The 60,948-nt window shown below is 35.8% G+C and overlaps 2 protein-coding genes across 4 annotated transcripts; one reads left to right on the forward strand and one right to left on the reverse strand.

Annotated features, from left to right (window-relative positions):
• Positions 1–27,828: 27,828 nt before the first annotated feature.
• Positions 27,829–31,351, reverse strand: LOC127873260 (mucin-5B-like). 2 transcript variants are annotated; one of them, XM_052417033.1, is made up of 4 exons: positions 31,188–31,351; positions 30,101–30,131; positions 28,363–29,189; positions 27,829–28,083 (listed from the first exon to the last, which is right to left on the reverse strand). In XM_052417033.1, exons 3-4 carry the CDS (start codon positions 28,853–28,855, stop codon positions 27,914–27,916), a joined length of 663 nt encoding a protein of 220 aa, XP_052272993.1. In that variant the 5' UTR covers positions 28,856–29,189; positions 30,101–30,131; positions 31,188–31,351; the 3' UTR covers positions 27,829–27,913. The 2 variants fall into 2 exon arrangements, with proteins under 2 accessions (XP_052272993.1, XP_052272994.1); XM_052417034.1 differs by lacking the exon at positions 30,101–30,131.
• Positions 31,352–50,437: 19,086 nt separating this feature from the next.
• LOC127875094 (protein FosB-like) lies at positions 50,438–55,991 on the forward strand. Of its 2 annotated transcripts, XM_052419913.1 has the most exons (6): positions 50,456–50,573; positions 51,099–51,337; positions 51,787–51,981; positions 52,293–52,765; positions 53,381–53,488; positions 53,744–55,991. In XM_052419913.1, exons 3-6 carry the CDS (start codon positions 51,795–51,797, stop codon positions 53,885–53,887), a joined length of 912 nt encoding a protein of 303 aa, XP_052275873.1. In that variant the 5' UTR covers positions 50,456–50,573; positions 51,099–51,337; positions 51,787–51,794; the 3' UTR covers positions 53,888–55,991. The 2 variants fall into 2 exon arrangements, with proteins under 2 accessions (XP_052275874.1, XP_052275873.1); XM_052419914.1 differs by lacking the exon at positions 51,099–51,337 and having other exon boundaries at positions 50,438–50,573.
• The last annotated feature ends 4,957 nt before the right edge of the window (positions 55,992–60,948 follow it).

The raw sequence follows: 60,948 nt of genomic DNA on the forward strand, positions 1-60,948 counted from the left end.
ATGCAAGTAAGTACTAAATATGACAACATAGCCTTTAGTATAAACGCTTTTGCGCTGGTAATTCTCTGAAAATAAAAGGTGAACGCACAAACTGTATTTATGTCGAAAATTGATTGTGAAACTGTTCTATCTATTGAGCCTTTTCATTAGAGATAAAATTGTTTCATGCAGTAAAACAGTGTTACAAAGACGCGGATATGTTTCCAATGTTCTGGTGTTATACTCAAATCAGCCAATGGAATAAATGAAGTGTATTCATTCGTACCTAGCCGCGGGAAATTTTATTTGAGTATTATTGGACACTTACAAAGGTCAAGTCAGGGTGAAAAGCTGGCTTAATACAGCTTACGCCGAAAAAATAGGGAAATACTTACACTCAGCTTTTACCCGACAAGTATACAGTACCGCAGCCGATTGATGAACCGCAGACGATGAGATAGTCGCTTGCACGGTGTGAATAAGTCAGGTCTTACTTAGATAAAAAGTACGAAACGTTTCGCGAGTTACAAAAAAAAATTGATAGACGTTCAAATAAGTAATAGTGTACCACCGATAAATGATGTACATCGTCGTTTATTTAGCTATTGGTAATAGCTCTCGTTCAAATTAATTTAGTGTAAATGAGTATCCTGACACATGTCATACTAAAGAAATGGACAATTCGTATCAGGAAGTTTTTTATTATTACAAACACTTTTAAACATTCAATTAAAGTGACATTAGACGCATCTAACAGTATATACTAAGTTTATAGGTGTCTATCTCAACCGTTGTTTATTTTTGGTGTTTTCACTTCATATACACTTTTATTTGTTTATGCAGCATCAACATACTAAAACAATATCCCGGAAAGAGAAAAATAATGCATTTGAATATCAACCGTACTTGCGTTTGACAACTGACGACAGAAATGATTCGTTTTCCTGCAACACCATCTTTTCATACGGCACACGAACACTAACTCCGATCCTAATAAAAGGACGATTCCGCTAGGCTTAGATGACTGGGACAGTCATGTTAAATATCGAATATATAATATATTTTTTATAAACAACTGGTAGCAAGATGAGTTGCAGATAATTGGTCAGTTACCACATTTTAACCAACTCTTTTGACCTGTTAATTCTTTTCAGTTCAATTCAACAGTAAAAAATGCCCATAATTTCACTTAACGATGATTATACGTTTTATTTTCTTTCTAGTTGACATTGCGTTGACAATTCATTATTTACCAAACTGTATTTCATACCGGCGAACCTCGCCTTTAATTTTGAGTGTACAAACTTTGCATATACGGCATGTACTCTTTTTAACTCATAAACACAAATCAGAATCGTAATTTAATATATATATATACGTTTCTTTAAAGAACTTTTAATGAATGTTAACGCAATTATATCAATGATGAATTTAGATTTTTAGAAACTGCAATTTCCACATATCCAAAAAGACATCTAAGTTGTTTGACACATTCTGGTAGAGCAACTATTTGTAACGAAATACATGTAAATAATTGAGTATTCATAATGGAAGTATTCAGTTTACTTAATGGGTAACCAAACAAGTACATTATAGCACACATTCATTTCAATGAAGATTTTGAAAATAAAATATACAAATAGTTAATACTAGTAACATACTTACCTAAAATCCTCATGATTATTCATAAAACTGATTCACTCTTCGTATTATTGAAATAAACAAAACAGCAAGAATATTACATAAAATATATAATTTCTTCAAGCAAACAAATGTTTGTTAAGTGTAGACTGCCACCAGCCACTGCTAGTTTATAGATATATAAGCACCAAAGTGACGAGCTGTAAACCAAGTGCCTCAATAAACACACCTTCGAAACGCTATGATATCTCACTTAATGGCATATGTACGTGATAATGGAAACACTTCCGTAATTTAGCTTATCCGGTTTTAGTTTTATTGGATTTGTTTTCATGTATGATATCTTTGTAAGACAAATAGTTTGGGAAATCAAGTTGATAAATACGCAAAGAAAAATATGAAACGGTGCTACATATAACGTCAACGAAGACAAAAATGGAAAGTTTTGTCTTTTTGATTTAAACGGGAATGGTGGTCTTCTTCCTATTTGCATAATTACATTGCATGTAATTACATTGAAAGTACTTTACCATACAACACCACCTATAGTTAACAAAGTGAGTATCCTGATTTGGCAGTTGAATACCCCGATGAATAGTAGGAAAATTTATTTGTAGTGAGTGGCTGAATAGAAAAACTTTTGGCTAACGGGCACATTTTGTATTTCCGACATGCTTGTCCAACACTTTTATGTATCAACAAGAGAGAAGAGAATCACATAACTTATCTCAAAGATCTGTGACTTGTGGGAAAATAGATGATGTTCAGAGTTATTTTGCTATATTTCTATATAAATTCTATGATCTCCCGGGACATGGCCTGTTTTGACACCATTGGCATTATTTTAGCAAACTGTTAGAGAACCAGTATTCATTGGGACATACCAAATATAAAATATTAAAGCCTTGTGATTACAAAGATTTTTTGTTTCATTTTTTTTCATTTTCAGTTCTTTTTTAGCCATTTGACTTACGCGGGCAGCGGTTTCAAACGAGATAAGTCTGTCCAGTGCGCGCAGCGGTAGGGATCAAGCGTTTCTCCAATAGGCGACGCAAATTCAAGCTCCCGGCGCAAGTGAGCCTGTTTGGTAGTCACAATGCCGGAAATGTGGGGATTTTTCCTTGAAACCAGCACACTATCGCAATATCGTTCAACATATTTTAACAGAACTGAAGTGTTGGATATTGCAAGAATAGACATTCGTTTCCACTTTTGTGAGTTTAGTAAGTTAATTAGGCTTGGGTGTTGGGAAACAGTCAGGATGTTCACATAAAACTCTGCAGAGCGGCAAACATGGCTCTAAAGTATTGCGCAAACCTTCCCTGAAATAAAATACTGTATTTTGGCCTCTTTGAGGTACTTGTAATAATACATAGAGCGTTGCCACTTCAAACTCACTGACAAAATATGAAGTCCGTTCAGGGCTCGCTACTGTGACATGCAGCTTCTTGTCTGACGATGATGTATATGCCAAAACTCTTCCTTTGCTTTTTGTCATGTTTGTTTAAGCTTAAGTTTAAGCTTAAGTATACGTGGATTTAATTGGTTGGTTCCAGATCTCAATATGTGTTAGCCCATGGGATGGCCGCTTCCGCAGCACGTGAAAAAAGGATTATTTGACTTTTTCACTTTTGTCAATAATATGTTAGTAAATCTACACTCTAAGCCTATCGTCGCTTGTGGAAATCACGCGTTTATCAAATCAAATATTTTATAGAAACTCTCACGTGTTTGTGATTCTGAAACGAGCACATTGCGATGATTTTGTTTTTAGTTGGATGGAAATTAATCCTTTATCGAGTAACTTCGATCTTAAGAAATGAAATCATCACTCATAAAAGGTTTTTTATACAACAAATAGAAAACAATATAAGAAGAAGAGGAAGTAATTCAAAAGCTACGAAATAAGAGTTTCAACCAATTAAAGATTATAACAGTTAAATTTCATCTACGTCCAAAACCATACACGCTTCCGGATATTCTTACTAGTCAGTGCAGATTTGTTCACTTGACACAGAAAACGATATTTGGTTCTACAACAATACGAGTTAATGAGTCAATATCGGTTTGTAATTGGTCGTTACAAATTGTATAAAATTACTCTGATTTGTCGGACCATTCTAAGGACATTATTATGTTGATCATAACATTTTATTTGTTTATAATTATACAAAACTGAACGATTGATTTAATATAATTTTGACATTTAAATAGTATAAACCAACTTGAATACGACAATTGGTCACTTAAATGCAAGACATAAAACATAATATTGAAAATAATTTTTCTTCCCACTTAAATCCTATGAAAAGGTGATGTACACTGATCTGCATGCTTACATCTATACGTAGCAAATATATCGGTACATTTTGTCTTTACTTTATTATTAAATGTTACTTTATTTCAGTTTCCATAAAATAGTTAATAATTTTCTTAATTTGCAGCTTTTCAATAGTATTTATATTTATATTTAGCAAGTAAATTGGCAAATACAGTTGTGAGCTTATTTAAGTTTATCTTGACAAATCCATATGTAAATTTTAATTTTGCCTTTTTGCATAAGACATCGTTAACCATTAAGATAACGCCAGCCTAAATGCGATACAAAATTTTTAGATAAATCACAGACAGTTTGTTAATCTGTCTGTTAACTGTTTTAACAAGAATTTCTTTTAAAATATATTCGGCGTAAATTGCAAACATGCGAGCTATAAAGAGACAATTTGATATAAGTCAATGTAGTTTACTTAAAAACTAAACGATGCTTGACATGCGTTGTTAGATAGTTAAAGTAGTTTTCCTCTTGTCATGACACTATACTATTTCGGAAGTGTTTTTTTTTTCGTAATAAAAAGTCGTTCACGAAAAATCAGAATCCACGGGTCAAACAGATACTCGCGGATCCGTGACAAAATTTCTGCAAACTATACCGGTTCGGGTCGCTAGTGAACGTGTAGATAGATAAAATATGTGCAGTAAATTATCTTCTTTATCATTTTAATTGTTTCCATTACAAATATTCATAAACATATACAAGTAGCGCACTCAAAGCATTGTTGTCGAATTCATTTTTATTCAATTACATTAATGGCGACATTTAAAAACGAAAATTCTATACTTTCTATACTTCTATACTAAATTTATCGACTTCAATGTTGAAACGACAGTGAGGGCTAACAGTAACAGTTATTTTGGCTTCTCTCCTTATAGTAAGAGAAGCTTAATTTTTGCTTGAAAGATTTTTTTCTAAATATGTAACTTGTATCGCTATTCCAAGTAAATGATGTATAAAAAGGGCGTTATTGATATGCAATACAAATATTTGCTGATTATATTCAGCAACGTTGTGTGCACCTAATAAATAGTTTTATGCGGTCCAATATGGCATTCCTGATTAAATAAATCAACTAATAAAAATATTAACAGTCTTTGTAATCTGACTGTACTAACAGTTTAATAGTTCATGCGCTTAAACATGTTAAGAACATTAAAGTAATTTTATATCTTACCCGACCCGACAATGTTGGGAATTTAAAATTGGACCTACCGATCCGACCCGAAAACTCTGTTTGACCCGTTTGAGCCCAGCAAATAAGTGGCATAAACCGATTTTTTCATTCATATCTTTTTCTAGATTCGTGAAATTTTATATCTTGAACACAATTCTGTTTTGTCCTCATAAGTTGTTTATTGATGATGTATTCTATCTTCCCTGACGATGTAAGGCCCTAGTATTGACCCTGGGACATTTGTTCGCATTTTTATATTGAGAAATGTGTTATATGTTAAATCAAAAGAGAGTGGGAATCCTTTATTCACAGCATCGTTAATATTAAGCCGTTGATTAAGTTGGCACATCTATTGATGCACTCATTTCAAAATGGAGGAAAATATAAAACTCTACAAAAAGTTATTTGGTCCTTCGTCTTTTAATTCGATGACCATATATTTCAAATGAAATATAATGGTTATGTAATTAGTGTTTGTTGCTCATACGTTTCCGTTGAAATTTAACAAAACAACTTTTTGACTTGAATTTATGTTATCAGTTAGGTTTCGGTATATTAAAAAACGCATACTTGTTATTGCACGGTTAGGGTCCGTCTATGTGTGATATCACAATTATTGCACATTGCAAAACAAAACCAATTTTAGGGAAAATGGTATAATCATTGCTTCTGAATACCACAGAAAACCGAATAAAATATGGTGTAAGATAGAAACGCAGTGAAAATTATTAATTTCAAATAATTTTTTTTAAATTCACTACTTTCAGATCTCCCCTTTCATTCCCAGAGTATAACTTCCTCAATAAACTGATAGTCAATCATGCATTTACTTTAAACGATTTGAGAGCTAAAATCTATAATGAAAAAAAAATGGAAGTTAAATCAATTTGAAAACATCAAAGGCACAACAGTCAATTGTGCTATTGCACTCATAGCACTATTCTGCTGTTTCTTTGTCAGAATGTCTGATGGAAACTTAATTACAAAACATACATACACAATTTCCACAAAACTACACACATACATAAATAAACTGCTGATTTTGTGCTTTTCAATCAAAGGCCAATTACATGTTAACAATTGAACATTGCTTGGTAATTTTGCCATAACGGTTGTGCTATGTAAAAATAAAAATACGTTTCAATTTGTTTCGGTGCTGTTGTTTCTATTATATCAACAAGTTTAGACTAAATGCATGTTCTCCTTGTTTATTATCAAAAACACGTCGTCAAATAATAAGGTATAAAGAAAATGAACAAAGCTTTACATAAATCATTTAAACAAAAACGACACAACAAGCTTATTGTTTATCAACCAAGTCATTATATTTGGAGACACATCTAACAGGTATACGAAGAAGAGTATAACCATTATAATTATCATAGAAATCATAGAACTACGTAAATATACACATTTTCATCAATCAAATAAATTCTGTCGTTATTGTGACGGTAAATAATGACATGTGTTCCAGATAAAATAATTCAATGATTAATAATAAAATGTGTCTGTTGAAACAATTGTTATATAGGTCCAATCTGGTTGTTTCTTATCTGCTGTTTCAGCTTATTGTACACACACAGGACCAGTATCAGATTGACGACAAAGAGCACCAAGGACACAATCAGTGGGATGAGCCACCACGGCGTGCTGATGCCGCCCGCTGAGAGGTTTCCATCGGCGGACGACGATTCGGATAATCTTTGGGAATTACCTAAAATAAAGACATCTAAAAGGTAATATTGCATCGTGAACAATATAAGAATTTCATTCAGTTCAATTTAAATTAATTGTATAAGATTTGTGTTGAATTCTGTTTCTCTCTTGATTATTGACTTGAGATTCACTACCAATACCAGACGTATATCCGCCTATCCCTGAACCCTTACCATTTCCTCCTCCTGTACTACTCTCTGATCCATTGTTGGTTTCAAAACCACTTTCTCCAGTATCATTTCCCGTCTTTGATCCAACGCCGTTCCCGGTACCACTTCCGCTAGTACCACTAATCGACGCTGATCCAACGCCGGTCATGGAACCACTTCCACCTAGACTACTTCCCGTTCCAGATCCACCACTAGCAACGGTACCGATTCCATCAGTACCATTTCGCGTAAGTGATCCACCTCTTGTACCGCTTGCACTAGTACCGCTTGCGCTAGTAATACTTCCCGTTGCAGATCCATCCCCTGTACCACTTCCGCTAGTATAACTTCCAGTCACCAATCCGCCACTGGCACCTATTCCGCCAGTACCGCGTCCAGTCAATAATCCAGTACCGGTCCATGTAACACTTCTGCTAGCACCATTGTTCGGTACTGATCCACTACCGGTAACGTTTCCAACAGTATCGCTTTTCGTCACTGGCCCACCGCTGATACCGCTTCCGCCAATAGCACTTGCCGTCACTGATCCGCTGCCGGTTCTTGAAATTGTTGATGTCGTTGGTGGACAATCGCAAAAAATTCGCAGAGCGAAGTCAGGACAATGGTCTTTGGAATTCGAAACATTAAGCATAAAACATGTGGCATACATGTTACTGCAAGTGAACATGTACAACCTGGAGACATCTGTGTCGTTAATGATATCATGGATCGCTTCGCCCTTTTCGTCCCTGCAACGAAAGTCTTTTACAGTGTTGCCTCCGGTAGAAGGGCACAGTACATTTAAGTCTTCATTCGACAATTGCTCGTGTTCATTGGGTGATGACCCCGTTGGTGTGCTTCGACTTATCCAATCCGTCCAGCTACCACATCCTTTGTAGTTAAGAGTAGAGACGACCGCACGCCTGTTTCGCATGCCAACTGTCAAAATCTCATCGTCATCATCGATGTCCGTTGCTCGGACAGCTGATACGAACAGACTGAAAAAAACATTGTTGTTCATTCGAATACGGTTTGGTATAAAAAAGCCATTAACTTCCCGTATTCCTATAATTAGGGGTTACAGAATAATAACAATTTTAACGTCAATGTGTGAACCTAAAAGGACAAAACAACATACATTTAAATTTCCTATGGATTAAGATTATGAGAGAATAATGTCAGAACGTTTATGCGAGTATTATTATTTATACCTTATATTAACTTTAAATTATGTCTTTGTCAATGTATATAAACGTATCTCAAAGTAAATTTTCTTGTAGATAACACACATTGGGTCGTTTGTATTCTGTTTAAATTTTGTGAATGAAAATTTTGGACAATAAAATAGATTTTAAATGAAAATAATATGTTCACAAGTTGATGAGTGTTGAAGAGCAAATAAAAGGACAATGTTCAACGTCATTGCCAATACATTTTTTCCCTATTAAGTGAACGCGATTTTAAGCATAGAACAGTAAACGTTTCCCATCATATCTACGCCTCGGACGTGCGTGTGATGTAGACAATATGTGTGATAATCGCGTTCATCTATGCAAAAACGTTTCTTTTTGGTTGAAACTGTGTTCTAAGCACCTTTTAAGTGCGACCTATTCAAACTTTCGAGCAGACATGGATAGCATTTTATACACGGATGGCTTGGGCGGTCATAATTTCGATGCTGCTAAAATTCGCAAAAACAAGAACCAGGTTTTATAGATGGTTATGCTTTGGAATTGAACCACTGTCAAAACCCCCGACTTCTCCATCGTATAAATAACTTATACACGAATCAAACATCCTATCTTTAAAATAAGAATGATTAAGGTCTCGATTGAAATAACAATTTAATTGAAATTTGTTTCGAATATGTATCAGGATAACTGTTAACAAGTTTCCAAGTTTAGAGGTTTTGTGGAATTATTTAGAGAGACCAGCCTATTTCCGTGTCCATCTATGTACATGTTTAAGTTGTCCCAGATATTTTTCCAGATATAGCAACCGTTCATTTGTTTGTTTCAAGAAACTTGCAATAATCGTTTCTTATGGACAACTTGGCAATTAACAACACACATGCGTTAAGTTGATAGCGAACTCGTTACTGTTTAAAACATAGTTTCTGCTTGCGATTGCTTGCTGTTCCTCTGATGTAAAACGACATATAGTGTTGTGAACATTCTTTCTTGCGTAGCTCTATCATATATATTTTAACAAAGAAAATCAACGTAAATAAAATAACATATATCGTCTGTAATATGCATTTAAGCTACATTTAAATCCCTTTAATAACAATACAGAATAATATTTAATAGCGTTGCAAACTTAACATATGAAACTTAATCCTAAAAATTTTTGATTTGCTGTTTTCTCGTTATTTGCTCTCAACATAATTATTACCTGACGATTACAACGATGCATGATGCGCTTCCTGAAATAAAAACCACTTTAAACGTGTTACTAAATAAAATATGTAATAATGCGAAATGTTCAGTAGTTAATCTGATTCTAGACGCATGTAAAATAATGAAAATCCTGTAATATCAAAAGGAGAAAGATTGGATAGAACATTCAATTCTTAACATTTGCAAATTAACATGTATACATTAATCAATAACAACCAAACGTGATTAAACTTTTTCGTTTTTGTATTTGCGTACATTGTACAATGTAATTAATTGTATATATATCAAATCATATTTCAAACAATAAATCACACCGTGGATTTCGTTTTGTGTTTGTGTATAAACTTTTAACAAGTATTTTATAAAATTTAAATGTATGCACAATATATTCCATACTAGTAAAAACACATGCTCACCTAAAATCCTCATGCTTATTTATTAAACTGATAGACTCTTCGTATAATTGAAATAAAACCAAAAACATACAAAATATTATAAAACTTAATTTTCTTTAACGTTTATATTTGATGTCGACTGAAATTAGCCACAAATTTTTGTTCACAAGATCAACGTATCGATGTAACGAGCTGTAAACGAAGTGCCTCAATGATTACAGACACCCACAAAACACGCTTTTATACAATCTACCAACAATTGACAGATTAAGCTATAAGCTCATCTTGATAGAATACTTTACGAACGATAAATGTGATAATTTCGCCAACTACTTCCCGATAACGGCGAAGTTAACACAAGACCATTCATAAACTTTTTTTTTCGCTAAATTCCATTATTGAGAATTAAGGGTTATTTTTCAAGATAGAGAAGAATTTATTTAATATGTTTAATGTCAATATCAATAAATTCACATTTGCAAAATGTGTAATACTAGGTTAAATGCTCTAAACAATAAAACATGCATTTTTCTCCACACATTCAGTCGGGTACACTTTTATCACATGCCATGCCCTGTTTTCCATGTTATATTCGGGATTTTCGTAATTAAGAAGTTGTCTCCATTCGGGTAGGTATCACGAGTATCCCGAGTAAAAAGCGGTCCGTCTAAAATGCGTATATGACTCGTATCCGCGGATATGACCGAACAGTGCGGATATGGACGAATATAAGCAATATCGACACTTTTTCTGCAATGTTCATTTAAATGTTCAATGAATAATACACAATATGTATTAAATATATGCAAGGTAAAATATCTTATATTTGTTTGTTACTATATATTATAGTTTATTGGTACGTAAAAATATGCACGTTATTGTATTTATTCAAATGAACAAAGGATATCGTAGTGCTACATTTAAATGTTTCAAGAATGATTATAACCATTATATTAGCGCTGTTATTGAAAAGCAACGCATGTCCCGCCAATTTTTTAGATTTTTCGTTAATATTTCAACAGTTCATATCCAATATCCCGAAAAGTTAAAATACGAAGCCTTTATGTTGAAGATTAATATTACAGCTGTAACATTCACTTATAAAACATAATATTAACGAAAAATAGGTGCGTGAAGTTGGCTCGCCGTTCGACGTTCGACATTAGTTCAACATTCAAATTACCGAATGTCGAGCTGGCTCGGCATTCCAGCTCGACATTTAGTTCGGCATTCGCAAATAGTGTTGTATGCTTATTTTCGAATGCCGAGCTGGCTCGGCATTCAGGCTCGACATTCAGTTCGGCATTCGCATACAGTGTTGTATGCTTATTTTCGAATGTCGAGCTGGCTCGGCATTCCAGCTCGACATTCAGTTCGACATTCGGAGAAAATGTTGTACAATACTTTTTGAATGACGCGCTGACTCGGCATTCCAGCTCGACATTCAGTTCGACATTCGGAGATAGTTTTGTACAATAATTTTTGAATGACGAGCTGGCTCGGCATTCCAGCTCGACATTCAGTTCGACATTCGGAGAAAGTGTTGTACAATTATTTTTGAATGACGAGCTGGCTCGGCATTCCAGCTCGACATTCAGTTCGACATTCGAAGATAGTTTTGTACAATAATTTTTGAATGACGAGCTGGCTCGGCATTCCAGCTCGACATTCAGTTCGACATTCGGAGAAAGTGTTGTACAATAATTTTTGAATGACGAGCTGGCTCGGCATTCCAGCTCGACATTTAGTTCGACATTCGGATAAAGTGCTGTACAATAATTTTTGAATGACGAGCTGGCTCGGCATTCCAGCTCGACATTCAGTTCGGCATTCGCATATAGTGTTGTATGCTTATTTTCGAATGTCGAGCTTGCTCGGCATTCCAGCTCGACATTCAGTTCGGCATTCGCATACAGTGTTGTATGCTTATTTTCGAATGTCGAGCTGGCTCGGCATTCCAGCTCGACATTCATTTCGACATTCGGACATAGTGTTTTACAATTTTTTTGAATGTCGAGCTGGCTCGGCATTCCAGCTCGACATTCAGTTCGGCATTCGCAAATAGTGTTGTATGCTTATTTTCGAATGTCGAGCTGGCTCGGCATTCCAGCTCGACATTCAGTTCAGCATTCGCATATAGTGTTGTATGCTTATTTTCGAATGTCGAGCTGGCTCGGCATTCCAGCTCGACATTCAGTTCGACATTCGGAGAAAGTGTTGTACATTTATTTTTGAATGTCGAGCTGGCTCGGCATTCCAGCTCGACATTCAGTTCGACATTCAGATATAGTGTTGTACAATAATTTTTGAATGACAAGCTGGCTCGGCATTCCAGCTCGACATTCAGTTCGGCATTCGCATATAGTGTTGTATGCTTATTTTCGAATGTCGAGATGGCTCGGCATTCCAGCTCGACATTCAGTTCGTCATTCGCATATAGTGTTGTATGCTTATTTTCGAATGTCGAGCTGGCTCGGCAATCCAGCTCGACATTCAGTTCGGCATTCGCATACAGTGTTGTATGCTTATTTTCGAATTTCGAGCTGGCTCGGCATTCCAGCTCGACATTCAGTTCGACATTCGGATATAGTGTTGTACAATTTGTTTTTGAATGTCGAGCTGGCTCGGCATTCCAGCTCGACATTCAGTTCGGCATTCGCAAATAGTGTTGAATGCTTATTTTCGAATGTCGAGCTGGCTCGGCATTCCAGCTCGACATTCAGTTCGGCAGTCGCAAATAGTGTTGAATGCTTATTTTCGAATGTCGAGCTGGCTCGGCATTCCAGCTCGACATTCAGTTCAGCATTCGCATATAGTGTTGTATGCTTATTTTCGAATGTCGAGCTGGCTCGGCATTCCAGCTCGACATTCAGTTCGACATTCGTATATAGTGTTGTACAATTTTTTTTGAATGTCGAGCTGGCTCGGCATTCCAGCTCGACATTCAGTTCAACATTCGGATATAGTGTTGTACAATTATTTTTGAATGACGAGCTGGCTCGGCATTCCAGATCGACATTCAGTTCGACACTCGGTGAAAGTGTTGTACAATTTTTTTTTGAATGTCGAGCTGGCTCGGCATTCCAGCTCGACATTCAGTTCGGCATTCGCAAACTTATTTTCGAATGTCGAGCTGGCTCGGCATTCCAGCTCGACATTCAGTTCGACATTCGGATATAGTGTTGTACAATAATTTTTGAATGATGAGCTGGCTCGGCGTTCCAGCTCGACATTCAGTTCGACATTCGGAGAAAGTGTTGTACAATTATTTTTTGAATGTCGAGCTGGCTCGGCATTCAGGCTCGACATTCAGTTCAGCATTCGCATATAGTATTGAACAATAATTTTTTAATGTCGAGCTGACCGATGGACGACCAACCGATGACCGACGGACGGGAGAGGGATAACCGATGGACGACCGGCAGATGGATAAGGGACGACCGATGGACGACCGATGGACGACCGACGGACGGACATTGGCAGACAATGGACGACCGATGGACGGCAAACAGTTGGACGAGGGACGACCGATGGACAATCGATCGAGGAGAGGGACGCTCGATGGACGCCCGATGGACGACCGAAGGTTGGGCGAGGGACGACATATGGACGAACGACTGTTGGACGAGGGATAACCGATGGACGACCGACAGACGTATAAGGGACGACCGATGGACGACCGACGGACGGACAAGGGCAGACAATGGACGACCGATGAACGGGAAACAGTTTGACGAGGGACGACCGATGGACAACCGATCGACGAGGGACGACCGACGGTTGGGCGAGGGACGACATATGGACGAACGACAGTTGGACGAGGGATGACCGATTGACGACCGATAGTCGACCGTTGGGCGATTGATGGACGACCGATGGACGACCGACGGTTGGGGGAGGGACGTCATATGGACGAACGACGGTTTAACGAGGGACGACCGGTGGACGACCGATGGACGACCGACTGTTGGGCAAGGGGCCGACCGATGGATAGCCGACGGTCGTCCATATGTCGTCCCTCGTCTTTCCGTCGGACGTCCGTCGGACGTCCATCGGTCGTCCCTCGTCCAACCGTCGGTCGTCCATCGGTCGTCCCTCGCCAATTTAGTAAACAAACTATAGACAAAAAAATCAAAAATGGTAATAATTATAATAATGATAATACTTATAGTGGTGATAATAATGGCAATGATGATAGTGATGGTTATGTTGATGTTGGTGATTAATATGATGCTGGAGTTAATGTTGATGCTGATAGCAATACTAATTCTGGTTATAATAGGTCAAAATAGGACGAAGTATCCCTGTAAAAGGTGTCCGCGTTCCCCAGATAATCAAAAGACTTATGACCGCGAAAAACTGGTTCTGTGGGTAACGTGTTACATCCCTAGATGTCGGACAGCATCGCCGTTCGTTACTTACCACAAGCCAGCCAATCGAAAGACAGAATAGCCAGACATTGCAAGAGCGGTGTATTCAGAGCATTCCATCTTTCTGGCGACCGAGGTCAGAGAGGTCAACTAGTGGAGTTGTGTGTGAATGTCATAGTTCATTTACCGGTCATCGCTGCCTCTTTCACGATTACCTTATGTGCTGACCACCCCAGTGACCTTTCAGGGGAAAATAATTTAATTTTGAACCAAAGTAGGTCAAATTTACCCAATTTTCGCCGAAGATTTATTATTATACACCAGTCCACAGTGGCCAATTAGACTATATCGTTCACTGCTATAAAAAAGGAGAATAATTTTACAATCATAAAAAATGAAAATCATATAAGATCCCTTATAATATAAAATAGAAGTGTATAGATTTTGACCTATTATAACCATAATTAGTATTGCTATCATCATAATCCTTAACTCCAGCATCATATTAATCACAAACATCAACATAACCATCACTATCATCATTGCCATTATTATCACCACTATTAGTATTATCATTAATATAATTATTACCATTTTTGATTTTTTGTCTATAGTTTGTTTACTTAATTGGCGCGGGACGACCAATGGACGGCCGACGGTTGGACGAAGGACGACCGATGGACGTCCGACGGTTAGACGAGAGACGACATATGGACGGCCTCGGCTATCCATCGGTCGGCCCTCGCCCAACTGTTGGTCGTCCATCGGTCGTCCACCGGTCGTCCCTCGTCCAACCGTCGTTCGTCCATATTTCGTCCCTCGCCAAACCGTCGGTCGTCCATAGGTCGTCCATCGGTCGTCCATCAGTCGTCCAACGGTCGACTATCGGTCGTCAATCGGTCGTCCCTCGTCCAACCGTCGTTCGTCCAAATGTCGTCCCTCGCCCAACCGTCGGTCGTCCAACGATCGTCCCTCTTCGATCGGTCGTCTATCGGTCGTCCCTCGTCCAACTGTTGGCCGTACATCGGTCGTCAATTGTCTGCCCTTGTCCGTCCGTCGGTCGTCCATCGGTCGTCCCTTATCCGTCTGTCGGTCGTCCATCGGTTATCCCTCGTCCAACAGTCGTTCGTCCATAAGTCGTACCTCGCCCAACCTTCAGTCGTCCATCGGTCGTCCATCGATCGTCCCTCGTCAATCGGTCGTCCCTCGTCCAACTGTTGGCCGTCCATCGGTCGTCAATTGTCTGCCAATGTCCGTCCGTCGGTCGTCAATCGGTCGTACCTTATCCATCTGCCGGTCGTCCATTGGTTATCTCTCTCCCGTCCGTCGGTCATCGGTTGGTCGTCCATCGGTCAGCTCGACATTTAAAAATTATTGTACAATACTATATGCGAATGCCGAACTGAATGTCCAGCTGGAATGCCGAGCCAGCTCGACATTCGAAAATAAGCATACAACACTATATGCGAATGCCGAACTGAATGTCGAGCCTTAATACCGAGCCAGCTCGTCATTAAAAAATTAGTGTACAACACTATATCCGAATGTCGAACTGAATGCCGAGCTGGAATGCCGAACCAGCTCGTCATTCAAAAAGTATTGTTCAACACTATCTCCGAATGTCGAGCTGGAATTCCGAGCCAGCTCGACATTCGAAATTAAGCTTACAACACTATATGCGAATGCCGAACTGAATGTCGAGCTTGAATGCCGAGCCAGCTCGACATTCGAAAATAAGCATTCAACACTATTTGCGAATGCCGATCTGAATGTCGAGCTGGAATGCCGAGCCAGCTCGACATTCGAAAGTAAGTATTCAACACTATATGCGAATGCCGAACTGAATGTCGAGCTGGAATGCCGAGCCAGCTCGACATTAAAAAAAAAATGTACAACACTTTCACCGAATGTCAAACTTAATGTCGAGCTGGAATGCCGAGACAGCTCGTCATTCAAAAATTATTGTACAACACTATATCCGAATATCGAACTGAATGTCGAGCTGAAATGCCGAGCCAGCTCGACATTCAAAAAAAATGTACAACAGTATATCCGAATGTCGAACTGAATGTCGAGCTGGAATGCCTAGCCAGCTCGTCATTCAAAAATTATTGTACAACACTTTCTCCGAATGTCGAACTGAATGTCGAGCTGGAATGCCGAGCCAGCTCGTCATTCAAAAATTATTGTACAACACTAGCTCCGAATGTCGAACTGAATGTCGAGCTGGAATGCCGAGCCAGCTCGTCATTCAAAAATTATTGTACAACACTTTATTCAAATGTCGAACTGAATGTCGAGCTGGAATGCCGAGCCACCTCGACATTCGAAAATAAGCATACAAGATTTTATGCGAATGCCGAACTGAATGTCGAGCTGGAATGCCGAGCCAGCTCGACATTCGAAAATAAGCACACAACACTATATGCGAATGCCGAACTGAATGTCGAGCTGGAATGCCGAGCCAGCTCGTCGTTCAAAAATTATTGTACAACACTATATCCGAATGTCGAACTGAATGTCGAGCTGGAATGCCGAGCCAGCTCGACATTCAAAACAAAATGTACAACAGTATATCCAAATGTCGAACTGAATGTCCAGCTGGAATGCCGAGCCAGCTCGTCATTCAAAAATTATTGTACAACACTTTCTCCGAATGTCGAACTGAATGTCGAGCTGGAATGCTGAGCCAGCTCGTCATTCAAAAATTATTGTACAACACTATATATCCGAATGTCGAACTGAATGTCAAGCTGGAATGCCGAGCCAGCTCGACATTCGAAAATTAGCATACAACACTATATGCGAATGCCGAACTGAATGTCGAGCTGGATTGCCGAGCCAGCTCGACATTCGAAAATAAGCATACAACACTATATGCGAATGTCGAACTGAAAGTCGAGCTGGAATGCCGAGCCAGCTCGTCATTCAAAAAATTTTGCACAACACTATATCCGAATGTCGAACTGAATGTCGAGCTGGAATGCCGAGCCAGCTCGGCATTCAAAAAAAATGTACAACTGTATATCCGAATGTCGAACTGAATGTCCAGCTGGAATGCCGAGCCAGCTCGTCATTCAATAATTATTGTACAACACTTTCTCCGAATGTCGAACTGAATGTCGAGCTGGAATTCTGAGCCAGCTCGTCATTCAAAAAGTATTGTACAACATTATCTCCGAATGTCGAACTGAATGTCGAGCTGGAATGCCGAGCCAGCTCGGCATTCGGTAATTTGAATGTTGAACTAATATCGAACGTCGAACGGCGAGCCAACTTCACGCACCTACGAAAAATATAATATTTTAGCGGGACATGTATTGCTTTTCAATAACAGTTCAACTATAATGGTTATATGAACATGATGTGGACAATTTGGATTATGACTACAAAACATGCTACCTGTCTGGTACTTACGAATGGAAATGTTGGGCAGAGGTGACAGGGATATTTTCTGGAAGTGGTTTTCTTAATATACACTGCTTTCTTTCATGTTTTGTTACTACTTTGCGCTGAGGTAAATTTTCAGTAGGAATTTAGTTTCGGTCAACAGAGTTTGGACCGATTCCGTCTCGAAAGTGGTCGGAACAGACTTGAGTATACGCCGTTGGAAATCAATTTTTCCGGCTAATTGCTGTCATCCAAGCTTTTCTTGTAATGAGTCTTTAGGCAATTTATGTAATGTTACTTTTGTTGAAAATGTACCTATTATACCGCTACAATTAAGGCATTTGACGATGGAACAGTAGTATTTCCCCATTGTTTTCCTTAACACCGGAAGTAGGTATACCTACCCGCACGAAAAACAACTCTGTCAAGACGGAATTACGAAAATCGGGACATATTGTTTAGGGCTGTCACGATACGCCGTGAGCGTACCGCGGTATATCGTGGTACGGCAACACTGTATCGCGGTACGTACCGCGATATTTTACTGAATATGTATCTGTGAAGAAAACAGCAGAATAACAAGTTTTACAAACTTTATTAAACTCAATAATCAGAAAACACTGGCACTGGTATCATAGTATGACTAGAAACTGTAAAAGAAACTGTAATAAACTTGATAGAAGTAGTCATTGTTCGCGTCTTTTTCTAAAATATCCGCCATGTTGTTTACAATAGCTGTGACTACGATCTGTGTAAATCGAACGCTTCAAGGGCATGTTCAAAATGCGGAGTCAGCGGGCCCAGTATTGAAAATCCGTAGCGTTCTGACTCTTCCTCGACTTATTCAGAATCTTAAGATAACATGATTCGGAAGTGTCATGCTTTGAACGATCGATATACTAAAGAAAGAAAATAAGAAATAGAATAAACATCTTTTGGATAATTATGAACTTATTTGCAAAGGAAATCTGTCCCTAATTCCAAAAAAGGTACGGACCCATACATTGCCGTATTTAAAACGTGAAAGTTAAACATCTACAAGTGGAAGCGCTTGCTTGACCTGGATATTAAAGGGATCTTTTCACGCTTTGGTAAATTGACAAAATTTAAAAAAATTGTTTCAGATTCGTAAGTTTTCGTTTCAGTTATGATATTTGTGAGGAAACAGTAATACTGAACATTAACCATGCTCTAATATAGCCATTATATGCATCTTTTGACGATTTTAAAACCTAAAAATTATAAAGCGTTGCAACGCGAAACGATTGAATAATTTGGAGAGTTCTGTTTTTGTCGTTAAATTTTGTGAAACTACGAAGATTGCTTATATAAGGTATAAAATACGTCATGAATGTGTACTCGGCGGAATAGCTCAGTAGGCTAAAGCGTTTTTACTTCAGGACTCTGGCAGGACTCCAGGGGTCACTGGTTCGAAACCTGCTCCGGGCAATGTTCTTTTCCTTTTTTTTATTTTTATTCTTGATTTTTTACTGGAGCTTTTACGATCCAATGTTTACATTTATTAATATAAAGCATTTAATGAATAAGTTAAAAAAATGCCAAAATCTGTGAAAAGGCCCCTTTAACGGATTATTTATTTAGCCCTTTTGAACCGCTTCTACATTTTTCAAAACGATATCTATATCAAAATAATTATGTAATGTATTTATATCTGTGCTAATATAATAATATTAAAAAAACCGGTGCGGCAACGCCGTACCGCGGTGCGATTTTTTTCACAACATGCACCGCGATATACCGGTATACCGGTGAATCGTGACAGCCCTAATATTGTTTAAGAGTTTAACTTAAGATTTTCGGTGGGATAATGACGTCATTTCGTCAAAAAAAAATGTCGTCATTTCACAGTCAAAGTGAAAGTTATCGATATTTTTCACTGTTAATTTTCACTGTTTGAAACATTGAAATTATCAGTTTTTATTCACTTATATTTCTCAATAAACCACCGGAAAGCATAAAATAAATAGAAACAATCAAATATAAGATATTTTTACCTTGCATAAAGTTATTATAGCACTACAAATATAGATCCGTAAGTGGATAAACCACTTTCGTCGATTTAAACATATTCGCGCATTTGAAATCATCATTTATTTTCAAATGAAAAATGCCACTTGAAACAGTGACATTTCAGACAATATTTACTGCATTCATAACATTCAGTATATTTAAATAAACATTTTTATTTCAAATAATAATATAACCAGGGAAAAGTAACATCATTAATTACTTGTGGTCTGGCGATAATCGGCCCAAAAATGTTTTAATATTTTCTAAAGCATATTGTATATCTAAATACTAAAGTTTTGAGACGACATCAAGAATAATAATACATTTAGTATATTATATAAACATTATGTAAACTTATACAACAAAACATATGTGGTGTCGGCATGGTTATATTGTTTGTGGTGTGTAGCCCTAAAACAATCTTCTGGCACTTCGTCATGTTCGTCATGGATATGAATTAAGAGTTGGAAAAATGATAATGTCTATTAAATTGTTATATTTTGAGACAATACTAACATATTTAACCCATATTGTGTTTTTTTTATTAAACATTGCAGACAAAGTGTCGATATTGCCTGTATTCGTCCATATCCGCACTTTTCGGTCAATCCGCGGATATGAGTCATATTCGCATGTTAGACGGACCGCGTTTTACACGGGATACTCGTGATACCTACCCGAATGGGAGACAACTTCTTAATTACGTAAAGACCTAATATATAACCATTACGAATATTTTTATCTTACACATGTGTAATATACTTTCTAAGCGTTTTCATTGGCTTAGTTTTCGTTAAATGACCAATCTCATTTTGTTATTTTGCCGAAATGACGTTGCAACGTCAAATGACGTTACGAAATGTAAACAATATTCGGGATTTATCATTATGTTTGCGTAAATACTTATTTAATTTGCTCGTTTTAAAGCATGTGATAAAAAAGATCTGACACTCGTTGTCATATCATACCATATTTTATTAAACTCATCAAGGAAATTTCTTTAGTAAGCTCGCCAAAAGCTCGCTTACTAACAAAATTCCTGAACTCGTTAAATAAAATATGGTATGATATGAATAATCGTGCAAGATCCTATATGTATAAATCATTAGCTGAATGTTATATTATTTTCCATTACATTTTATGAAAATACCATTTGCTTCTTTTTAAGATATGTTCAATAAGAATGAAAAATAATAAAAGACATAATTGGTCACATTCCTGATACGTTAAGCATGTTCTTGTTTATACCTTGTAAACTAAAACGTTTTACATTGACATCTACTCATGGAAAAAAACATTACCAACGCTTTAATAAAGTAAAACTCAATTTGAATAAGAAGAAGATATAGCTCATTCCTACTCGATTATTAACTTATGACGCCCAATTATTTGACCAATTACAAAAGCACAGACACACACACAACACAAGAATGACCGCCTTAGAATACATAAATCAAAGCATAGTAATCTGATATTGTATATTAGTAAAATGTAGAACCGTTGTTAGCTTAACAGACCCTTTGCAATAAACTTTACTACGTCTTTAAGGTAATTGACAGTTCGGAATTATTAAAAGTATTTTTAAGAATGACACACTTGCTTTGTGTGCCTAGTCATGAATCCAGCCTTTGTGTTCATAGTCATGAATACAGGCTCTGTGTGCCTAGTCATGAATACAGGCATTGTGTGCCTAGTCGTGAAACCAGGCTTTAAGTGCCTAGTCATGAATCCAGCCTTTGTGTGCCTAGTCATAAATCCAGCCTTTGTGTGTGTAGTCATGAATCCAGTATCTGTGTGCCTAGTCATGAATTCAGGCATTGTGTGCCTAGTCATGAAATAAGCCTTTGTGTGCCTAGTCATGAATCCAGCCTTTGTGTGCCTAGTCATGAATCCAGGCTCTGTGTGCCTAGTCATGAATCCAGGCTTTGTGTGCCTAGTCATGAATCCAGGCTTTGTGTGTCTAGTCATGAATCCAGACTCTGTGTGCCTAGTCATGAATCCAGGCTCTGTGTGCCTAGTCATGCATCCAGGCTGTGTGTGCTTAGTCATGAATCCAGGCTTTGTGTGCCTAGTCATGAATCCAGGCATTGTGTGCCTAGTCATGAATCCAGGCTGTGTGTGCCTAGTCATGAATCCAGGCTTTGTGTGTCTAGTCATGAATCCAGGCTTTAAATGCCTAGTCATGGATCCAGGCATTGTGTGCCTAGTCATGAATCCAGGCTGTGTGTGCCTAGTCATGAATCCTGTCTTTGTGTGCCTAGTAATGAATCCAGGCTTTGTGTGCGTAGTCATGAATCCAGGCTCTGTGTGTCTAGTCATGAATTCAGGCTCTGTGGGCGTAGTCATGAATCCAGGCTCTGTGTGCCTAGTCATGAATCCTGCCTTTGTGTGCCTAGTCATGAATTCAGGCTTTGTGTGCGTAGTCATGAATCCAAGCTCTGTGTGCCTAGTCATGAATTCAGCCTCTGTGTGCCTAGTCATGAATTCAGCCTGTGTATGCCTAGTCATAAATCCTGCCTTTGTGTGCCTAGTAATGAATCCGGCCTTTGTGTGCCTAGTAATGAATCCAGGCAATATGTGCCTAGTTATGAATCCAGCCTTTGTGTGCATAGTCATGAATCCAGGCTTTAAATGCCTAGTCATAAATCCAGCCTGTGTGTACCTAGTAGGGCTGTCACGATTCACCGGTATACCGGTATATCGCGGTGCATGTCGTGAAAAAAATCGCACCGCGGTACGGCGTTGCCGCACCGGTTTTTTAAATATTATTATATTAGCACAGATATAAATACATTACATAATTATTTTGATATAGATATCGTTTTGAAAACTGTAGAAGCGATGCAAAAGGGCTAAATAAATAATCCGTTAATATCCAGGTCAAGTAAGCGCTTCCACTGGTAGATGTTTAACTTTCACGTTTAAAATACGGCGATGTATGGGTCCGTACCTTTTTTGGAATTTGGGACAGATTTCCTTTGCAAATAAGTTTATAATTATCCAAAAGATGTTTATTATATTTCTTATTTTCTTTCTTTAGTATATCGATCGTTCAAAGCATGGCACTTCCGAATCATGTTATCTTAAGATTCTGAATAAGTCGAGGAAGAGTCAGAACGTTACGGATTTTCAATACTGGGCCTGCTGACTCCGCATTTTAAACATGCCCTTGAAGCGTTCGATTTACACAGATCGTAGTCACAGCTATTGTCAACAACCTGGCGGACATTTTAGAAAAAGACGCGAATAACAATAACAATGACTACTTCTATCAAGTTTATTACAGTTTATTTTACAGTTTCTAGTCATACTATGATACCAGTGTTTTCTGATTATTTAGTTTAATAAAGTTTGTAAAACTTGTTATTCTGCTGTTTTCTTCACAGATACATATTCTGTAAAATATCGCGGTACGTACCGCGATACAGTGTTGCCGTACCAAGATATACCGCGGTACGCTCACGGCGTATCGTGACAGCCCTACTACCTAGTCATAAATCCAAGCTTTAAGTGCCTAGTCATGAATCCAGTCTTTGTGTGCTTAGTCATGAATCCAGGCTATGTGGGCCTAGTCATGAATCCAAACTGTGTGTGCCTAGTCATGAATCCAGGCTGTGTGTACCTAGTCATGAATCCAGACTGTATGTGTGCCTGGTCATGAATCCAGGCTTTTTTTGCCTAGTCATGAATCCAGGCTGTGTGTTCCTAGTCATGAATCCAGACTGTGTGTGCCTACTTATGAATCCAGGCATTGTGTGCCTACATGTAGTCATGAATCCAGGCTGTGTGTGCCTAGTCATGCATCTAGTGGACGTTGAAATCTTGTACTTGTTGATTATGGAAACACTTCCTTAATTTATCAGATACGGTTTAGGTTTTATTGGATTCGGTTTAATCCATGATATCATGCTATCATTGCTATTTTTATATGTTGTGAAATCAACTTTATAAACATGCAAAGAAAAATATGAAACTGTGCTGTATTTCCTGTGGCATAAGATAAACATGAAAACTGTAGTTATTTCTGTAACATATGTCCTTCAAACGGATAACATGGAACGAAAATAGTGGTCTACTTCCTTTTTGCATAAGTATATTGAACGTGTTATACCAAACGACACTTTTTAAATTTAACAAGTGAAACTCTAGCACAAGCTCTAGCTCTAGAGAAAGATCCTTAATTTGTAGCAAGTGACTGAATGCCAACTATTAGAAACATTATTGAATCGAACAAACAAAGAAGACTAGTATGTACATATTGAACACACATGACTTAGACTGGGCATTGTGAATTATTGCTGTTCATTTACACTGGTTAACTGGGCACATTAATTATTTCCGATATGTGTTTATAACACGTGTAAGTATAAACAAAGGGGACAATATTACATACCAAATATAAAAGCTCTGTGACGTGTGGTTTCATAGATTTTTTTAGTTATTTTGCAATACATAACACTGTATAAATCATGTGGTTTCACGGGGCGTGACTAGTTCTGGCACCATGTGCATTTATTTAACTAATTTTTGTAGAGGACATGTAAACGTTTTGAGTATTTTTTTAGCCCTGGTGGTCAACACTTGATGCGGTCAATAGCGATTTGAGGCTGTTCGGTTAGCGCAAGGAGCACGTGCTTATCACCTAGGCTCAGTACCGGCTCCCGAACGCTTATGATCTTGGTTGTTGCTAACAATACAGAAAATGTGTGATTCCCTCGGGGTCCTCCGGCTATCCACCACCACACATGGCCAGGAATATATTCCGTTCATTAAAACTCAAAAGCTGGAAAATTCAGCTATATTTGCAATTTGATATCAAGTAATGTGAAAATCTTTGCAGTGGTTTAGGAGATCAGTTATTTGTACTAAAATGGCCGTATAGCATACATCTTATTGCAATTGATATATGCGTATGATCTGATGATATAAAAATGAACTCGCAAATTACTGTTGATATTATGATAAATCAGAGAAAGGCATGTCGTCTGCAACATGACCACATCATAAATAAGAGCTTGTCGTAATTGTGTTGTTTGTTTGGTTTAACCTCGGCGAGCGTTTATTGTGTTGTATTTTGTTTTTTGTATAATGGTAGAAATATTTAGTTGAATAAATGAGTGAAAGAAATCTTTAATTGTTTTGATGATTTCATGTATATTCGCTAGAATGCATCTTTAGTCAAAGGCTTATTGTCGGCGGGGGGGGGAGGAGTTTTAATGCTCAATAATCTAATAGTTTAAAAATGTATACTTATTTGCAAATTTTTTATTCAAAGTTTGTATTTAGTTTTATACATTTAAAAAGTATTGAATTTAACAGTTTAAGCATTAATTATTTTCCCAATTTAAGCGCTCTTCACCGACTTTCCAACAAGCGATGCCGTATTTTTTAACGTTATCTGCGGGATAAGAAGAGTGAATTCTTAAAGATTAAAAACAACATCCTCGAACAATAAAATGATTATGAAATATAAAGCCTCAACTAAGCGTCCTAGGACATAGCTCTTTCAATCTTATTCAAATAAGGACAATAGATTTTTAATTAACTGATAGAATTCATGCATTGATAATTCTTTTAGAGAAAAGCTAATCCAAGCACGTGATTTCAATAATTAAGATGGAAATGCTGTAGATTAGTGTATTATAATGCTGGTTATTTGCCATCTATTAATAAGAAATAAATTGCATGACATTATAATAAGATGTCCAACATGTTCAACATTTTACTTTTTTTTCAAAGGATGACATCGACTGAAATCTATCTAAATATTTTTTTACACCGATTTCAAAATAAAAACGCTCTGCAAATAAATTTCGTAAACGACTGGATACCATGCTTGACACATATACAATATAAAATATATATTCTGCAGCTCGATTCGTTACGAATGAAATTAATTTCATGGTTCGGTACCTCAATATAGTGCGACAGTAAAATGGCCATTTTTCAAAAGAATTGAAATTGAGGTGTTAATGTTTAAGTGTTTTTTGTTAGCGGATATGTTTCTGATGAAAACTCCCATTTATGTCGGGTCGGTATCGTTGAGGAATTTAAGTAATTCAAACTGGCGTCTAAGATGGCTGCCATTTTAAGTCGTAATTGGGTGACCATAAAGAAATCCATTATTAAATGTATTACTAGTATTATGTTATCTTCATATTATGTTTACATATTCCATATGAATAAAGAAGTGAAAACGTCTGTCATGTGAAAAAAAAGAAGAAAATTTGGTCTAAAATGGCTGCCAGAATCAAGATGGCTGCTGAAAAATTGCTCAATTAACGAAGATCATATCCAAATCGTGCATAAGTATAATGAATATGTACAAATAATACAACTCAGTAGCAATCTATTGTTTGATAAATGCCGGAATATATGAAATTATATAATACCTATGCAGAGTAAAGTATGATATAAACATAATATGAACATATCGATTTTTTCACGACCAATGAAAGAAAGTTTTTTATCTTTGAGTACAATAAAAACAACTTCGTCTTGGTAAAATTTGTGTTATGAAAATACACCGGGGTAATGTCAAAAATCACAGTTTAAATCAAGTGAAATACCTCTATACGTATTATTCAACCTTTATTCACCTAGGTCATGATCATGTAATATTTTTCAAACATCTTGGTATACAATAGTATGTGTACTAGTTTAGCTCATTCTGTAAAGTGTCTAGCAAAATGTTCTACTTAAAGTATGCGTTTAGTTAAATGTTTTGTCTTTGAAACCAATCAATCTGTAATTTACTATATTAGGAACATAATTTACAATTGTAATGAATTCAGTTGTGCTGTCCATGCTATCCCGATATAACTCAAATTGTAAATGTAGATCACCTGTGCTTAACGAATATCTGTGCATGATATTCACACCTAGTGTAAAATCTAGTATACAAAACATGCGTATGTATATATGGTTTCTTAGTTCCTGTGTGTTTAAATTCTTGATGTATAGGTAAAATACACTAAAGGGATTTTTAGGAAATTATTTATTAGTTTTCATACAATGCAATTCAGAACACTCATATAAGTTTTTTAAGCATGACATTCCGATTCTATGTAGTGGACTCGAATTTAACGACAATTATTTGCATAAGCGACCATATTGGCAGCTATCTTCCGTATAATATGGATTTTTGTTTTTAGAGTAATGCTTGTCCAGAACATAAACCAGCATAATATAATGATAGTGTAGGTTGAAAAGATCCAAATTAATGAATAAAGGCAATAGTATATCACCACATAGGTTAAAATGCTGAAAATTTGATTTCTCAAAACCCGCAATGTTACCAGCCCGGCATCATTTGGATTCTTCATCGGAATACGGACAAAACCCCTCCCGGATAAAAACCCTCCCGTCATTTTCATAGGGGGCGGACGAAAACCCTCCCATGAACAAACATGGGCGGCCAAAAACCCTCCCATGAAAAACGGAGGCGGACAAAAACCCTCCCGTAAACGAAATTTAACACTTAGTGTTGCATTCATTAATCCGACAAAATTACCCATTGTGTGTATTGTGTTTTCAGGGGTGTGAAATTGAAAGAACATGTGTATCCATAAGTGAATTTAAATTTAGATTGAATACGATACAGTGCAACGTTTAATCGCGTCATACGCTCATTCTTCATCAGAAACATGACCGCTAAAATAACACGTTAATATTTACTATTCACCCCAAGTCCGCCTAAATGTCATATTCTGCCGGGCCATTATATGCCTTACCACAAATCGTAAGGAAATAACAAATAAAAATCTTTGCATTTTTACCTTATATAGACATATGTGTTAAAAATGCGGCAGATTTAGCATGTGCTTCGCGACATCGTAGTATTAGCATGTATCCGCGACCCGGAAGTATCAGCATCTATTTCGCGACTAAGCAATAAGAATATATGTGTTCATGAACCGAAATATATAGTATATATGTTCGCGTCCCAGAAGTAAATGCATGTATTCGTGCGACAAACAGTACTACAACATTGTGAAACGTGGTCTCTTGTACTCGTTATATTCTGTCAAAGGTGTGAAGTCTACTGCATTTATAGGAGTGCTCCAAACGGAGGAAATCAGCATCATATGTATACATTTGATAAAATTTGGCTTTGTACTGTCGCACAAAGTAATTAAGAATAAGTCTTTAACGTTAACAATGCGTTGTTTTGTAGTGAGGTTTATCCATTACTTCGATGTTAGTGTGTAATGCGAAGATTCTTATAATAAAATAAAAAATAACACATGTAGAACACAATAGCAATAACCAAATTATCGTGTATAAACAAAGGTCTTAACAAAGATCAACAACTGATGGTGTCCACTAGGATTTTTACATGTTATCAACCTGGGCATCTGAGACTTGTTTGCGTTTCTTTTTGTATATGCACAAAAGCAGGATCAAGAAGGCTGCAAGAAAACTAATGCCAGCGATCACTGGAATGAGCCAATTCAAAATGCTGCTGCTTGTTGTTTGTGAGCTGATGTCGACTGAAGTGAATCCTACAAAAATATTATTTTAAGTTAAAGTTTTAGTAAATGGCCTATTTTTCATGACTATCTTAAACGTTGTCTTGATAAATGATTAACATGGGTAAAACAGATTTATAAAAACTGATTGAATTGTTACTTTGTTCAATAAATGATTGGAGTAATCTGGAGTAACAGACTAGCTAGAAAAAGGAGTTTGCTGTTCTTAAATGTGTGTATAACTGTTTCTTTATATATCCGTTCGAACATTAGATTATGGAAATGCTAATATGACGATGCTTATTTACTAACCGTGAGCAGTACCATTCCCGAGAGTGGAGCCATTTCCATGGAATCCATTTCCTGAAATAGAAACATAGCCAACTGTTCCCGTTCCGTGATCATATCCACTCCAGCTACCACTAGTGGTCTTTATCATTCCACCAGCGTTTGTTGTACTGCCTCCATCAATTGCGCTAGCTGTGCTTGCCACGTTTACAGTCGTTCCTATGTTTCCAGTCGTTACATTTGAGACCGCAGTTCCACCTAGTATTGTCGGACTTGCTGCTGTGCTAGCCACGTTTACAATCGTTCCTATGTTTCCAGTCGTTACATTTACGACCGCAGTTCCACCTAGTATTGTCGGACTTGGTGCAACCGTCGAGTATCTACTTGTTGCGGTGCGAATCGATGTCGTAGACTCGGTAGTCGTGGTAGGAGGGCATTCACACTTTATGCGGATGGCGTAATCCGGACATCTAGCACCGGGAACAGAAGTGGCTATGACATGGCATGTTGCAGACATATTATCGCACGTGTATATGTACACATTGGACACGTCTGTTTTGTTGAAGATGCCGTGAATAGCTTCCCCTTTCTCGTCTCTGCATCAGAAGTCCTTGACCTGGTTTCCGCCTGCAGTTGGACAGAGTTTGTCCAAATCTGCATCTGTGAAATGTTCACTTTCGTTGGTAGACAAACTTGAGGGGGTATTCCTGCTGATCCAATCTGACCAGTGACCACAACCTGTATAAGACAGATTCGACGTTGGAGTTGAAGAGGCACGTCTTTGCCGTACATTTAAAGCCAACGTATTACCAATCTCACCCAATGTTTGTTTGTGCGAAATGACCAATATGCTGCAATAAATAGAAAGTTACATTTTTGCTTATGCACCAAACATATACGTTTTTTATTTCCAGAATCAAAATGTGAGATAGTGATATTAACCCAAATAACTAATACAGATTAATCTAACTGCAGATACTAAAGCATGGTTATGCTTAACGAATAAACACCTACTAAAAAACAGAAATTTCTGCTCCAAAATATCATTATGGAATTTTACCAATTATTTTAAAGAATTTCGTATTCAAGATCTTAATAAACGCAAAATAGACATTCTTTTCTGAATTGTATTTGTTAATGTCTGATGTTTTCCTGATTTATGTATTTCAGTTATATTCTCGCTTATACTAGAATCAACGACATGGTGATCCAAAAGAAGGTTATTTTACATTTGCAACGTTTTATTAATCACTTTGAGCATTTTATTGTGATCAAAATAGGGGTCATTACATATTAACGAAAAACAAACGGTTATGAAAATCACAATTTTGTGTTTTGTATTAAGTTGAATATTCTACATGCGCATGGTGAACTTTCACTTTTAAACAAGTAAATATATGAATAACGAACTGTTTACTTTATGCTTTAACAAGACAAACAAGGAGGTTTTTGTTAGTAATGCTCTCGGTTACCCATTACAAAGAATGCTACTTAAAAAAATCGATTATTATTATGATATTACTAAGCACTTCCGTAAATTATCAAACTTTGGATTTAGTGTACGCCGTAATATAAGTAGTAAACAAATATATAGTTTCCGATTGCCCTGTTCTTTTCTTCATATCGATGACGATCAAACAAAAAGTGTGACCGATATGAAAGTGAAAGGAAAATGATTGCTATTGTAGAATAAATGTAAGCAGATGTACAGGTTTAGATAAAGAGAGCCTTTTTAAGCTATGATTTAATAAGAATACCATACCTTCCTATTGCTAAGATCAATGTCAAATAGGCTGAAACACATATTAAAATACGTTTAGACTCACTAAATATTTAAATAATAAATGTAGCAAACACTTTTTTGAGAATTAATGTATATACAAATACATAACTTATTACGTAAATTAAGGAAATCGAATTCAGTGATGGAACATGAAATCACTTAAAAAACTGTTTTATTAGAAATGTTTACCTTATGTATGTACAATCTACTGATATATTTCTTAAAGGGGCATTTTCACACATTTTATCATGTATTGAAGTGTGTCATTAAATGATTTGTATTAATAAATGTAAACATGGAATCTAAAAATCTCCAGTAAAAAAAAGAATAAAATTAAAGAACAAAAAAGTTACCCTCAACTGGGCTCGAACAACTAACCCTTGGAGTAAAATTCTATCGCTTAGACCACTCGACCATCCGCGCTCAAACAATAACTGATGTAATTTATACTTTATATAAACAATCCTCGTAGTTTAACAAAATATAACAACAGAACACTCCAAATTATTCAATCGTTTCGCGTTGCAACGCTTTATAATTTTCAGGTTTTAAAATCGTCAAAAGATGCATGAAATGGATATTTTAGAGCATGGTAAATGTTCAGTATAACTTTTTCCTCACAAATATCATAGCTACAACGAACAATTGCGAATCTGAAACAAGTTTTTTTTTATTTTGTCAATTAACCAAAATGTGAAAATGCCTCTTTACATTCTTAAAGTTAATTTTGTGTTATGTAATTATATATGTTCCTTGTAAAGCACATACAACTTCAAAACGTTCAAAGCAGTTACATGACTCATACGATGGACGTACATACATAAAACACCAAATCTTTGTTTCATGATCATACTTCAAAGTTTGAATTTATATAATTTGATTTTATAAGTGTGAAGCTACATATAGTTTTAATGCAACACATCTATAAAGGCAAACATAATTAAAACAAATATATATTAAATAAAGCAATTTTCAGTAGTGATGGTTTTTTTATAAAATTGTGAAACGGTATGACGCTTATACAAAAATGTAACATAACATTGTATAGAATAACTGTGATACTCACGCAGTAGCCGCATTATGGAAACAACAGAATGGTGTAAATAAAATTGTAAATATGAGATAAGCACTTTCTTCGTCTATAAACCAACTCCGTCAAAGTAGTTGAATAAGTCAGGTCTTACTTAGTTACAAACAGAATTGATTGACGTTCGAATAAGCAATAGTGTACCATCGATAAATGAGGTACTGAAAGTTCCTCTCAAGTACTGTATAGCAACCACTGACCGTTTTAGGAATTCATGTATTTAACAGTTTATTGGTCTGGATTCCGCAGTTTGATATTTTAATAGAGGTTTTCTGAGTACATCGTCGTTTATTTAGCTATTGGTAATAGTTTTTGTTCATATAATTAAGTGTAAATGAGTATCCTGACACATGTCATACTTAAGAAATGGGCAATTCGTATCAGGCAGCTTTTATCATTAGAAACACTTTTAAACATATCATTTACTGAGTTCTCAGTGCCGTCATTTTAAGACGAATGCGGTTGTTCCGCTCAACTTACCCATTACCTTCACAGGTGGTTAGCGTGTGGCTATGATATTAATTAGTAAAAAAAGATTTTAGTCTTGGATAGGGTCAGATCGATGACGAGTAGGTAACGCGAATTGTGTATCGTGTTTTTTCTTATAATTTGACCTAGCGTTTGTAAAAATATTGCAAGATATGTGCATTGCCCGAAACGAAATTCATTTCTGCATTGAAAAGACCGATTTCATTTTAGTGATTATTTTTTCAGAAAAGTTGATTTTTCGTTATAATTTGATAATTTTTCATTCAAAATGATGTTTTTTTACTAATGAATATCAAAGCCACACGCTGATCACCTGTGATTGCCCTTGGATTGCCTTGCACTAATCCTCGCTATCTTTATTTACAGGATTAGATACAGCGTCTAGTGATTCTTTTATTTACCACCGCAAATTCTTCTGGATATTTTGTAAAGTGGTCGGCCAGTACTTGCATGATATATATTTGTTCTTCCCCGTTGTTACTGGGAGTGGTCTCATAAAGTCTAGCGCCATCCCTACCCATTGCCTGCCTAATCCCTGATGACCCATTGTTGGATTTTAAGTCTGACAAATTTAATTATTATTTTTATATTTCTCTTTGACAAATTTGATTAGAAAAACCACTGTGGTCGTTATTGTATTCCGAGGAAAGATTAAAAATCCGCTGCACATTTTAGGGACAGTCTGGTCAATCACGTGATCTTTAATTAATGGCTTGACCGCCTGACTGGAAGTTTTGCGCACAATTCCATAAAAAATGATTTGTTTTTCCCGACCTTTTCCCTTTGACAGTAATTAAGACAGTTATTAAACAATATTTATTATGATTCACATCTTGTTCTGTGAAATAATGCTTAAAAATGCATTAATACCAATTTATTATTTTAAGTTCATGCTTTCATTACCTTAAAGTGATATTATGGGCATCTAACAGTTTATAGGTGTCTATCGCAACCGTTGTTTATTTTTGGTGTTTTCACTTCATATACACTTATATTTGTTAATGCAGCATCAACATAGTAAAGCAATATCCCTGAAAGAGAAAAATAATGCATTTGAATATCAACCGTACTTTCGTTTGACAACTGATCACGCATGTACAATGTGAACCTAAATTTAGTTTTAGTGCAGATTCGTTTACACGACACAAAGACACATTTTTGTTTTACGGATCATTTCGGCTTACAGGACTGGGTGGGTCACGTAAAATATATAATATAAAATATACTTTTATAAACAACTGGTAGCAAGATGAGTTGCAGATAATTGGTCAGTAACCACATTTTAACTTACTATTTTGACCTGTTAATTCTTTTCAGCTCAATTCAACAGTGAAAAATGACCATAATATCACTTTAAGCGCGCATCCACTATGAATTTGCCATGTGTTGTTGTTATTACGCGCGCTTTTTATTTTATTAGTAATTGTAATTATTATTAAAAAATCTTTCATTACCCATCTATAACTATTGTTTGCCTTTCGTGTAAAAAGCGCAAAAATAAATTTACGTTGATGTTATACATCTTGCACCAACACACACTCTCAATGTTACTTTCGGGAATTGAAATTTATAAGAATTCACACACAATAACACAAATGTCTACCAAAATAACAAGGTGCTAAGTGAACTTATAAGATAAGCTTTCAAAAACTGTAAGTAGTTGAATGCACAAGGAAGAAAAGAAAAACATTGAAATGGATGGCTAACTTCATGATTAATGTTCTGGTAATGTTTAGATTATATATAATCTGTTGGCAAAATGTGTCAATCGTCATAATACTTCAATATTAGCGTTCGGGTGATGTTTAGATTACATATAATATATTTGTTGGCAAAATGTGTCAATCGCCATAATACTTCAGTATTAGCGTTCGAGTGATGTTTAGACTATGCATACTGAGTTGACATAGTGTTGACATAGTGTATATATATATATATATATATATATATATATACAGGTTACAATAATGAACAAGAAGCATAAGCATAATATGTAAACAAAGAACAGTATCTTACACTTCTCCAGCGATCAACACAGTAGTCAATATTAAAAACAGAGTAAACTTATATACACAAGTCATATGTTTGAAATATTATTTAATGGACTGAAATAAAATCAAATTTAGATTGTTAAGGAAAGTGTATCTCCTTGAGGTCAACGAAACAGAAAACAGTATATATGTGGTATACTGGTACACATTAAACAGAGCATACCACAGTGCACCAATATATAAAGGAATGAGTGAATACGCTTAACGCACATACACGTGTATTGTCAAACAGATGCTGATCAACACATAAGCGAAAACAATCTGGCATTCTAGGTTCAAAAACGAAATTCTAGAATAACTGTGGTGTATCGATATTTTGCAGATTGACCGAAAACGTCTTAAATTTGTTTTAATATACTCTACAAAATTGGCATTAAATATTTAAAAAAAATGTGGATTCTGTCCCGTATTAATTAACCAATTTATGCCTAGCGTCTAGAAAAAAGGCCTTGGCAAACAGCGTAGACGCAGATGAGACGCCGCATGATGCGGCGTCTCATCAGGGTCTGCGCTGTTTGCTTAAAGGAATTTCTGTAAGAAATATTTTAAATATAGAAATAAATATACGAGACATCCCTAATTTTGGAAATAAATTGATCCAATTTAGACGGATGGGAGAGTCCACTTGGCATAAATGGGTTAAAATCGCTCAGAATGCACCGATTAACTCTTAATATTTGGACTAGCTCTGAAATTGATTTGTCAGATGTTAGAACGAAAGTATCTTAAAGTCTGAAGTGGTCAGTCCACAAATATTGATAAACAAGCATCTTGAACTATGAAATGATAACAAAATGAGTTTGAGATATCACGATAGGGGATAATCACTTCATGTTGCGTTCCTCCAGTACAGTTTCGTCAGACAACTATGTCTTACACAAATGGACCACAATGAAAACGAAAATACAAGAAGAAAAAAATCAACAAAATATGTGACTATAAAATGCAATAAAGACTTTGTTTAACTGTGTGTCTTTTTAATGGCATCGCCTTTGACAAATCATTAATATGTTAAAAACACTAAAATTTAAACACAATTATGCTTACCGTACAATCGAATATTTTGCTATTGCTTATTATTGCTTTCCCGGTCTCAAATAATTTTGAGGGGATACGCAATTCCAAGCAATTCCAAGTAAATAACGACTGAACAAAAATGTTTGATGTTTCTTTGTTTTAATAGGCTCTCCATGTTATATTTATCGTCATTTTAACAATGGATGGCTGCTTTACTCTGGAATGAAGTTGTAGCAACAACCAAAACAGACTATTTGATACAACCAGTCGATAATAATACGACATCTGAAGGTTCAAATCTGACATGTATCTTCTTTATCAACGTTTAAAGGCATGGACAACTGGCACACATTGTGAGAGGATTGCGTAGTGAATTCTTATTAATCATAGAAGTAAATAGCATTCACATTAGATTGACCATAAATCCTTGCAATGAAATGCTTAGATAAGTTTTCATCTTTCAGAACTTGGTTACGAATTCAAAATTAAAGACAGGCAAACACACAGCGTGAATTACGGTTTATAAACCATAGTCTAATAATCTGTCAGAATTAAAACTTGAATAAAAAAAAGGTTTAGATTGATATAAATTAAGCGATGTAGGTCAAATTTTCGCATGTACTTAACAAGCTTATCACTCTTTTTGTCATTATGAATGTCAATGTTTTCCCTCATTGCCAAATGAAGTGCCACTCAATAGACAAATGTAGATAAAACTGCATAACATTCTCATCCACCTGAACCCCACACCTTGGCAATTACTCGTGAGACTTTAAAAGATATTCAGCTAAATCCCAGTTGGTCTTGTTTGCTATATTGAAGGAGATATAATGAATCCCTTGCTCAAGGGTCAAGTGCGATGTTAAGCAGTGTGGATTACTTACTCGAAACGTGTAGCTAAATATACTACGCGTTTTGTTAAACGTGTTCTGTACACAATGATGAAGACAGTTTTTGAAATATTAAAATAGATTAAATGATGTATACGAATTTCTAAGTCTAAAGCAAACTAGTTGTATGTTATTCATTCTCAAATATAATAAAGAATAACAGGTTTTGCCGTACTCTAATTTCGAAGAATTTATAATTATTTAACACGTGATCCCAAAATACGAAGTGATAAAATGGAAAAAAAAAAAATTCTTAACAAATAATACAAATTAGAAAAATAAGATAAACACATATTAACGATGCGTTCTTTCATACAGCCAGAAAGTTGAAGGTAAAGAAAGTATTGTGTTGATGTATTTATTTTAAAACATTATACAAGCATTCAATATTTGATTTATTTTTATAATAAATCATATATCGTAACCTTTATCAGCGATGTTTGTGAAATGTGTGTCAATGCTTTTGAAATGTTCTGCCATTTGTCATAAAATATTCGATTTTACAACAGCAAAATCGGGTCACGTTAGTGTACGAGTTTAAAGCGAGATTATACGATTTTGTCAAATATTTATTAATTTATATTAAATGTGTAAACAACTTATTAAACATATATTTTTATATAAATTAAAATAAAAGTTAAGAAGATATTTAATTCTGAAATCGAAAAAGCTGTACAGTCGAATTCGCCAGCATGTAAATCATGCATGTACGATGTGAATCTAAATTTAGTTTAACGGTTCATTACGAATTCCTGCAACGATATCTATTCATACGACACACGAAAACTAACTAAAAAGACGAATGCTTCGGTTATTGTAGGAAAATATGTACGAAATATCTTCGGTTATTGCATTTTTTTCCGGCCGTTTTCTAGTGGAATGTAACCTTTTTCGGTGCAATGTTTATTATAGTCTTTCAGTTTATTATATTAATGGTATTATTAGCGAACACCCTTCATGCCCTACCACTTTCTCCAAAATATAAAGCCAGAACAATAGTAAAAAGTGCAAAACATGCTTTCGAGTCAACTATGATATTTTTTAGAGAGTACATGAAACGGTTATTTAGTATAATGTAACATTTAAGACAACGTTTTTAAGTTAACATCGAGAAAAATACGCACTACTTGATAATTATAAACCTATTTTCAATGTGCATGCCAGATCGATCTTTCACGTAGAAATGCTTGAAAATGCATTATATAATAACGCCTGGTAAGCCACCTGGCCTTCACCGTCGTAGATTTGATTTAGAAAGGGGGTTCAGGAGTAAAAAGACTACCGTAAATAGGAACAATCAGTAAACGTACTGGAATATTGTTACAAGCTATCTCGATAAAGAACTAAACAACTATCAAAACGTGTTTTAGGTCCTTTCTGCAAAAATTGTTGCGATTTGAGATCTCAAGAAGAGTTTTTGTACGTTTTTTTTTATTTTCCTCTGAAAAAGCTTCTTTTTTTTCGCATTTATTCCGTGAAACTTGCAAAATCGCTGAATACCCCACCAAAAAATGGTGAGTTTATGTAAATATAGCTCCTTTGTGCATGGGCCTGGTTTGTGTTTATATAAGACAACGTTTAATGTTAACATCGCGAGAAATACGCACTTCTTGATAATTATAAACCAATTTTTCATGTGCGTGCCAAATTTCAGATCGATCTTTCACGTAGAAATGCTTGAAAATGCATTTTATAATAACGCCTGGTAAGCCATCTGGCTTTCGCGGTCGGAGCTTTGATTTAGAAAGTGCGTTCAGGGGTAAAAGACTACCCTAAATAATAACAATCAGTAAAAATACTGAAATATTGTTACAAGCTATCTCGAGAAAGATGTGAACAACTATTAAAACGTGTTTTAGGGTCCTTTCAGCACAAATATTTGCGATTTGAAATGCTCAAGACGAGTTTTGTTCGATTTTATTTTATTTTCCTCTGAAAAAGCAGGGTTTTTAAAAACTCGCAATACTCCTAAAAATTCATGAAACAAGCGCATTTAACCCGTTAAACGCAATACCCCATCCACAAAAATGTTGAGTTTATGTAAATACAGCTCCTTTGTGACGGGGCCTGGTTCACGTTTAGGTCACAATATACTAAATAGTTTCCCTATATGATTCAATCTAGAAGCGACATCTTGAGGCGAAAATAAATGCAACATTTTGCACATAGAGACCCCCATAACCATACCTTTTCTTAAAGGCCATTCTAGGCGGAATTGACTTGTGCAATAAAAAATATATGTCATGTACGCACCTAGAAAGAACTTGTCAAAAGTAAAAATCGACTGTTTTGAAACTATTTTTCCGGTCGTTTTCTAGTGGAATGTAACCTTTTTCAGTGAAAAGTTTTTATAGTATCTTAGTTTATCATATTTCAGGGATTAAGTAATGAACACCTATTCATGACCTACCACTATCTCTTAAAGATAAAGCCAGAACAATAGTTTAAAGTGCAAAACATGTTTTCGAGTCATCTATGATATTTTTTTAGAGAGTACAGCCTACATGAAACGGTTATTTAGTATACTGTCACCGTATTTCCCTTGTCTTGTATGTGTCCATTTACATCTCTAGTGAGATTCAGTCTCTTGTCCTGTCTGCGTCCAGTCATGTACTGTGATGTCATACTTGTTTTGTCCAGTGAGAATGAGGATTATCAGATAAACAAGATATGTATTGGTCAGTTCCAAAAACCTAGTAAAATTCAGTTTAAATTACTGACCATGCTTTCTTTTGCTTCTAGGCTGTCGAAAGAAATACTTGTTTTAACAATATTACTGTGTTTTTTGTATCTACCAACCTGGTGAGTTTTATATTATTTGTATTTTGCAATTATGTAGTTGTCTGCAATTAAAACAAATTTAATTATATTGAAATATTGTATTTATGTTTGGAAGGTTGTGACAGTGTTAAAGCGAGATTATACGATTTTTTTTATGTGTTAAATTGTAATATATTGATAAAACATGTTACAATAACAAAAAATATGCAAGAAAAATTATACATTGAAGACGAATTTCATAAAATGCAGCAAAGACAAATTAGCGCCCGAGCCGATTGTGACGAAGATATTTCGTACATATTTTCCTACAATAGCCGAAGCATTCGTCTTTTTGGTTAGTTTTCGTGTGCCGTATGAATAGATATCGTTGCAGGAATTTAAAATGAACCGTTAAACTAAATTTAGATTCACAACGTACATGCATGATTTACATGATGGCGAATTCGACTGTACAGCCTTTTTCGATTTCATTAAAAATAAATATCTGGCTAATTTCGGATTTTTTCGACACATGTTTTTCTTAACTTTTATTTAAATTTATATACAAATATATGTTTAATAAGTTTTTTACACATTTTATATAAATTAATAAATATTTGACACAATTATATAATCTCGCTTTAATTGTGTTATTTTGTGTGTTTTTTACGTTTCTGTAATCAGTTATGTGTGTTTACATATACATATATACAAGAATTCCGATATACTTTCGGACATAAATATCGAACCTCGGGCGGCGTGTTATTTATTTGAACCCCTACCCCACTACAGTAATTAGCCTCATCATTTACAGACTGATAACAGACTGATCGATATATTAGTGCCATTGTTATTAGTTTAATAAAGGAATCGCAACTGCTGGTATAAAACAGTGCATTTGTGTTTCTTTTTCAAATGTAATGAAATGTTGCTACAGGCGATCATCAATTTTTAATTATAACGATCAGATCAATTCATTGGGTAGACATTTTTTGGAAATCTGAAGAAACAACTAGAATGCAGAAAAAGTTTCCTTTACAATTGAAAGACACTTCACATTACACAATCTTATATCAGGTGAATAAAGATAACAAATATAATAAATAACATCTGTCCATACGATCTTATCACGTGTTTAGTGAATATCTCACGGAAAACCCATGAAGACAAACATAACGCACACTAGTTGAAATCCTTTAATTTCTTTGTGAATAAATACTTATAAGAAAATAGTTAAAATATTTATAAAAGCAAGAAAAATGTAAAATATAAATAAATACTCCGGCTTTTGGATTCGAATCCGGGAACTCTAGAAAGAATTGGACTCACTACCAAGACATCATATAAGCTATCGATATCTACGGCGTACTTGAACTCACAACCAAGACATCATATAAGCTATCGCTATCTACGGCGTTATTGAACTCATTACAAAGACATAATATAAGCTATCGATATCTACGGCGTACTTGAACTCATTACAAAGACAGCATATAAGCTATCGATATCTACGGCGTACTTGAACTCACTACCAAGACATCATATAGGCTGTCGATATCTACGGCGTACTTTAATTCACTACCAACACATCATATAGGCTGTCGATATCTACGGCGTACTTGAACTCACAACCAAGACATCAAATAAGCTATCGATATCTACGGCGTACTTGAACTCACTACCAAGACATCATATAGGCTGTCGATATCGACGGCGTACTTGAACTCACTACCAAGGCATCATATAGGCTGTCGATATATACGGCGTACTTGAACTCACTACCAAGACATCATTTAGGCTGTCAATATCTATGGCGTCCTTGAACTCACTACAAAGACATCATATAGGCTATCGATATCTACGGCGTACTTGAACTCACTACCAACACATCATATAGGCTATCGATATCTACGGCGTACTTGAACTCATTACCAAGACATCAAATAGGCTGTCGATATCTACGGCGTACTTGAACTCATTACCAAGTCATCATATAGGTTGTAGATATCTACGGCGTACTTGAACTCACTTCCAAGACATCATATAGGCTATTGATATGTACGCCGTACTTGAACTCACTACCAAGACATCATATAAGCTCTCGATATGTACTGCGTACTTGAACTCACTACCAAGACATCATATAGGCTATCGATATCTACGGCGTACTTGAACCCATTACCAAGATATCATATAGGCTGTCGATATCTACGGCGTACTTGAACTCACTACCAAGACATCATATATGCTGTCAATGTCTACGGCGTACTTGAACTCACTTCCAGACATCATATAGGCTATCGATATCCACGGCGTACTTGAACGGCGTATTTACATCACCAAGATAATCATAGGCGTATTAACCAAATGTTTGATGGAAATCTTTTTAAGCGATTTATTATATCACTTACTTCCTAAATGAACATACATGTGCGAACGTTCTTCTTAGAGAAGAGTGCTACATGTATTTTGCTTATTGAAAGATAATGTGTACATTATTTTTTGAAAAATTGAAATTTTGAAAAACTGTAAAAAAAAGTCTTTACAACTTCACGAAAGTAACAATCGCATTGCTTAGATGAACATTTTCAAGAATTGAACAATAATAATAATTAATAATAAGTAAAAATTATAATTATACTACTACTACTAATAATAATAATAATAATAATAATGATGATAATTTTAATACTACTACTACTACTACTACTACTACTAATAATAATAATAATAATAATAATAATAATAATAATAATAATAATAATAATAATAATATATTTCAAAAAGTGAAAGGAAGAATTAACAGAAATATTTATAGTCGTGACTATATTCCATTTAAAGGGAGCTCATATATACAACAAGTTCAACGTGCGAAATATAAGTTATGTCCCTTCTATTTTATTTTAAAAAACAAACAAACCTAATAAAACACTGAAAAACATGCAAAATCAGCAGAAGATTTTTTCTGATAAGTCGGTAGACCACGATTGACTGACAGATACTTTTTGCTGTCAAAACGCATGAACAGTATCGATGGCTATGTGCAAACATAAACGTATGTAAATATTAAGCAAATTTGGATGTCAAAATAATCTGAAACATGATAAATCTCCGCCAATAAGAGCCCAATACAAACAATAATTACAAATAACGTATTTCTCATTCCGCTCCCGTTTCAAAGCATTTCTTACATGTAATAATTTACTCCGCTTTGATTTTTCTCCGATTGCTAGGCTGGCTAAGTTTTCTATAATAAGTGTATTACACCTTTAATACGACATGCACACCCTACGCCGCGCACGATTTGCTACGTTCTTCATATGGGCATATAGCATCGCCATCTATACCACAATAATAAACGCACACAAAAATAAATGAACACAGTGACGCTAGCAAGAGAGCACTGAGTCATGGTTGTATAATACCCAAGAAGCATGAATAAGGACCTTCACAGATGTGTCAGCAATGGAGGCAGGACAGAGAGGAGCTGAAGCCTACGTGCAGTTCGTATAGGGAAAGTGGCAGCTAGAGGCAATATCAAAAGGCCTCCACTGCACGAACTATAGAGATGAGTTGTAAGCCTTGATGCATGCCGCAAACGCCATGAACATATTCTGTCGTTGAATCAGCAATAGCCAACAAACTACCTTGACTAACAGCAGCATATCAATACTGCAAGTATTTTATACAGAAATGAGCACCTTTGACTTTCTTCGCTCGCTAAGCTGCCTATGACCTTAAAGGGGCCTTTTCACAGATTTTGGCATTTTTTAACTTATTCATTAAATGCTTTATATTGATAATTGTAAACATTGGATCGTAAAAGCTCCAGTAAAAAATCAAGAATAAAATTTAAAAAAGGAAAAGAACATTGCCCGGAGCAGGTTTCGAACCAGTGACCCCTGGAGTCCTGCCAGAGTCCTGAAGTAAAAACGCTTTAGCCTACTGAGCTATTCCACCGAGTACACATACCTGACGTATTTTATACCTTATATAAGCAATCTTCGTAGTTTCTCAAAATTTAACTACAAAAACAGAACTCTCCAAATTATTCAATCGTTTCGCGTTGCAACGCTTTATAATTTTTAGGTTTTAAAATCGTCAAAAGATGCATATAATGGCTATATTAGACCATGGTAAATGTTCAGTATTACTGTTTCCTCACAAATATCATAACTAAAACGAAAATTTGCGAATCTGAAACAACTTTTTTCAATTTTGTCAATTTACCAAAGCGTGAAAAGATCCCTTTAAAATAACAACTTTTCTACTAATAGCATACACGACATAAACCGTGAATACAATCTTGTACATTTATGATTTACTCAATCTTTACAAACAAAAGATGGATACATAATACGGTAAAATGTGAAAGGACTTATTCGCAATTGAAAAAAAAATGATTTTTTTTCTAAAAATGTAATAATTTTATAAAAATAATGTCTGCAGTATTTTCCGTTAAGCAAGAATAATAAAATAATGTCTGCAGTATTTTCATATAGGCAAGAATAATAAAATAATGTCTGCAACATTTTCAGATAAGCAAGAATAATAAAATAATGTCTGCAACATTTTCAGATAAGCAAGAATAATAAAATAATGTCTGCAACATTTTCAGATAAGCAAGAATAATAAAATTATGTCTGCGGTATTTTCAGATAAGATAAGATATCCCATATGCAACAAAGACTTAACATTTTTCATAAAGGATCATTCCATTAAAGCGCACAACCAAGTCAAGAGGTAGGTGTATCCAACCAATTGTTAAAAGTTAACTGGCTGGTAAAATATTTGAAAAATTCCAGTAAGTTGAGATATACAATTTACAATATGGAAATATAGCAATTGTTATTTCAGGAAAAAGTACCCTTTTACACGCCCGGTAAACCAACTTATGAATCCCACATGGGGATACGCTTAAAATCATAAGTTGTACTTCCGGGGACACATAAATTGACAGGAAAACTTTTAAATGGAGCCTATAGAGGTGCGTCGTTTTGATATTTCACAGCTCTGCAAAAGCTAAATGCTATTCGACCGCACACACATTATTTATGGTAAATATGTACTAAATATATGTTAGTCTTTTGAATCCGTCCTGAAATCGCTTCTGACCGAGATAGACAATTTGGTTTGCATGTCGCAATTTCATCTAGATTCTTACTCTTAACAGTCGGATATTGTATCCACTGTCATATTTAAATATTTTACATTGCTAGCGACATCACAATCTTCTTTTTCTCCGGGTCTGATTAAGCCCCCACTACATTAAACATCATTTTCACATTCTTTGTTGAATCTATTACAATTATTTTTTAAATTGTCATGACGATTAAAAACAATCATGTGCATAAAATGAGAACCATTACTTTAAGGTGCGGTATCTTCCAAATGATTATGAACTATTTCTAGCCGGAGTCAACAACTTATATTGGAAAGTGCTACAGGGAATATAATTCCAACACAACTGAACACGTTCTCTGTTTCGCTTGCCTCCCTTTAACTGATCGCATATAGCATTAACTTTAGTAATTATAGTGTTAAAACGGGTACCAAAAAAAACGAATCCGCGGGTCCGAGTCAAAAATGCTTCAACAAAAACAACAACGGTTCGGGTCGCTAGTTACAGAACAGAACAGAACAACTCTTTATTTTCACCCAAGTATACAAGGTATACAATAAGGGCAACATGACAAAAACAGGTTTTAACAATATTATCCGGTTCAAGTTGATCAGCTATAGCATGCATAATGTAAACATATGATACAATACTATAATACACAATACAAAGGGAAACTATTAAATGGAGTGTTCAAACACAATCAATTTTAACTAGTTCGTTGGGAGGGGGGGAGTGGACATGTCTTTACATGTATATATACAATAGTTATATATCGAGATGACGAATCCGGCAGACAATGATGAAAACAGAAAATGGGAAGTCTTTTTTAGGCATTGGGCTTTATAAGTAGATTTAATTCAATGTCAATCACTAGTAGTTGTAGTCAGGTGTAACCTGAGTTTATTTTTCGAGAGAGAGAGATGCACATTATATTTTTAATGTATAGATTAATGAAACAAGTGCATTAAAAGGACATTCTTCATCAGTTTAAGCATTGTTACTCTTCTTAATATTCATAAATAAATAAAAGAGACGCACCGAAAGCGTTAACGTATAGTATTATTTGCTATTCAAATCCTAAATTGGTGGCAGTTAGATCTAACAGTAGGCGTTATTTTGGCTTCTCTCATCAAAGTAAGAAAAGCTTTATTTTTGATTTACCAGTATTTTGCTTGTCCATGTGAATGATACTTACATAAGGCCATTCTCGGCATGCAATACTCGCATTTGCTGATTTCGATCAACAAGGTTGTGTATATCTAAAAAATGTTTCACGCAATTCAGTATTCCATTCATAAATAGATTAAGCAAATACAAATAATAACATTCTAAACAATTTTACTTGACAAACAGTTGAATATTAAATGCGCAAAAATATGAAAATTAATTATTAGTATTAATTGAAAATTAAATAAATTAATTAGTCTACCCGATCCGACCCGAATAGTATTGGGTATTCGCATTTTGACCCGCCGACCCGAGCCATAAAATATTTTTGACCCGTTTGAGCCATACTTTATATTCGCTTTTTTGCGAGAAGAGAACGTACTATAAATAAACTTCAAACTTCAAAGAAAATAAACAAATATAATAAAAATGCAGACAATTCATTTTATACTACTAAATGTGCACATAATTCGTGACAAAAACATAATTGCCCTTAATAACCTAATTAACTACAACGTTAGCGAACGATGCAAGCATGTATAATTTACTTAAACAATGTAAGTTTATGCACACATACGCGTAATCAGACACTGTTATACTTAAACCATTTTAAATGTAGCGTTGTCACCTTTCTCAATAAAGTCAGCGCGATATCTCCATTTATGGTCAAATATTCGGGTTAAATGTGTATCCGCGGGATTTTAACCTTATATGGAAGCGTCATTACCTGATAAATATTTAAACAGAGGTCGCAGAAGAACATTCGAATACGAATCATCTACCGATACATATTTGGGCATTCGTTTGTACCAAATTGGATTCCGGGTATTTTAAATATGCGTTTGATTTTTATTGTCTACATGATTGAGCAAATATTCGCACGTGTATGTAATGTATAGTGTACCAGATATTGTGAGAAGGATTTGTAAACCCGTTGTGGTTAACAGTGGTGCAATAACAAACCGCATAGTTGTATCGATTATGACAATATTACGAAATAAAATTAATGGGAGTTTCAATGATAACTACTGAACCAAAGTTAACATGGTTAACTGTGTAAAAACATACGCATATATGTTCAGTTACCGGTATTTCTTGTTGCACGTAGTGGCGGAGATAGTGGTGGTTGTAGTGGTGGATGCAGCGTTGGTGGTAGTAGAAGCTGTATTTGATGATGATGATGATGATGATGATGATGATGATGATGATGATGATGATGATGATGATGATGATGATGATGATGATGATGGGCATGATCATTATGATGATGATGATGATCATAATAATCATAACGATGATGATGATGATGATGATGATGATGATGATGATGATGATGATGATGATGATGATGATTACTATGACGACGACGACGATGATGATGATGATGATGATGATGATGATGATGATGATGATGATGATGATGATGATGATGATGATGATGATGATGGTGGTGGTAATGACGATGACGATGACGATGATGATGATGATGATGATGATGATGATGATGATGATGATGGTGGTGGTGATGACGATGACGATGACGATGATGATGATGATGATGATGATGATGATGATGATGATGGTGGTGGTGATGACGATAACGATGACGATGATGGTGATGATGATGATGATGATGATGATGATGATGATGATGATGATGATGATGATGATGATGATGATGATGATGATGATGACGATGATGATGATGATGATGATGATGATGATGATGATGATGATGATGATGATGATGATGACGACGATGATGATGACGACGATGATGATGACGACGATTGTGAAGAGGACGATGATGATGATGATGATGATGAAGCGGATGATCCAAAAAAAGTTAATATTATCGTAAATTTCAAAGCGCACAGAAGATCACCAGATAACTTCGCGGGATACGTATCATTGCCATTGGGCCGTGCGAACACATGACATGGATAGTACCTTTCTGTCTGTGTTCCCTATCAACCTTGAGCGTTTTTGGATTCACTTAACTTGCTAATCAGTACACAGCAAACAAAATGACTAGTCGCAGTGAATCATTGTTTGACAACATGGGATACGTTACGCGCATGTTTACATTGGGATGATTAGAATTAGGTTTTGATAAGCCCAGCTGGTACGAAGTGTGTCCAAGTTCTTTTTCACTATCGTTACAAGTTGATTAGATGGATAACGTCCTAGAGATATTAAAAAGACTGTACTTCTTGACAATTGTCGCAACATCTGTCTTACTACATTTGCCTTGCATATCAGCTTTTATGACCAGGCCATTCCTATGTTATAAACGTTGGATATTTAATACGAACGCTTATGAAATATAAAAAAAAAACATGCAGGTAATCAATGCTCACTCTGTATCCGGGTTTTGCGACAGGTAAACCGGAAACCTGTTTAAACCCCCATTAGTATGTTAACTGAAAGGAACCAGTAGATTTACTGCTTTCAGCGATATTTCTTTTGCCCCGTTTACGGTCAAATGAAATGTTTGATGGAATATCCCGTAACCTTGTGAATAGCAAATGTGAAGACTATCCTCTCTGCACTAAGTTCCACTTATTGTTTTACATAAAATTTTACTTTTCCTGTATCTTTTGCTTAACAAGGTATACTTTGCCCACGTGCACAACTTGCGTCGTTTTGAAAGCTTTCGTGTTCAAGCCATATGACTAAATGACGTTTGCATCTGACTTAATTATGGCATGTTCAATGGGTAGAACCAACTGCGTGATGCACGTTTGGAAACTCCGCCGTTGTTGACGTTCCTCGTTTAACCCATTTATGCGTAGTGAACTCTCCCATCCTTCTTAATTTGATCAATTTATTTCCAAAATTAGGGATGTCTAGTATATTTATTTCTATGGATAGAACATTTCTTACAGAAATTCCTATAAGCAAACAGCGCAGACCCTGATGAGACGCCGCATCATGCGGCGTCTCGTCTGGGTCTTCGCTGTTTGCCAAGGCCCTTTTTCTAGACGCTAGGCATAATTGGGTTAAGCTGCTTAGACTATCGATTGACCAACAAGACTATAGACGTCTGAAAATGAATATGTCCAAACATGTTAGTTACCTGCAATGCATTATGGACGTGTACGTGCTATACCTATTCAAATACAAGGGGCGGTAAAACGTTGTCACACTATTAATGCGATTTTACTAATCGCAGTTATTTTATAATACGTCTATACCGCGCCTCTTGTACCTTTTCTTTTGAAAAGAAGAACATAATTTATATTCAATCAAGTCAGACCGAATCGGGAATATTTTACGGCAGGCTTATAGTAATCGCTATAAATATGTCACAGCCTATGTGCAACGAAAAATGAAATACTGAGTCATCGATACCCCAAATTTTATCGAGCGCGTGACACGGACACCACATATTGCAGACAGTCCAAATATTCTATGGAGCAATCCATGGTCGCAGAATTAAGATATTAAACGGGTCAACAATCGCGCATATGACTAAGCGCCAACGTGGATCGGTGGTGCCCATTTTTTTATTCGCACATTCAGTACAACCAAATCAATTTACGAGACCCTATGGTTAAAATGAGTCAAATGTGGACCTTTGGAACATTAAAGAGGCACACACGGGCGCACGCAATGCGTGGTAAATCAACCAAACGAATATCAGTCGCTTAACGTAGATGAGTAAACACACCAAGATTAGCAAATAAAACAAGAAAAACCATTCGTAATTCTATATTTTATTGTAATGTGATTTACTCGCGCTTAAGCAAACGCGAGCATGACTGACTCCAACAGCTAAAAACAACGACATTCAAAACTAGTGAAAGTTACTAAATGAACATGCTAATTTTACTTAGCATAATTCTTTACCACAGAAAGCTACATCCACAAATGCTTGGGGATATTAATGACCATACATTTTATTCTTATGGCTAGTCATGTTATACATTAATAATTTTTTTAACACGTGTACTCATTAAATGTATCGGATCCCATTTGTTACTTTGTAAGTTTGTACGTATTAATTGGTGGTTTATAGTTTCTTTATTAAATGTTTAACTAAATATAGGACTACGCCCCTTTTATTAAAGCGGGTATATACGATTTTGTCAAATATTTATGAATTTATATAAACTGTGTAAAAAACTTATTATATATATATTTCAATATAAATTAAAATAAAAGTTAAGAAGAACATATGTCGAAAAATGCGAAATAAGCCAGATATTTAATTCTGAAATTGAAAACGGCTGTACAGCCGAATTCGCCAGCATGTATACCATACATGCACGATGTGCATCTAAACTTAGTTTAACGGTTTATTTGAATTTCTGCCACGATATCTATTCATACGACACACCAACACTATCTCCGATCCTAATACAAAGACGAATGCTTCGGTTATTGTAGGAAAATATGTACGTCACTATCGGCTCGGGGCGCTAATTTGTCTTTGCTGCATTTTATGAAATTCGGCTTTAATGTATAATTTTTCTTGCCTATTTTGTGTTATTGTAACATATTTTATCAATATATTACAATTAAACACATATAAAAAATCGTATATACCCGCTTTAATACTAGAACATATATTATTGATATCACATTAATTTTGATGAGGATGATAATCATGAAGAGGAAAAGGGCGACGACAACGACGACGACGACGATGATGTTGATGATGATGATATTGATGATGATGATGATGATGATGATGATGATGATGATGATGATGATGATGATGATGATGATGATGATGATGATGATGCTGATGATGATGATGATGATGATGTGATGGAGATTTTGATTATTACATATATGCTAACGTATTGGCTGCGGAAATTTGCATACAATGCGCCTTTAATTAATTTTATGTTTGTGTCCAAAAAAATGTTTATATTCGTACGATACCTTTCGACAGCATTAGTCATTTTAAACGAAACCTTAATTCACGATCATATGGTTATAGGTAATGCGAATTCCATTGACACTAATGCCTATATTTGTATTCGCCAAATTATTCAGGGTCGTATAATACGACCAATTTATAGGTCCAATGTAGTTTTCCTACGCTCGTATAAAGATAATTATGGCACGGAACGGAAAAAAGCCATAGCTGTAGGTAACATTTGTTTAATGTGTGAACGAAAGAAAATAATATGTAGAATTGATGAAAACAATTGTGATAGGGACGAGTTCATTGGCGAATGTTTGAATGTCAAGTGGTTACGAGAACTGTAAAGAAAAACAATAAACAATAAAATAAATATTTAACAACTGCTTATTGTAAATCGCATTTCAAAATAAGTACCATCAATTTTCCTGAGTATTAAGGCACCAATTCTATCAGACGAATAGGCCTACTGTTGCAAACTCGCGAATGTTCTATTTGGTCTCCCGCGAAATCAAACGTAAGTGATTCATGTTGCCACCGTGTACAGAAACGCGTCTATACGTTTCATTTAGAGTTCACCGATCACGTGGTACAAACATATGAGGTACTGTTCCAAAAATAGATTCAATACAACAGGATCGATGTATCTGTTATTTCCTCGATAGGAGCTTGCAATTTAATTTTGAAAAGCAGAATTCAGTTCTTTTTTTGCTTTGATATTGCAAACTAACTTATTAGTCACATTTTCAGCTAGTTTTGACCATAACAGCCGACGTGGCCTTACGCGTTACAATTAGGTCACGTGACCGGTCTAAAAATAAACCATTGAGGTCAATGTATAAATATAGACCAAAATATTTCACAACGCTCAGAAAACGTTTGCATAGCGAAGAAGAAACATCAAAATAGGTGTATTTAACGTGTAAAATAAATATAGGGATTAGACTTATTCATTTTAAATTTGTCGTGTTCGGAAATAACCCTGACTAAAATGTAAGTTTGCGGACATTTTTCATAGGTATTTTCTAGTATATAAATTAACATAGTTTTCGTTTATTATATTTGCATGTATATTTGCATGCGATGACGATAAAACATACAGTGATTTTGGCGTATGTTCAGCATGTTAATGCCACTCCAGAATACACAATCTTACAGGATAACTTGCTGTGTCTGTCACTTTTGTATAAGTTAGATGAGTGGCAATAATTAACACAACCACGAGAAAAGTACAATGTATATATCGACTATATGGGATGCAAAAATCTTTGTAACAAGAGAAAGACGGGCGTTGGGGTTTGATTTTTATATCATACCTTGTGTGAAAAAGTATAATAATGTTGCACAATCAATTAACCATTACATACATGATGATGACACAGCTAAATTGAATCGGTAAAGAGAAATTGCCATTGAAATTCATCACTGTCGTTTACTGTTAGATGATAACGTATTATCAACGTATTAAAATAACACAATTCTCCTTTTTCTTCTTTCCCTTTCGTTTTTTCATCCAAGAGATGGGAACTATTGGGGCCAAAAAAGTGTTGTTGCCGGGCGCGTGTTTTGGTTTTGCGGTCGAGGAATGTGGTTTTCGCGGTTGACTGAATCTGGGAATTACCGTTTTTCCAACGGCACTGCGCATGCTCAAAAGACGTCATGGGGAGGAGCTTGTGATAATGTTTCTACAGCGTGACCTGTGTAAAACTTGTTGCAATCACGGGAGCGGTCGTCGGAATTTCATTCATAAATTCGCTGTGTGTATTATACGTAGTGTAATAAATTAAAACACAGTAATAAATGTCGAAACAAACTTCCGTATTTATTGCTTAAACGAATTATTAAAGAATATAATATATGCCGTTGTAAATATGCCTATACTTGTTGTATGTTGTTTACATTTGTTTATAAATATTTGTAAACATAGGTAAACAGTAACCGATCGAGCTTCAAAGAGGACAACAGTATTGATGATTAGGCCTGCACGGATTGAGAATTTGTAGACAGTGCTTATTAAGCATTGTAATACACATACGAACTGTTTACAGTTGCTTTAAGAATTAATTTATTTAAATTTGCAACGCTTATTTCAGCGAAACAATGAGGACTGTTGTCAAATATGAGAATTGCATCACTGGCCATACACCATAAAACACATTATTGTTTAATGACTTTGACATTATTGTCTTCGATTTTCTATTTCCAGATCCTACCATGGTGATGCACGAACAGTCAGATTTCATCGACTTCCTCTGCGGAAAAAATGCAGACCAGAGCTTGATCCTGGACGAGTTCCAGTATTTTACCCCGCCAAACGACCGTGATCAACAGCTAGATATGGATAACCTTGATGCTATCATAGACCCGTGCGGAGAACGGACATACTTGGGACAGATCACAGGTATATGAAAAGTTGGTGCCCCAGTTTCTTTTTTAAATGGTTGGCGATGCTACCTTTTTATACTTTTTTGTTCAAATGTTCATGAAGTCTGGTCAATTAAATAATACTTTAAGCGTATTAAAATCTTAAGGCGAATATCAATGCGTTTATTTTTTTTAACTTGAAGTTTCAAGAATCATTTTCGAGCGCTTATTGAATTTGTCTCCAGACGGATGACTTTGAAGAGATGAATTATATTTATATATCGAAATCAAATGGTTTAGTATTGAAGTATTTACAACTTCTTATAGCCCTTCACTATCATCTTACAGATGACCAGTGTCTACAGGAAGTTGTCGTGGAGAGCGAGGTGCCTCGTGAGACCCAGGTGATCATCTCCAACACACTGGAAGAGGAATCCTATTTAGACGGCGAAACCAGTCTGGTGTTCCGGTTTCCACCAGACACTAACTTCGCCGGCAGCGTTACCAACTCATTGGATGCCGGCTATATGGAATATTTGACCTGCGATAGCAACGACACCCGGACGCTGAGCGAGTCTACTCAGGATAGCGACACCATGTTCTCCTGCACCACCGTCCCCAACACGCCGTTCAGTGCCACCCTCTACTCCGCCCCTAAGACTCCCGACACTGCGTCTTCATGGGCCTCGTCGCCATCGAGCAACGGCGGTAACATACCCAAGGTCGTTAAGGAATCGCTGAAGATGGCGATCAAGACGAAGCGCTTCCGCGAAGGAAAGGGCGACCTGAAAGTGGAGTTTGTGCCTCCACCACCTGAACAGGTAATTCCCCCCTTTCAGTTTTAATTTTGTTAAGTATTTGCGTCAAGTACTTTCTTAGAAGCATTTTAATTGCCTTTAATAAAATACCATTCATTTTGATTCAGGACCATCCTCTTGTTGCATGAAATCCATGTACGTAATCAGTCCAGCAGCGATTGCAAAGTACTGCTCGAATGGACATTGTCAGCTCGGGTACTACTTACATGTACCCCGGATACTCTTACGTATACTTACATGTACCCCGGGTACGGTAAATATACTAAAACGTACCCGGAAAATTTAACGCTAAATCGGTCGTTGTCGGCTATTTTGTTGACATTAATTATGTTCACATTTAGGTCAAATTTCTGCTAAATGGCCTGTATATTAGCGGAACTCAAAAAGCATGCTGATGCAGTTTTTGTCGGATTTTAGTCGGGAATACAACTCGGGTATAGTGTTATATCGACCGGGTACGTAGATGTATAGTTACCGTACCCAGGAGAGTATACATAAGAGTACCCGGTGTACATGTAAATAGTACCCGAGCCGACAATGACCAATCGAACCAAAGTACTCCGCAAATGCAGTATATTATGGGTTAAACTAATATAATGTTATTTCGTTATTTTGCAGCTGACGTCTGAAGAGCAGGCGAAACGCGAAGAGAAAAGAATTAACAACAAGTTAGCTGCGCAGAGATGCCGAGAAAAGAAACGCAAGCGCATCGAAGAACTAGAAGAAGTAAGGGGCAATTGTTTCCTATGTTTGAAAATCAAATGCTTACTTATGTTCGTAGTTTACAAAATCACTTTAGAAAAAACATCTTTTTCTTTCACTAGATTGTATTTTTTATAATATAGAAAGGCGTCGAGTTGGCGATTATATTTGAATGCATTTATAGTTGTGTTCTGATTCGAGTAGACACATAGAAACTCAACGAATCGATTGAACCCATGGTTGATGCAAGTTATTAATGTTCTTTCTAATTGATTTCAGGAGATAAGACAAATTCACAAAAAGAACAAATCTCAAGAGAATGAGATAAAAAAAATCATCAATGAACGCGACTATCTTCAGGATTTAGTAAGCGTCCACAAGCAGGTTTGCCCTAGCTTCAGGTCAATGTCGTCTTCGTTTTGACCACTGGCATAGACGACCGGACTACTTTACGGACTATGCAAACGTCTTACGGTAATGGGTCGATTATCTTGATCGGCCGAAGTTGTGGACAGCCCGGGGGTTGGGGCACAAGAGTCTCGTGTCATAATCACGTGGCTTTGTAAACGCTTGGACATGAAGGGCATTGTATTTCATTGCAGCAACGATTCTTTAGAATTATGTTTGTGTTTGGTCGCGTAAGAATATTTGACCGGAAATGGGGACCTCACGTACTTTTCCCGGTTACTTCGCCGCGTTTCTTACGCGTCTAGATCCTGCTTGGCGGGAGTATTGACTACGGTATGATATGACTTTGAAGTGGACTTAAACACCTCAATACTTACATAATATTGTATTGTATCTAGTTCTGTAGTCTGTAGCGCCCATTTTGCAGCTCTGTCATGACTTCTCTATAGTATGATACAACGTTTAACGTTATTTTAAATGTTAAGGTGTTTTTAGTCTTGTATGTAGGTTGCTGTTAATCTGTTGGTAAGCGTGAACATGTTTGACTAAATTTGTAAAGGCAGACGATAGTTGAAAGTTGTTTCAATATTAGGCATATTAAATTATGTTTGAAACGAATGTCGAAGCTTTTGAAGAAGTGTGTTATACATAAAGTATCCTCTCACTTGTAATGGGTATTGTATATCGAACGTTTGTAAAAAGCACAGGTGTAGGGGCGTTTTAATTATGCTCCCTTATTGCTTTGAAATGAGCTATTGAGCTATTGGTATTTTATTATGATTATTATCGTCACCATCATTATTATCACCATTATCATCATCATTACTATTAGTATTAGTATTATTATTATATTTGGTCATTCTCTATATACATGTATATAGATTAAACAAAGTGCTGACACAATGAAAGATCTGCTTCAAGGGATATATATTACCTGTCTGATAATACCGTATTTGCTTAAGTTAATAAACTTGTAAAGGAGTGGCAAATACGTTCTCAAATGTGGACTCCGAACATGAAATGGGAGTGCCGACATTATTACTACGGGCTTTAGTATTGATATATCTCATGTGTGCGAGTCTTTTGAGACTTCGACATGCCTTACTTAACAGAGTTTTGCTTTATTTGTGTTTCTTACCGCATTACAAAAATCAAAATCAATCTTTCTCATGTATAGTTCCTTAATGTGTGTGAAATGAAGGTTTAACGCATTTTTTTTCTACATTTAAAAAAATTTACTATGTTTAAAAAATACGATTGCTTATTTATTGCAGTTCATTTTGTAGTATGCCATTAAACTGCATTTGTTAGCCCTTGGGACCTAAACATGTAAATGGACTTGCTGTTATAATGAAGTCACATTCTTCGATATTGTCTTAGGACGAATACTCTGTTTGAGAATTACCAGGTTTATTCGACATTGTTATTGAGTTTATAGCTTGATGTAACCGTATAGGATTGGTTATTGCTATGTCTTGTTGTTGAGTTTTGCTTTGTTGATGTTGTTTGTTTTGTACAACTTTATATACGAAACAAGCATATGATATGCATCTACAATTACTGCAAAGGTATATTCATTAAAATTAACCTTTGATCTATCAGTTTCCTGATAATTGTACATAGCAATCATTTTTTTTAATATTGGTATTTTGTATTCTGTAGTTTGTTGTGTTTTTTACAATATGACCAGTAAATAATTAACATTGAAGCATTGTTATTTAAAAGGGCATTTTTTTGTTTCGGATTATTTTTAACGTAGTTTACTAAACGTGTCATCAGGGCACTATGAACATTAAACGTAGAATTTTACACCAATTTCATTAAGAAGACATTTGCATGTTTTCTGATATTTTGTTTATAGGAAAGTACAGTAAGTGGATAAGTCGTTCTACATTTGAACTAGTATGATGTTTGACATTAATATTATTAAATACTGTACCGAGATAAAATTTGGCAGCTAAGCACATTTGCAATTATATTGCCTAATTCCTCGTTGGATCAGACGAGTTCATATATTTGTATTTTCAGAGATCTTTTGAACTATTATGTTAAAGTCTATCACTTGTTGATAATAACATTAGTTACCTCTATGTGATGTTTAATAAATTAGTTCCGATGACACGCGTTTGTGTCGTTTTCTAACATCATATGACGTGTGAGGCACATTTAACCGAGTGAATACATGGTACTTCGCAAAGCATATTCTTAGATGTAAAGCGTTCACATGGAAATTGTATATTAATATACTATACCTTATGCTCCTAGGCAAATATATAGTAAATGTTTATTTGTATGTCCGTCTTAAGCGCTTTAATGAAGGCACCACTAAAATCTTTACATGCATGGTTAATTTGAAACAATCTTTCTTAAAAGTGCCATTCCCTGGCATCGCTGGAAGGAAATTAATACGTTATATAGGCGCCCAGTAAAATAAGAAGCATGAATATCAGTCGCGTTCTGAGAAAATTGGGCTTAATGCATGTGCGTAGAGTGTCGTCCCAGATTAGCCTGTGCAATCCGTACAGGCTAATCAGGGACGACACTTTCCGCCTAAACTTGATTTTCGGTAAGAAGGGACTTCCTTGAAACTAAAATTACCATAAAAGCGGAAAGTGTCGTAATAAATATTCTCAGAATCGCACTACATTGCCCGATTTTTAAAATAATGCGAAATATGTTGAACAAAACATATAAAACTACTAACTCACACTTTAGAATTATCCGTGACATTTAATAACATACGATCCTGAGCGCCACCGCCACCTCGGAAGTAGCATTTGCTCATATATCAATGCATCGCATTGGTTTACGCCCATGTTTAAGGTCAGAGACGTTTTCACAGACGGTTACTGAAAGACTGCGACCAGACTCAACTGGAATAGATCTTTAGTCCACTAAGCGTGCATTGTCTTTATAGTTAATCTTGATTTCGTCAGGATTTTTTCACTCGCAAATGTATTATGTTTACAGTCGCGTGTGTCATTAAAAACCCAGGCTTGTGGCCCCCATGCTTGCATTATCGTAAACAAGATGTGTCCATGTCTGAATTACCGGACCGATACCAACATTTGAGCGAGTCAAAAATACAAGTAGGCATATTTGTATCGTATTTATTTACAAACTATACTCAAGCAACAATCAATTAAATGATTGGAGCACTTACCGGTAGATCGCCATCGTCAGTCGCGTTTTGATGTAACTTGCAAATATATGCAGGTCAACCTGGACACGCTGATTGTATACGGTGTCATACAGTATTTATTCGTAATTTTAAACCCATCAAAATAGAATTATCTCGTTGATTTTTTCACGGAAAAAATCTACATTGTATGTATATTAATCAATGTAAACGCGTGCAAAATAATTAAAGATAGCATTACATATCGAGGAATAATGAGTTGTTTGTAAGTAACTTACCTTCTAAAAACTAAGCGAAAAGTATGCGTTTGACTATAAAGGAGTTGAAGCATAGACAATCCGAATATTCGAATAATACACAAAAATCAACAATACTTTTGATATTTTAATACCCACTTCTTATTTTATGTGATTAAGGGTTTCAGTTCAGTAATGTGTTTGGATCATTCCCTAAAAACGACTATTTCTTGTCGCCCGGGCTTTCTATTTCACCTCATGTAAGGATGCGCATTTTAAGAAGAATTATATGATGATGATGATGATGATGATGATGATGATGATGATGATGATGATGATGATGATGATGATGATTATGATCAAACATTTGAATTATCAGAATGTCATACTGTCTTAAATTGTTAGCTTTACTATATTTCTTTAATTGTATATGTATACACTTCGGTGAAAAAAATACATGCATTTTTCTTTTCGGTTGTGGGGCTTTCGAGTACACATAGTGTATTCCAAAATCAATTAAACAAACTCTGATTTCCATGGTGTCAGTTTATACTGAAAGTGCTAATCTCTATAGGCTTGCACAACAGTCTATTATCAAGCGTATAAAACATGATAAAGTCCGATTAAAGCACGCTTTTCTGCGATTAACATAAATTATTTTCGAAACTTTGATCCTGCACCACAACATTTACATACACATAGATTATACGATGAAAATCCCATAAGTAATTACGCAATTTTATACTTATCACACATATACATAGCATTATGTTTATTATCCACAAAGTCTGTCTTTTTTGTTTTTCAAAGAGCTCAGATCTTACGTAATTATACAAATATATTGATAATCAAACGAGCCAATACTAAAATAATCGAATACTTTAAGGACCCAATATTATTAAATATAATAAAAAGCAATATTGCTTTTCGTTGCCATCACAACTTTAAAGCATTTGAACGCTTAATGTTTATAATTATTAACTGGTCATTTTCATCCAATTTATCGTAACTGAGTTAGCGTCAAATGCTTTGGCAATCCGCTGGCCCAGATAATTGACATGGTTTGCTAAACCAAGCAAACATTTGGCGGACTTGTCAGGACATGGTCCAGCTCTTAATGTTAAAACATGTTCACAAAAATATAACATTCAAACAAGCGGACCAATGTTCGAATTACATAGCGAAAGCTTTTTTTCTTTTCTTTTTTTTCAATTGCTCGTTTACTTATTTGCCTCTATGCTTAAATCTGGTAAGTCATTGAATGACTAACTTTAAAATATACCGAAATCTGTGAAGAAGCCCCTTCTGTGGCCGCACGTAGACGTGAACATATTTAGGCGAGTTGCCAATGTCCGAAAAACAATGTGGAAATTCTCGTCTCGTTTTCTTTTTACGGACGCATAAGCATACTTTGAGACAGAAAGTGTTTCCTAGCATTTTCTACAGTTTATTGAAGATAAGTTAAACAGTATAATAAATAAAGCAAGCCATTGTGGGAATTTTACGCTTTTCAATGCTTGCAAATTCACGTTTTTCTGAACGGAATTTCATCATGCCGAATATCCCCATGCAAGCGGAACAACACGCGTGTTGCATTTGTGAAATACAAACATTCATTAATGAATAAAAATACACAGAAGCTATGAACTGTTTCTTACTCGAGCGAAACTTACGTACATAAATGCTGCTTACAGCAACCAACTCTGTAGCAGAAGTCGTTACCAAGCATTAACGCGTTTCTTACTCGAGCGAAACTTACGTACATAAATGCTGCTTACAGCAACCAACTCTGTAGCAGAAGTCGTTACCAAGCATTAACGCTATTTGTTTGTGGCAGATAATCGAAGTGCCTTAGCAACCCAAAGTGATCATCCTCTCTTGCAGAAAAGTAACGTTTTCAAACGTCACCTTCCTATGACTTATCTGACATTTAAACCCGTCAAAACGCTGACGAAATCTTGCCAGACGTTTTCGAACACGCTGGAAGGTTTGTAAAGGGGTTTTCCGATTGCGCGATATTGTAGTGTAATTGTCACATGGAATTGAGTCATGTGTTCATGAATATTTATATATGCAAAAGACTATAAATATTCATGAGTATAAATATAGAATTTCTAAATATAGATATACCGGAATAATCTCTTACTGATTAATAAGGGATGTAACTCTTGGTAAGTAATTGACAAATCGCCGTTTTTAAAATACAGTTGGTTCCCTTAAGTTACTCGTTTCAAAATCATTCGAAGATTTTTGCGGCTGACTTTTGTCATCATTTTAGAATTGCCGAACCAATCAAACGTAAACTATGTGTGCTGATTCGGCAAAGGTCAGTGTAGATACCGTCTTTTCGTTCTTTGTTAAACGTTCAACCCAAATAGAGACGAAGTCAGCGCATATTATTTAATATTTCAATTTTCTAATAACCGAAACAAAAACAAAATCTGAAGACCAAAGTGACATACCGTTTTTAGTTGAACTAAAAAACAATCTAAACAAAACACTTATTTCATTATTCACGAAGTGTTTTTCCCATATACCGTTCTTCAACATAAACACGATACCCGAAGCACAATAATCGCTGCCATGGGAGACTAATCATGATTGATCTTCTTGTGCAATTTTCTCCCTTTGATCATTGCATTTTGAATAAATAAAATGTAGGCCAAACCGAAATAGCATCATCAGAAGCTAAACTTAGCAGTTTACGTTAATTATTTACAATTAATATAAAAGCTATATTAAAGGGACATTTCCACATTGTTTCGTATGTTTGAAAAAAGTAAGTTACATACATAGCTGTTCTGTATAAAACAGTCATCAATAGTATATATATATATATATATATATATATATATATATATATATATATATATATAAAAACGGCTAAAAGCGACTTTATTATATATATATATGTGATTGGATTTTATACACAAAGCCATTCAGACACATATACCAGATTTGAATTTAGTTTAAGCATGTAATTTGTTGATAACGCGTTGCTGTTCTTTAATGGGCATATCGACCCCGTTTTCCGGTAATATCCTCGTCACAGTCCAGTGGCGTGCTTTGCTCTGCGCATTGAGCCGTCGCAACGACCTGTCGAAGTACCTTGCGTTTGTATTGCGTTTGAAGTACGTAACTACGGCGTTTGCGATGCCATCTTGGTGCATCTTTCTGCGCCCTTCGTGCATCTGGGGTTCACCGAACGTGTTTTCCGTATCAATAACCTCCTTAGAGAATTACCTTTTGCATTATAAGCAGATCACAGTAATTAGGTCAAACCTTGACACATACATTTAAATTATGTAGACTTCTCTTGCCTTTTATCACCAATATTATTTTGTGTAACAATCCACTTGTTTTACGAATACTCGGGTTTAAAAAATTGTGAGTAAGTAAGTTAGTGAGTGAGTGAGTGAGTTAGTGAGTGAGTGAGTGAGTGAGTGAGTGAGTGAGTGAGTGAGTGAGTGAGTGAGTGAGTGAGTGAGTGAGTGAGTGAGTGAGTGAGTGAGTGAGTGAGTGAGTGAGTGAGTGAGTCAGCCAGTAAGTCAGTCAGTCAGTCAGTCAGTCAGTCAGTAAGTCCGGACGGAAGGACGAAAGCAACAGGTTACCAGGGTTCGCATCTTAGTGCTAGATTAATGCCTTCGAAACTTATCAACGTGTCTTTTGTATAGATTATCAGCTGTTTAAGAAGCCCGTGT

This window comes from Dreissena polymorpha, chromosome 3, assembly GCF_020536995.1.
Source record: "Dreissena polymorpha isolate Duluth1 chromosome 3, UMN_Dpol_1.0, whole genome shotgun sequence".
NCBI classification, from domain to species: domain Eukaryota; kingdom Metazoa; phylum Mollusca; class Bivalvia; order Myida; family Dreissenidae; genus Dreissena; species Dreissena polymorpha.

Bases quoted from the DNA above. Each gene is read 5' to 3' on its own strand.
- LOC127875094 (XM_052419914.1), top strand. From the start codon at position 51,795: ATGGTGATGCACGAACAGTCAGATTTCATCGACTTCCTCTGCGGAAAA. The intron at 52,766-53,380 runs GTAATTCCCCCC...GTTATTTTGCAG, and splicing joins TGCCTCCACCACCTGAACAG to CTGACGTCTGAAGAGCAGGC. The intron at 53,489-53,743 runs GTAAGGGGCAAT...AATTGATTTCAG, and splicing joins GCATCGAAGAACTAGAAGAA to GAGATAAGACAAATTCACAA.
- LOC127873260 (XM_052417034.1), bottom strand. From the start codon at position 28,855: ATGTCTGCAACATGCCATGTCATAGCCACTTCTGTTCCCGGTGCTAGA. The intron at 28,084-28,362 runs GTTAGTAAATAA...ATATTTTTGTAG, and splicing joins CGGGAATGGTACTGCTCACG to GATTCACTTCAGTCGACATC.